General features: G+C 51.0%; 2 protein-coding genes across 2 annotated transcripts in view; both read left to right on the forward strand.

Moving 5' to 3' along the window:
• The window catches only part of Il22ra1 (interleukin 22 receptor subunit alpha 1), a 22,925-nt gene extending 22,421 nt beyond the window's left edge, over positions 1-504 (forward strand). Inside the window, exon 7 of the mRNA XM_051173693.1 lies at positions 1-504. This exon is cut by the window's left edge and continues 493 nt beyond it. Within this exon, the coding sequence (XP_051029650.1) occupies positions 1-458 (458 nt within the window). The 3' untranslated portion in view covers positions 459-504.
• A 5,796-nt stretch (positions 505-6,300) lies between these two features.
• Positions 6,301-52,182, forward strand: Myom3 (myomesin 3). Its single transcript, XM_051173487.1, has 37 exons — positions 6,301-6,483; positions 8,732-8,910; positions 9,765-9,845; positions 10,987-11,146; positions 11,754-11,911; positions 16,382-16,477; positions 17,206-17,294; positions 19,278-19,322; positions 19,627-19,767; positions 21,797-21,958; positions 22,610-22,751; positions 23,394-23,593; positions 24,741-24,794; positions 25,164-25,291; positions 28,481-28,664; positions 30,289-30,463; positions 30,918-31,039; positions 31,332-31,519; positions 31,743-31,869; positions 33,243-33,421; positions 35,751-35,865; positions 36,953-37,109; positions 37,497-37,606; positions 38,011-38,055; positions 38,931-39,067; positions 41,386-41,530; positions 41,714-41,773; positions 42,058-42,125; positions 43,298-43,408; positions 46,067-46,154; positions 46,633-46,671; positions 46,925-47,033; positions 48,091-48,254; positions 48,879-48,915; positions 49,077-49,099; positions 50,369-50,424; positions 51,809-52,182. Exons 2-37 carry the CDS (start codon positions 8,750-8,752, stop codon positions 52,070-52,072), a joined length of 4,320 nt encoding a protein of 1,439 aa, XP_051029444.1. The 5' UTR covers positions 6,301-6,483; positions 8,732-8,749; the 3' UTR covers positions 52,073-52,182.
• The last annotated feature ends 845 nt before the right edge of the window (positions 52,183-53,027 follow it).

Here is a 53,027-nt window from a genome sequence, read left to right on the forward strand (position 1 = left end):
GTCAGCTCCAGGGAGACACACTTGCAGGAAACTGTCTCCCAGGAGACCTTTCTCTGCAGGGAGTCACCTCCTTGGCTGACAAGACACAAAGACCAAAATCACTCCCCCAGCCTCTGGAGTTTTGCACAGACAGAGGGCCTGACCTTCATGCCCTAAACAGTGGTGAACCAGAGACACCATGGTACCTGAAGGGGCCACTATCCCTCCTGTCCTCTGTCCAGATCGAAGGCCACCCTGTCTCCCTCCCTTTGCACACCCATCCCCTCTCATGTTCCTCCTCCGACCAGGGACAAAGTCCCTGGGGCCTGCTGGACTCCCTTGTGTGCCCCAAGGAGGAGGGTCCAGTGGATGAGGCTGAGGCCATGAGCCCCAATGCTGAAGCCTCTGAGCTGGAGCCACCCACAGAACTGGACTCTCTCTTCAAAGGCTTGGCTCTCACTGTGCAGTGGGAATCCTGAAGGAAGATCAGAGTAAGCAGGGCTGGGCTGCTCCTGCTCCTGCCCCACCCAGGTAACAACCCCCACACCTACTAGGCCATAGGCTCTAAGGCCCAGCCCCAGGTGGGTGCACTGACAAGAACTAGCAAAAGGAAGAGTGGGCCCCAAGTGGAAATACAAATATGCAGTGAAGGCTTTAGTGGAGAAACTACAGGCAGGAGCCGTGTGCAAATGGCCTGTGCCACCCAGCCTGGCAGGTAGGACAGATGGAGTGGGATAACGTAGGGAAACCTCCTGGGCACTCACACAACCCCACCCCTCAGCTCCTAAGACATTGGGCTGGAGGCTGCCTATCTTCATTTGCTTCCTGGACAGCTTCCTAATCTAGTCTAATTAAGAAAGAGGCATCCACCTTCTCTGGAGGAGCTTGGGTTGGAAGCTAGGGGACCCAGAATAACAGGCACTTTTGCCAAGGCCAGGGGCAGCACCATGGCAAGATGCCTAGGCGGAGTATGGCTAGGGACTCACTCCCTGCCAGCGTTCCCTTCTTTGCTCTGTGTGAGCCCCTCCCCCATGGACTGTTAATCCATCATAAAGTGAGGGGTGTGCCCCACAAAACTTTTCTGCGGGCAGGGGTCCAGAGAAAAGCATTTGAATGGGCCTATGGGGCCATGGACCCCAGAGGCTTTGGAATCTCAGCATATCTGGGCTCAAGTTTCGGCCTCTACACCTGCCTTTCATCTATCCGTGAATTAGCTAGTTCAGACCTCAGCTTCCTCATCAATGAAACAGCCATCATCACATTCAACTTATGAGATGGTGCCAAGGATGACATTAATGTCTGGGAAGTGCTTTGTGACAGAGATCAATACATGGCCACAGTCTTCCGCTGGGAATTTTTTTTTTCAACCTGGAAACACAAGGAGAGCCTCCTCCCATTCGTGTTGGCTCATGGGTGCTTTCTCACAGGACAGAGACGGTTGCAGGCAAGGACTGGGCTGTCTAGGGCAGACGGGAGAAGTCTCTATCTACAGAGCTGTCTGGAAACAGGCCCAGAGGCAACGAATGGCACAGAGTCTTCCCTTTGAGGTTGTAGATGGAAGCTGTCTGGGCATGGAGGGAGACCCGGGCCTGTCTGCCCTTTCAGTGGTGGTACTGAACCTCCCTGGCCCCCTAACCCATGTCTGTACCCAGGAAGAGGAAACATCCTTTATCCTCTGCTGTCAGGAAGCCATGCCCATTATATCCCTCTCATCTCAGATAGCCTTACCAGGAGGAGCCCGAGGCCCAGGCCTATCCAAGGCCCTGCTATGGAGTCCGCCCTCAGACGCAGGGCCTTTTGTGTCGCGAGTGGAAGTTCTCCACCCTGTTGAAATTCATGGGGACTGAGTCTGGCTGAACACAGAGAAAGGAGGGTTCCTAAAGGGTTCCTGAGATATAGGTACCCTCCCCATCACCTTCTTGCCCCAAATTTCTGAGAAACAACACCAAACTCCATCTGCAACATTGTGAGCCCCCAGAAGTACACTGTGGCCTTCCGCTGCACTCACCTGTGTTTCCCCTTTTTTTCCCCTCCTGATCCCCTTAATGACACATGGTGACAGGTGGGGCTCTTATCTATACATCATTAATATTTAACCTCCCTCCAAGGTCACTGACCCAGTATCTCTGGCCAAAGGTTAACTGCCTTCACTTTGTTTATGAGTAAAAAGCCACTGAATGGAGGGCCTGTTCTCACTTAGTCAGTGCAACCAGAGCCATAAACTGGCTGCCAGCTCCCAGGGCTATGGTGTGGAGAAGCGGGAGAGTCTAAGGAGGAGCCTGCGCCCCCGCCCCTGGAGGGTGTGGCCTCTGAGATCACCACACACACTCCTCCCCTGGCATCTCGGGCCTATAGCTGGCCTGGATTCTGCTGGAAGGCAGGCTGTCAAAGTTCCACACTGTCTCAAGTTTGGCTTTCCTGAGAGCTCTACCCCATAACCTGCAAAGTATGCAGCCCTGTCTGCTGTGCCCTGTCCCACCCAGAGAAAGGTGAATCTGAGTCCTCTGCTTAACAAGGAATGACAGAACCAAGTGTAAAAGAATAGTGACCTCAGCATTGCCTCAGCCTTATCCTCGAGAGAAGAGTCCAAGAACCTAGACCCCTGCCCAGTTGGAACCCATGAGCTGAGTGCAGCCAAGGCAAGCTGGGACTGCATCCCAACACAAAATGGTAAACTCAATAAACTTACTTAAAACATCAGGAAAGGTTTCTGTGTTTTTTTTTAATGTAGTTGCCTGCTTTTGCAAGTATGAAGATGACAGTCAGTGTCAGATTCAGAGGATACTTGAAACCACGGATGCTACCAAATGTTGCAAATGTTCTGGTGTGTTACATGCCTGTGATAAAGCTTAATGTGTAAATTATGCACATGAAGAGATGAACCGCATAATTGAATGGCAACTGTGGGAAGCACAGTGAAGGTTACTTGAACACAGATACTTAGAGAGTGGATACACTGGTTCACAGGATGATGCACATCTATGGCATGACATCTATCATGCCGATCAGAATAAGGAGCAACATAAAACATAGACTATGGGGCTGGAAAGATGGCTAAGTCGCTAAGAGCACTGGCTGCTCTTTCATAGGACAGACCCAGGTCTGATTGCCAGCAAACACAAGATGGCTCAGAACCGTCTATAACTCCTGTCTCAGGGGATGTAGCATCCTCCCCTGACTCTGTGGACACTGCATGCATGTAGAGTACAGAATTGCATGCAGGCAAAACATCATATACATAAAATAAAAATAAAGGAGGGAAAATGTTTTAAATGTACGAATTCGTTCTGAACATTTCCATGTAATGTTGTTGACTAAAAGTTACTGAAACCAGGAAAAGCAAAACCATGGGTGAGGAGGACTCACCATAGCAGCAGTGGGTGAGGAGGACTCCAGCTGTGTCACTTAGTGGATTTCTGTCTCCGCTTGCCCTCCTGCTCGTCTTCCTTCCCTGATACATTGTGGTGCCCTCCTTTTTCAAGGAGGAAAATATGGCTCAGAGAAGTGGGTTTCCCTCCTCTCAACACTTGGGACTGGGAGTTAGGGAACTAGACAACTCAGCAGGTAAGAGCATTTGAGAACCTGAGGACCTGAGTTCAAATCCCCAGCATTCATGAGTGCACCTGTAACCCAGCCTCTGGAGAGGGAAGTACAAAAGGATCCCCAGAGCTTGCTGGCTGCTAGCCTAGCTCCAGGTTCAATGACAGACACTATCTTAAGGGAGTAAACTGGCTAGTAACAGAGTAGGACGGCTGATGTCATCCTCTGTTCTGTACACATGTGGGCAGGCACACTGGCCCACCTGTATGATTCAACACATATCACACTCACATTCACACACACACACACACACACACACTCACACACACACACTCACCACTCACATTCACACACACACACACACACACACACACCACTCACATTCATACACACCCTACTAACAACAAAACTTGGGGACGCTGCTCAGTTGATAGCATGCTTACTAAACATTCACAAACCCCTAGCACCCATAAACAGGGCATGGTGGCACACACCTATGATCCCAGCACATAGGAGAACACGCAGGAGGACCAGAAGTTCAGTGTTGATTAGGTGTGATGGCTCCCACCTTTAACCCTAGCACACAGGAGACAGAGGCAGACAGATCTTTGTGAATCCAAGGCCAGCCTGGTCTACAGAGTCAGATACTATCTCAAAAGGAGGAGGAGGAAGAAGAGAAGTTGTTCAAAGCCATCCTCAGCTACATAGTAGGTCTGAGGCCAGCCTGGTCTCCATGAAACCTTGTCTCAAAAAGGAGAAAGAAGGAAGATTTCTTCTGACTCATGGATTCAGAGGAAATGCTCTCTCGTGGTGGGGATGTGTATGGGAGGGAACAGCTGCTCCATCTCTCCTGGAGGAGTGAGATGACGACAGCTCCACAGGCCTTGTTCAATCAGAAAGCACAGAGCTCAAGGCAGCAAGGAAGAAGATACACCCTCCCTAAGAGACCCACATACACTAGCTAGGTCCATGCCTCCAAGGTTCCATAATCACCCAAAACAGCACCGCCAGATGGGGACCTGGAATTCAGACACATGGGCCTAGGAGAGGCATTCAGGCTCAAATTGTCATAGATGTTCATTGAAAATATCATCTCCCAACATTACTCTGGGAGAGCCAGACAAAGAACACATTGTTCTGTCATTATATGGGATAGAGTTTTGCTATGCAACCCTAGTTGACCTGTATTCATTATGTAATCGGGCTGGATTCGAACCTATAATAGTCCTCTTGAACTCATGACCTGTGCCTCCCAAGAACTGGGATTACATGTGGGCAGTACAATCCCAGACTTAAGAATGTGTGTGTTGTTATGTTTTATTTATAACATATTTCATGCATGCCCCTGACTCTGGCATGTGTCTGAGTTCGTCCCTTCAGGCTGCCTCAGAGGATAGGGACAACAGGGCCTATTTAAGGGCTGAGTTCTGCATCTCACTTAGCCATCACAGCAGGTGTGTGGATCCAAAGAAGCTTCCCCATCTCCTATTATTTTGTCCAGAAAGAGCTTCTCCATGGTACTTGGGAGTGTGTGGCAGGAAGATTGCCAGCTGCAAGCTAGCCTGGGCTATATAACAAAACCTTATCTCAAAGTAACAACAACAAAAGATGTTAGAGGGCTGGAGTGATCTCTCAGTGGTTAGAACAATGGCTCCAGTGGACCCAGGTTCAATTCCCAGCCCCCACATGGCAGCTCCGACCATCTGTATTCTCCAGTTCCAGGTGAGCCGATGTCCTCTTCTGGCCTCTGTGGTTACCAGGCATGCATGTGGTGCACAGACACACATGCAAGTAAAACACTCATGCATACAATTTTTTTTAAAAGAAAAAAAAATTAAAGAAACGAGTGTTGGAATCAGGCACTGCAGCCTGATTCCAGAAGCTGCTATGATACCCCGACCCAGGAAGAGACAGAATCAGGCAAGCTTAGGAAGGGCTTTGCAAGTAAGGCAGGAGATTAAGATTAGGACTGAAGAGCTCAGTGCCACTCATGCCCTCTCCCCAGGGAGCAGCCTCTGAAGTTCTAGGAAGGGCAGCCATTGACCCCGCTGCCTGTGGTCCCATGAAGAGGCCAGTAGAGAAGTCATGTTCTCCAGCCTAAAGCTGCACAGTTGTCCCAGGTCTGCTCATGCTCTGGAGGGCCATGTCCCTTCCTCATGGCTCCCCAACTCCTCTCCTGGGCCTCACCACACACAACCATGGAGAGACCAGGAACAGGGCCAGTAACTGCTGGAATGACAGACAAGAAGAAGCCACGTATCTCTGCCTTAGCTGAGGGAATCAGAGTTTTAACTTTGGGTCATGTACCTGAATGGAGCCAGGTATGCTGACACACTGTCTCTGTCTTTCAGGAAGGAATTCAGATCAGAGAAACGGATCATGGTACCCTAAAACTGAAAGAAGAATTGAGAGCAAACTTTTTTAAATTTGTATTTATTTATTTTTGGTGGTTTGAGACACGGTTTCTCTGTGTAACAGTTCTAGCTGTCCTGGAACTCAATTTGTAGACCAGGCTGGCTTTGAACTCACTGAGATTCGACTGCCTCCCAGATGCTTAGATTAAAGGCGTGTGCCGATACCACCCAGCTGAGAGCAAACTTCTGTAGCATGCATCCACTTTCCCCAAACCGGCCTGGAACCCTGGGCATCACTTGTCCCTCTAGGCAGGGAATGGGGTGGGGTGGGAAGGCTAGAGGAGGGGGAGGAGCAGCGTGAGTAGTGGGGGCCACCCCACCTGTTGCTGCTGCCCAGCAGGGCTGGCAGGAAGACACAGCCCTCCCCTCTGCCTCCACCCTCACCATAACTCCCATCCATTGTCATCACACTGTCTCAGTGCTGCTATATTTAAGACAGCGCAAGGCTCCAAGATCACATTCTTCACCCGTCCTCTCTGAGCTGAGGGCAGGAAGAGACCAGGGGCCTTCTTACTGTCCTGGAGACGTCTGAGTGGACACTGCTGCTTCTGTGAGTCACATACAGGGATCAGGGTCTGAGAGAGCTCCTAACCTTACACGGGAATGACCTATGGAAGGTGGTCTATGTGGTGTTTGTGTAGTGTACATGTCTGTGGTGTATGAGTATATGATGTGGGGGTGGTCTATGCATAGGTTCACATGTAGTCTATGATGTATGTGTGTGTGTGTTCATAGTGTGTGTATATTGTGTAAGGAGGAGTAGTATTTGTGTGACTATGGTGTGTGTCCATAGTATAGTGTGGGGGGACATGCGTGTATGATGCTCATATCTAGTGTGTGTGTGTGTGTGTGTGTGTGTGTGTGTGTAAATATGTTGGGAAAGAGGCTTGGGAGATTTGAGTTTGGTAGCGCCCCAGGTGAAAACGGGATCCCAGAACTCCATGCCTCATTTCACTTCTGTAGCCCAGGGTCTTCTGAGTCTTCTGGTCTGAGCCCTCCTTGATATCAAAGCTAAAATTAAGAAAAGAAAAGGCCCTCGGGGGTACACTTGGAACAGGAACCTTTGCTATGTGGGCAGCCAGTCAGGGAGCCTGGAGCCATGGCAATCCTGAATCCTAGGGCTGCCAGGCTCATCCTGCACAGGGGATGGGGACTTGGGGCTCTGCTGGAAAAGGAACAGCCTCTGCTAACCAGGGCCAGAGCATCACAGCCCCCCGGGGATCTAGGGAGTCACTGCATGTCCCAACTTGTGCCGACCCACTGGGCAGGATACATCCACTGCAACTCAGCCAATACAGCTCCGTGTAAAGGGCATTGGAGGCCACGAACCTGTGCCTGCTTAATCCCACACTTTAGTCAGCGCCTTAAAAAGCATCCATGGCTCACCACAGCAGAGGGGTCTGGAAGCTGAGTGCCAGTGGGACGCTGTGTTCATCAGAGCAGAGTATCAGGGGAAGAGCCAGTGCTGATGCCAGAACACACAGACCCTTGCTGTTAGGGTCATGGAGAGTATCCTGGCAGCAGCAAAGCCTCACTCCCCAGATCAGCCTGTGGCTGAGGAAGAAGAATGGGACGAGCAGGTCTGGCTAGTTCTTTGGGTGCAGAGACACTTTCTATCCAGGAGGAGCCAGAGCCAGCCTAAGTGGGCAACTGTCCTTTGGCTCTGCGGAGACACTTGTTAGGAGCCAGGAGACCTTTTGGAGCAGCCCTTAATGGCCGCTGGCTACGGCAAGCCACTGTGCTTCCTGATGGTCACAGCTGTGGGCAGCACGGCAAACCAGACCTTAAGGAAGTGGAAGAAATGCGTACCTATCAACTGACCCTCAGCAGCCTGAGCCCCGTCACCACCGAGTCATGTACAGCCTACACACAGATATGAAATAATCAGTAAGAGGAGGCACTTTCTGAATGAGGACCAAAATGTAAGGTTCAGATTTAAAACGCCAAAAGGACTAAAGGAGAGAAAGTTCTAGAAGGCCTGTTATGTTTTTATAAGTCTTCTAAGGAAGATGATGGCAGTGTCTGACACTTGGATGGGACTTACTTCTCCAGGCTTTCAATTAACCAGGAGTGTGATGGGTACATTTTAAAGATGAGGAAACCAAGTTATACCATTTATACCGTCCAAGGGCACACACTTGGAAGCAGGGATGAGGAACTAGGGTCATGGGATTGCACCTGGTCGCTGACCCACATTCTCTACATGTGTTAACGAGGCACCTTTCAGGTTGGGCTTGGAAGAGTGGCTGGGGTGAGGAAACCAGTACTGCAAAGGCACAAGGGTAGGACCAGAGGGAAAGAGGACACACCCCCTCATTCTGAGACCTAGACCCCGGCTCAGCCAGCCTCATGCTGACACACCTCATCTGGAGAAGGGGATGGATGGGACAGGACTGCAGTTGGCAGCCAAGGCTCTGCCCCCAATGGGGCTCTGCTCATCCACTGCCAAGGCACGTGGGACAGTAGTGAAGTCAGGTTCTCCTTGTGCCTGCCTTGGTCACCATGGTCCTTTACCTTCTCAGGTTCAGTTCCTATGCTCCTGTAGAGCAGTGGTTCTCAACCTGTGGGTTGTGACATCTTTGCGGGGATGGGGGGGTGTCACATATCAGATATTTACAGTTATGAACTAGCAACAAAATAATTTTGTGTTTGGGGGTCATCACCCCCGTCACATGAGGTCACAGCATTAGGAAGGTTGAGAACCACAGGGAAATGACATCTCTCTCCAGAGAGCTCCCAGAGCACTTGGGAAGGGAGGGGGTGCCTGGTAGAATAACCACACACCTTGGCCTTGACAGGTTGTTGCCCTCGCAGCCATGACTCTGCCCCACAATCCCGGAAATGCCGGGGAGTCCCGAGCCTCCCAGGCTGTGCAGGTCCACAGGCTGGAACACAGGCAGGAGGAGCAACAGAAAGAGGAGCGACAACACAGCCTACACATGGGTTCCTCTGTGCAGAGGCGAACCTACCGCAGCAGGTGGGAGCACCCATCCCCCCAGACCCCTCCCTATTCCAAGACCCCAGTTAGAAGCATAGCCCAGCTGCCCAGAGACCCCATCTAAGATGGGAAGCACAGGTCCACCTTCTGAGATAACGCCACACCCCCATCAGCATGAAGGAGACAACACGCTCTATAGACCTATCTAAGAGGAGATGCAGGCTGGTGGGGGAGTGGGTTGGGGACTTTTTGTCAGCCTGACAAAACACCTGAGAAAAACACATTAGGAGAAGTGGCTTTTTGTCTTTTGTTTTCTGGGGGGGGAGTGTTATTTGTTTTGTTTTTTTGTTTTTGTTTTTGTTTTTTTTTTATATAGCCCTTTATGAGGTTTAGTCCAGTCTTGGCTCCACTGCTTTGAGCCTGAGAGGTAAGGCAGAGCAAACATCATAGTGAAAGGGAAGCCAGCCAGGAATAAAGTAAGAAAGGAGATGCCTGGGACATGACAAAGACCCCAAGAAGACTTGCTCCAACCAGGTTCACCTCTGGATATTTCTTCTGCCCCCAGTAAAACCATCAAATTGAATCCATCGGGGATTCATTGACAGATGAACACACAGCCCACGGTCCAGTCACATCTCAATGAGGACTGAGTTTCCATCACAGGTCCTTTAGTGGACACACATATCCAGACCCTAAGAAGAGGCACAGCATGTCCTCAGGAACCTCTGGGGTGGACAGACACCCCTGCTCTCTGAGATCCCAGCATAAAGAGGGAGGTTCAGTGTGAGAAGGGAGCTCAGGGGGTGCCTCTGGTACCCTAATGTACAGCCATGGTCCCAGAAACCCCAGACAGTGCCCTAAGAGCAAGTGGTGACCTCCCTTTCTCCTGACAGTGAGGAACAACAGCAGTTCAGCTCTGAAGATTATGCCCTGGCAGCTGCCCTGGCCCTGACAGCCTCCTCAGAGTTGTCCTGGTAAGTCACATGACTGTCGCTAGATGAGAAAGGGCTGTCTTGTCTTCTACCCTGGTCCCTGGTCCCCTACCTCAGCACTGGGCTCCCACTGATACACAATGGATCTGTCCAAAGTTCCTTCTGGCAGAGAAGGGCTGGGCAGGGTGAAAACCAGCTACTTTCTTCACACCAAGCTTCACACACACACACACACACACACACACACACACCACGGTAGGAAAGGACTGTCCCCAAGCAGCTATCTTCATTACCAAAAAGCTTTACGATTAAGAGAGGGATTGGCTGAGGGTTACAGAACTGGTGACAATTGCAAGTCTCACACGAGGAAGGAAAGGTCCCTGAACACCTCTCCAGAGGTACCATGGCTTTGGGAAGGACCCTGGGCTTAGAGGTTTAGGACATAGTCCTGCTGTCCTTAAGCAAGTCACTGGACTCAGTTTCCTGTCCTATGAAATGGGGAGGGAACACATGTCCACTTGGACACAGCAAAAATCAGACAATAAAGCTGGGTATGGCAGTGCACACCTTTAACCCCAGCACTCAGAAGACAGACGCAGGAAGATCTCTGTGAGTTCAAGGCCAGCCTAGTCTACAAAGAGCGTTCAAGGACAGCCAAGGCTACACAGAGAAATCCTGTCTCAAAAAATAAATAAATAATTTAATTAAATTAAAGATCAGCCAATGGTTTGTTAAGCAGACTCACATACTCCATTCATAACTACATACTTATTAAATTCTGGCAGTAAGCAGGTTCCCCCTGCCCCCCCCCCACATTTACATACACACTTTCCTGAGACAGAATTTTATGTAGCCTAGGTTGACCTCAAACTTGCTATGTAGCCAATGGTGGCCTTGAACTTTTGGTCTTCCTTTCTCCTGAGTGCTGGGACTGCAATAGCATGTACTATCACATCTGGTATATGCGGTTCTGTACCTCAAACCCAAGGCTCTGCATATTTGAGGCAAGCATGCTATCAACCGAGCTGAATCCGCAGTCCCATTCCAAGGTGTCTGTCTGCAGGCAGAAGATATAGGCTGTGCTTGGTCCTAAAGCACACTCCCAAAGACCACTAGCATGTGGGGGTTGGGGAGTACAACTGCTCCAGCCTCTATGGGCCATGTCTGAGTCCTGACCCTGCAGGGAAGCTAAGCTGAGACGCCAGACCACCACAGTGGAGCTGGAGGAGCGTGGACAGAAGCGGGTGGGCTTTGGCAATGACTTGGAGCGGATGGAGATAGCCTTCCTCCGGACCCAGAGGTTGCTTCGCCAGAGACGCAACTGGAAGGCGTTACGTCAACGGGTGAGATACTGGGGTGTCGTCCCCACCCCCACCTTCTCACAAGTCATGCAGGAAAGGGCTTGTGCACTAGATTCCAATCCCAAGGCCCCTGGGCTTGGCTGTGTAACCTGGGAAACGGTCAGGCTGCTCTTGAGCCACAGTCTCCATCTGTGACTCCGGGTGGCCATAACAGCTCTGTGCTGAGGTAGAAATTAAATGAGCTGAGATTTGCAGAGTGACTTCTCAGTGTCTAGAAGACCTTCGCAGTTGTGAAGGGTCCAGTCTCACTTCCCTACCCACTGCCCAGGTCACACTTCAGGCGGCTTTTTTACATAGGCCTCGTGTTTTTCATGGATTGATGCATTTACTCCCCATCACAATCCCCGGGGCAGTGAGCAAATAAATATCTTCATCATCCTCATTTTACAGTCAAGGAGAATGAGGCTCTCCTGTGACCCCATAGCTGGTCCCAGAGCACATTCCCTGCCCACCAAGCAACACTGCCTCCAGGTGGAGTAGATGAGGCCTCAGCCAGAGTCTGAATGGAAGATGGGGATGGAAGGGAGGGGGCAACATTATGGAGAAGCCATCCCTGGCCCCTAGGAGTCACACACCCATTCACCTCCAGACAGAGGAGAAGGTCCGGGAGGCCAAGGAGCTGATCGAGCTATGTTCTGGCCGGGGCCCCTGGTTCTGGATCCCACTCCGCTCGCATGCTGTCTGGGAGCACACCTCTGTGCTGCTGACCTGCACCGTCCAGGGCTCACCTCCATTCCAGGTCACCTGGTAAGTCCCTGGACTGGAGACAGAGTCTTCACTCTGCTTCTGTCTCCCTTGGAGTTCTTTGTGATCCATCTTCACCCAAGGTTCTTTGTCTCAGCAAGGCTACAACCCACAGAATCTGAGCTCTGCCCACCCTATACACACAGCAACAAACAGCTGCCTGGGAGCCTCAGGCCACCTCAGACCTTGGCTATTCTTAGTCACCTTGCCACCAGCCTGGGCCTGGAAAACTGGACCCCTGGAGAGCCAGGCCTTGTAAAAATATGATTATGATGGCATGAGAAGACACCTGCTCTGAGCTGGGCATCTTCAGCACTAGAGACTGTCTGGGAGTCAGGACAGAGAGCCTAGGAGGTAGGGGGGAGGTGGGGAGGGCAGGGCCCTGCTGGGAGAGCAGGCTCAGATCTAGAATGTGAGTCTAAAGTCAGGCCTAGCATTCTCTCCTCTGAGTCAGAGTGTGGCTTCAGGTATGTGACTTAACCTTCCCTGATCTGTTTCTGGCTTTGCCTCAGTCTCCTGCTCATAACAAGTGCCATGTGTTAAGGGTTTAAAGTCCCACAGAGGAAGTCCTCAGAACTTGACAAGAGCAGAAAAGCTCGGGGCATGGTTGTGCATGCCTGCAACCCCAACATTCAGGAGGCTGAAGCAGGAGGATCATGCCTTTAAAAGAAAAGAAAAATAAAAAGAGCTAGGGAAACAGGAAACATTTCTAGAAGCATACCAGAACCCCAGAAGCCACATAGCTGTGAGGGTTCCCCTGAACAATGTGGTCACTTCCTAGAAGGAGGCACGTTGTCCAGAGTAGAGTCCTTGTTCAGTGTGTCTTGGGCCAGTTGCCAGGCATGCTGCAGAATACGGAAGGGGGTTCAACAACATTTACCATCAGCATCACCATCCTTGTCAGGGTCTCATCCTCAAGGAACACTAAGCTCAGGGAGATCTGGGCACAGACAAGTCTATCCATGGTCCTGCTCAGATCAAGGGGAGTGGGAGGGGAGGACATGGCTGTCCAGGACTGAAGTGTCCAGGAAGGCTTCTCAGAAGAAGTGGCATGGGAGCTGGAGGGAGCACAGCCCATGGATTAAAATCAGAAGAAAAGGGCAGCATCTTGCTGGGACCCACTCTACACAGACCTAGAACTCATGTCCCATTTGAGCCTTAGCAAAGAGAGGACCAGGATTCAGATTTGGGAATCTTTCCAGTAGTTACAGAGCAAGGTTTTGGGTTTTTTGTTTTGTTTGTTTATTTTTGTTGTTTTGTTTTGTTTTGTTTTGTTGTTTTTGTTTGTTTGTTTTGATTTGTTTTTTAACTTAAAGCACACAGTGCTAAGGAGTTGAGCATGGAAAGCATGTGGGTGGTCACAACCAAGAGTAATATCTTGAGGGAGCTGGCCTCCATGTTGGTCAGTTCCAGCCGTGCACAGGGCAGGGCACTGGGCACTGAGGTGCCATGGAGACCAAGGGAATACTATGTGTAAGTGTCTGGCCCCAGGAGACCTGCTTCCAACTCAGATCCGGGCTAAGGGGTGGGGGCGGGGGTGTTCAGAGCCTCAGCTGTCCACCTGCAGCCAAGTCCCGCCCACCTTGGCTCTTAAGCTCTCATCTAAGACATTCCATGGAAGCCTCTAGGAGGGGGATTGGTCTCTGCCCCAGCCAACAAGGCCAGCCCCACAGAGCCAAGCATTTCTGAAAAGGCAGGAGAAGCCAAGGCCAAGCTGTCCAGCCACACTGACTCTGGTGGCCCCTGGGGCTCCTGGCTCTGTGATCCTGGAGCAGAACTATGGGACTGGTCTCTCAGGGTGATGTCCCTGCTTAAGATACAGACTTGTCTTGAGAGTGCATTCATTTAGCAACCATTGAGCGTTTCCCAGATGCAAAGGCATTTTGAGGGCTCAAGCATACAGGTGAGACAAACATGCCAAGCCCTCGGCTACACAGACTGAGGACAGACTTGCTGCCTCTGGAAGACAGGGGGAGGGGCCTGTTCTCAGGGTGCTATACAATGGAAGCCAGCTCTCTACTTGGGGCTACAAGCGAACAGGAAGGAGAAACCCAAGTCTGGGTATTTGGGGGAACTCAATGCTCAGGAGGGCATCAGGGAGGGAACAGCAACTGCTGGAAAGCAGGCCTTCGTAGCCAGACAAGGCATTGCGACTGACTGGCCCAGGTACACCGGAGATAATGAAGATAATGACAGGTGGCAGTGTCATATCTTTGGTTTTAGTGTCAGGGACAAGATGAGACATGGTGAGTGAGAGACACAGGCAAAAGCAAATGCAACTCCAGGCAGCTAGGAGCTGGGCAAGACCTGATCAGGTGAAGGGAGAGGCCTGCTTTGGCCATGTTTAACCCACAGAAGTCACCTAAAATAGATCACTCAGACTAAGTACCCTTCAAAGTGAAATCTAGGGCTAGAGAGATGGTTTAACGGCTAAGAATGAATATGGCTCTTCCAACGATCCACAGTTCAATGCCCAGCACCCATGCTGGAACTCATAACTGTCTGTAACCTCAGCTCCATAAAGCCAACATCTCTGGCTTCTGTAGGTTCACATGCACAATTCCCCCCACATACCTCCTGCACACAATTAATTGTTTTTAATTAAAAAAAAATTTAAAAAAAAGTAAATAAATAAAAATAAAATAAAATCTAAAAGCAAAACACACTGGGAGAGTTAAGCATAGAACACAGGCGGTGATCCCTGTTTTCAGGAAACTGACTGAAGCAGGAAGGTCAAAATCTGAAACTGGCCTGAGCTACCAAGGCAGACACTGTCTCAAAGAACAATAAGATTTAGGCAAATAGAAAAAGTCCCTTTCATGGGGCCTCCCTAGCTGAAGAGCGGGATGAGGCTAAGGGCCTGTCAGTGCAGCCATGCCTGGAGCTACAGCTGCTGTGTCTTGAGAGGAAGGCCTGGACAGCCTGAGGTGTCTGGAATGTTCCTGACAGGTGTGGGCTAGGGGTCTGGCCCTCAGAGCCTGAGGAGATGTGTGCCCAGATTAGGCACTCCCCTCCCCACAGGGGACTTAGCTGGGCCCCTTTCCTAAATGGGTACAGCCTGGGGACAGAGTAGGTGTGTCTGTGTTCCAGTGGCCATGGAGATAAACAAAGCACTCCTGACAGACAGGCCAGGTCCAAGGAAGGCTTGTCCTCGGGCTGGGGCGCCCTCTGTCTGCAACAAGAATGCCATCTTCTTCAACCTCAACTGCCAGCACTTGAGCAAGAAGAGGCTAATTTCTGCATTCCCCCTGAGACACACGCACACACCACCACCACTACAACAACAACAACAACAACAAAAATACTTGGGGTGTATTCAGAATTTAGCATCTGCCTGTCCTCACTGCGTTGACCATTGTCACATGAACACACCTCCCAGAGAGAAGGGCAAGGAGACAGGCAGTATGTTGAAAGACTCCAAGATAAATCCTGTTTCTTTAGGACTCAAGGAAACTGATAAGGGAGAGCAATGGGTGGTCTTTGACACAGACCCACAGGCTTCTGTCAGGCACCACACATGGTAAAGAGCCTTCGATGCTGTTGAGACAAACCCGGGCCTCTTGTGTGCTAGGCAAATGTTCCACACTAAACCTGCACCCCAGCTCCCTGCTAAGATCTTTAAGGTTCCTTGGATGACTTAATCAAGAGCTAAAATTAAGAACAGAAAGCCAGATGTGGAGGTGCATGCCTGTAATCCCAACACTCGGAAGGCTGAGCCCTGAGGATCTCAAAGTCAAGGGTCCTGTGAGCTATATAGCAAGACCCTGTCTCCAAAGATGATGGAGGAGGTGTGGAAGAGGGGAGAAAGGAGGAGGTAGAGGAGGTAGATGAGGAGGAGGTAAAGGAGAAGGGAGAAACGGGAGGAGAAGAGAGGGGAGGAAGAGGAGGAGGGAGAGGAGGAGGGAGGAAGGGAAGGAGGAGAGAGAGACAGCAGCAACCAGGCTTGGCGGCCGTACACTTGTGATCCCAGCACTTGAGAGACGGAGGCAAGAGTATTAGCATCTCATGGTCATCCTTGGCTACATTTCAAAAGCAAGGGCATCCTAGGCTACCTGAGACCCAATTTCAGAACCTCAATAAATACATAAATAACAGTAATTTTCATCTCCGCCCTAAGGAGTTATAGAGTGAGGTTGTGGGGCTTTTGTTGATACGGGTCCCTCAAAGAGTAGCAAAAGTACAAAGCTTAGTCCCTGGTGTGCCCCGAAAGTATCTCTCCTAGCAACCCCAGACTGGGATGGATCCCTGAATAGTCAAGTGCAATCCCACCTCAGGGCCACAGCAGTCCTGCAAATCAGCCCTGTGCACAGGGCCAGCCTAGGACATTCCCTGTCCCCAGGTAAGGATGCTGAGGCTGCCAGTGAAAGTTCCCTGGGTGTTGCCAGCTGGTGAGCAGCACATTTCTGGGGCTGTAATCTGAGCCTGAGAAACTCAACATCCCCCCAGCTCACCACAGCTACTGTGTCTCCACAGGTACAAGAATGACATCCGGATCGATCCCCGTCTCTTTCCAGCTGGCAAGTACCGAATCACCAACAACTACGGGCTACTGACCCTGGAGATCAGGAGGTAAAACCACAGACCCAACACCACTGAGACCAAAGCTCGACTCTGGTGCCCGGGTTTCCTCATCCTCAGAAGGCTTGTGAGACCAGGGGGAAACTTGGGGGTCCAGTAAGACTGGTCTTTGAAGCAAGAGAGGTCTTTCCCCAAGTGTCAGGGAACAGAGAGACACGGAGGGACTCTTGGCTTGCTGATTGGGCCAGATGGACACACCCTACTGCCTACTCTGTCATCGGGGTACCTTGGATGGGAACCAGTTGTGCTTTTTTGGGCACACACAGTGCTGGTCTGGCTGGTGATGAGACCCAGGCCTGACACAGAAGATCCTGGCCTTGCGCCTGGCTGTGGCACGGACTGGCAATAGGCCTCAGCGAGTCTATTGCCCTGTGTGAAGGGAGGCAGCCCTGTGCCTGTTTTTTGACATGCAGATGTCAATAGGGCAGGAAACGGTGCCTGGAAAGAGGCACAGACAGCCACATCGAGCTTCAATTGCTGTGTGATTCTGGGAGAATCACGTCACCTCTCTGATCTTCTACAGTCAGTCATGAGTGCAGTATGGAACAGGGTATTTCCGAAGCCCTTTCCCTTGAGCTGATTTAGGCTGGTGGTGTGGCCTTAGTTTTTCAGAGGGACCCAGTGACCAGCCTAGGGTCTTCCCCACCAGGCTCCCTTCCCACCCAGCCTTTCCCATCTGCAGAGGGGTGTGCACTCCTATCGTCTCCCTTGCTCCTCAGATGTGTGGTTGAAGACTCGGGCACCTACACTGTGCTGGTGAAGAATGCCTACGGCCAGGCCTCTTCCTTCGCCAAGGTCCTCATCCGCTGTAAGTTCATCCATCCCCAGCAGGTCAGGTCCTATGAGCCCAAGGCCAGCAGACAGCCATGGACCTACGGTCGCACGGGAGGAAAGAGCTGTGTTGGCTGAGATTGGGAACTAAGCATGACAAGGCAGGAGCCTCTGTCCCTGCAAACTGTGGAGAGTCACCAGGAGGAGAAGGAAGGCACTGTCTCCCCCTGAGCATTCAGTGTGCATTGAGCATGTACACACACACTCTCTATCCTGTGCTGGCCTTGAACTTAGCTCTGTCTTCAGAGTAATAACAGGCATGGACCAGTCACTAAACTCTGTGTGAATGAACTAGATGGAACTCGAATGGATGACTACCCTCCAAGTGGAGGACAAAACAGACTGGGTTTCAGGCCCCAGTGCTCCTTGACTGACCTCCATGGAGAACCTAGCCAACTGTTTCAGGTGACCTTGCCTGCCCATCTCCATGAGCAGGTAGGAGCCTGACCCAGATGAGAGCCTCCAAGAGGGTGGTCTAGGAGCACAGGGAATGTCCAAGCCCTCCCTATGCCCTGCCCCACTGCCCCTCCTGCTTTCTGTTGGATGCATCCCCTCCTAGATGTTGCCCCAATGAGCATTCAAAAATCACAGCTCACAGCAGAGCAGACACCCAGACATCAGCCAGGCCTGGGTTCCTACCCACGCTCTACTTGGCCAGCCATGTGGGCCTGGACAAGCCGCCTAACCTCTCTGAGGTGTGGTTTACTTCCCTATACAACAGGATCCTACTTCCTGCCTCAGATACATTGTTCCTGGGAAAGGATGCTGTCTTCTGTCCCTCTGTGAATGCCACACCTGGCCTTCAGGGCGCTGGAGTGAGAGGCCCCCAGATGCTGTATTCTCTCTCCGTCTCTGTGTATCTCTCTCTTTTTCTCTCTCCATCTCTCCCCTGCCCCGTGTGTGTGTGTGTGTGTGTGTGTGTGTGTGTGTGTGTGTGTGTGTGTCTCCCACCCAACCAGGGCAGCTGTCCAGCCCTGCCCTCCCTGCCTGTCACAATTCATGTTAAACTGTCCTTTGCAGTCCTCTACTCTCTGTACATTCCTGAGATAGCTCTTGGACGGCAGCTGTCCCCGTCACCCATCCTGCTTCTCTGTGTAGACATTTGAGCTGCCCCATAGGCCGTGCCCAGAGTGAAGCCCAAGGTCACATACTATGTCTCTCTATGCAGCCCTCTCTCCCTCCTTCCACACCCCTGCCTTCCCTCCCTCCTTCCATACCTCTGCCCTCCCTCTATCAAGGCCAACAATTCAAGGATCTCTGCCTGAGGCACCAACTCACAGATACTGCTGCTGCCCTCTGTGTCGTCTCCATGGTGACATGGGTAGGGGGTGTCCCTACACATGTTCCTGTGCTGGGAGGCAGGAGCCTAGGTCTAACACTGAGTCTCCCACCAGCTCTGTGCCCCCCCTGGAACCTCCCCCTACCCTTTCAGAACCTCACTCAGGGGCCACAGTCACATCATGGCTCAGGCTGCTGGGGCTAGCTGGGTGACACTGCCTCAGTTTCTCCATCTGTGAGGACTAAGGCAGCTGCTCGTAGCTGTCTCTGGGGGTCACATCCATCTCACTCTGAACCTGCAGTCTCTGCCAGTGATGATACCTCCAGAGTCTCTGGCCAGGGTTGTCCCCTTTGATGACAATGTAATCCTGTCAGCAAGTCCGGGCAGAGGAGGAAAACCAGCATTTATGAAGCACCTACTCTGTGCAGAGCGCTGACTGGGGGCTTTATTCATGGAAACCAGTGTGTCCATAACCCACACCATCAGGGAGCAACCATAGCTCCCATTTTACTAATGAGGAAACTGAGGCACAGGCACATAAGTGGCTTTTCCCCAGAGGTGCTGCAGGGGTCACTAACAAGTCAGAACTCACACCCACACCCACACCCAAGACCACATCCCCAAATGTATGGGATTGTGAGGTCTGAGTCTTCTCCAGCTGCATTTGCCTTATTTTTACAGCTTACCTGGGGAAAGACGCTGGCTTCGATTCAGAGATCTTTAAACGTAAGTGGGCTGGGGATGAGGACAGGGTATCTGGAATCCCCATTGTCTTCTCAGAACACTCACTGTGGCTCACAAAGGCTATCCCCGAAGGCTGTCACAGGCACAGATCCCCAACTAACATGCTGGCTTAGGTGGTTTCCTCCTCCCACCCCAGGACATCTTTCCCTGCTGATAAAACTTTGAGAGCTGTGAATCCTGACCCAGAGGAATGGGGACAGCCCAGAAGAGTCCTTACTCCCATTCAGGCCCTGGGACAGGCCAGTGTCTCAAAAGACCTTGATCTCATGTTTCTGTCCCCACCCAGGATCTATGTTCGGCCCCAGCGTGGAGTTTATATCAGTGTTGAAGCCAATCTTTGCCCGAGAGAAAGAGCCCTTCTCCCTGACCTGTTTGTTCTCCGACGATGTGTTAGAAGCTGAGCAGAGAATCCAGTGGTTCAGAGATGGTGAGGCCATGGCTTTCTAAGGCAGAGCACCCCCCCCCTTCCCATCCCAGGGACAACCCCCACCCCATGGGAGTCAGCCATGCCCCTCCCCCAGGCAGTGCCAGAGGAGTGATGGGCACAGCCGAGCAGAGTCAGGAGTTGTCTGTGTCTTTTCCTGTTGCCACAACACACTGGCAATAGCAGCTTAAGAGAGAAAGGGTTGATTTCAGCTCACAGTTCAAGGGTTCAGTCTACCATGGCCAGAAGCCAAGACAGCAGGAGAGTGAAGCAGTTGGCTGGTCACATCCCATCCAAGCCAGGAAAGCAGAGAGCAGTGGGTGAGTGATGAACGCTAGTTGCTGCTCAGGGCCCTCTCTACTTAGACAGTCCAGGACACAGTCAGGGAAAGGTGCTGCCCCTGTCACCTCAGTCAGGATAATCCCCACAGGCACACCCTAAGCCCACAGTCTTATCCTTAAGCATCCCTAGTCTGATGGAGGAGGCTCAGTCCTGTCCTTAGGAATATCTGCTCTGAGGCAGAGAAACAGCTAGTCTGATGGAAGGCACCAGACCCATCCCTAAGAGACAGCTGTCCAGGGAGGATCATGGCTGTTTCTTGAGATGCCCTCAATCTTAGGGAGGCGATCAGTCTGCCCTCAAGAACACCGTCTCTGGGGGTGTTAGGGGCATAGCTCTCCCAGCCCTTAGAAATCACCCTCAGATTTGCCCCAACTCCTGCCTGTCTCTATCTGCCCCAAGAGCAACAGGCCCACTTTGGACTCAAGAGTCAGGTCTAGGAGTGGGTAGAGACACCATGGGCTTAGGGAGTTGTGTGTCAGAAAAGCCACTATATATAGCCAGTGAGGTCTACCCAGTTGGCTGTGATTAGGTACCAGCTTCGTGTGTTACCTCCAACCCTGGAGTGGGCAATGGTATCTAAGATAAAGGAACCAGAGAACAAGGCCGGGGCAGACAGGCTGTGTAGCTCACACCAGGCTTTTTGAAGATAGTGTGTGAACATGTATGCATACGTGTGTGTTTGTGTGTGTGTGTGTGTGTGTGTGTGTGTGTGTGTGTGTGTGTGTGTGTGGCCCAGGGAAAGACTAGAGCAGGCTACTCTGTGAAGACAGAGGACAGCTGGCCCTGTGGTCCTGACTGTGACCAGGCCTGCAGCCTAAGGACAAGGAATACAGCCTCCCTCCCCATGCCCTTGCCCTGAGCCCAGGGAGGTGGCACCTGCTGGGGGTGGGGTGGAGGAGCTCTGAAGGACAGCTGCAATAACAAGACCTGTGTGTTTTCCCAAACCTGTCCATCATTCAAAATAGAGTGTTGACAGGAGGGAGGGGCCGTGGAGACAAGAAAGGAATGTTCTCCAAGGCAGCTCAGGGCAAGGCCACTCCCAGAGCCCCACTCAAGGTCCTACTCACCGAGTCTCTCTGCTGGCCTCTGTCCCCTTGAGCAGTTCTCTGCCCACCTCACACCTCACACCTCACCGTGTGAGACCCTGGCCCTGTACTGAGCTCACTTACCACATGAAAGTGCAAGTCGTAGCCGTTTAGATAGAGTGCTTGCCTCTCAAGCCTAAAGCCCTGACTTCTATCCCCAGGACCACATAAACAAATAGGGCATGAAAGCATATGCCTGTCAGTCATCCTGGCACTCAGGAGGCAGAGGCAGGAGGATCAGAAGTCTGACGGATACATGGGCTACATGGGAATTTATCCTGCTGAGTTGGCAGGCTTCGTGCAGGCTTGTCTCTTTTTCTCACAGAACTTCTAGATCCTCACCCGCTTATTATCTCCCTACACCTTTACTCTCCCCTTGAGGAGGGGATCTCAGAGTCCACAGCGACAAATTTCTGGAAAACCTCAATAAAATCCACCTCCACCACCAACCCGAGCCTCAACCTGTGGAGGCCAGACCAGCACATACACCCCCATCCCCACCTCCCCACCCCTGCATGGGTCTCCAGAGCCTGGAGCTTCTCTGAGCTCCCGGGTGAGGCCAGGATCCCCCATGAGCTCACACTGGACCATCTTCCCCTTCACAGGCAAGCTACTGAGGTCTTCATCACGCAGGCAGATACTCTACGCAGACCGCCAGGCATCCATTAAGGTGTCCTGTGCCTACAAGGAGGATGAGGGGCTCTACACGGTCCGAGTTTCCTCCCCCTTTGGACCCCAGGAGCAGAGTGCTTATGTCTTTATAAGAGGTAAGGGGTGGTGGTCAAGAGGGGCAGTTGGAATCAGAGGCCACAGCTCTGCAGGCGAGACTTCATCCAAGGCCCCTGCACGCTCGTAGCCTGGGTTCCTCTGCTGTAAGATGAGGTTGTTGGGTTGGTCTCCTCAGGTCCCTGCAGTAGCATCATCCTGTGGATCCTAAGAGGCACAGCCAAGTCTCCACGGTCTCCAATAGGAGATGTGGTGGGGACCGGGGGCGCGGGGGAGGGGGGGGCTTTGTACAGTGTTGGGAGAGTCTGGTCACTGAGTTCTGCTTCTGGTGTCTTAACCCTGTCTATGTTCAGCCCCTGGCTTGGTCACTCTGTGAGCTGGGTATCCTTGAATGTGTTATTTTCCCTCTGTGAGACTCAGTTTCTCACTTCCGAAACAGGGCTTTCTGTGGAGTTCCCAGATTAATTGTGTTAACTGTTCAGGTGCCTGGTATAAAACGACACCTAATAAAAGATATGTCACCCCTCCCCCCCCACATTTCACTGTCTAATTGGGGACCAAGTTAGAGCCCAGTGACTGGTCGTCCAGGTCAGAACTGGAGGACTGAAGGGATGAGGGGCGGGGGAGGTCTAGCTGGCAAAAGGCCTCAGGCTGGGGCTGAACCCCTTTTCTTTCCCCATCCTGGGGTTCAGATGCTGCAGCCGAGAAACCAGGAGCCCCAGGCTCCCCGCTAAATGTCCAGTGCCTGAATGTGCATAGAGACTGCCTGACACTTACCTGGACCCCACCCAGCGACACCCGGGGTGGCTCCATCACTGGCTACTCCATTGAGCTGTGAGTTACATTCTGGTGTGGCAAAGCCCCTTGGGTAGAAAACAACTTTGGAGGGGGGACCGTCCATGATTCTCAGAACAGGGCAAGGGGCTGTTTAGGGACAGTGCAAGTGTGTCCAGTTTTCCAAATCTCTTTCACACTGATGCCTAGAATTCTGGGACAAAACTGTTAAGTACTTTGAAGCCTGAGTACCTGTGAATTTGGTGGCTAGAGCAGACCCCAGAGAGGGACACACTGAGAGTGGGGAAGGGTGGGTGGAGACACAGAATTCTCTACATCCTTCATGTACTGTGAACGCTGAAGCCGGAGCTAGGGAGAAAACCCGACCTAAGAGAAGAGGGGCCAGTGACTGCCGTGTGTGCCAAAACTCAGTTATATAGCTAAGTATTCAGGGACAGAGGGAAGGCAAGGCAGGAATGGGGGTGAAGGCCCCATCATGGTGTCGGGGGCACAGCGAGCTCTGCAGAAGCACTGGATCTTCTGATCATGGTGGTAGATGGTGAAAGGCCTCCAGGCCCAGGCTGGAGCAAGGCTCCTAAGTGGGAGGAGGGACCGCGCACAGGCACAAGGCCTATGTGCAGGAAACAGCCCCTGTAGGGGCTCAGGCTGTGAAGGGCTGAAAGCCAGGCTCTATTTCCTCAGGTGCCAGGGCGATTGGGAGGAATGGGTGCCCTGCCATAGGGCCCCTGGGGGAACCTGCCGGTGCCCCATTCAAGGCCTCATTGAAGGGCAGAGCTATCGGTTCCGAGTGCGCGCCATCAACAAGGCTGGCAGCAGCCTCCCTTCCAAAGCCTCGGAAGCAGTTGTCATGGGTGACCATGATGCACTCCAGAGGAAGACAGGTGAGGATGGAGGCCCTGAGGGGACACTGGAGGGAACCGGTCAGGACACTCAGAATAGACTGCCTCACTGGGAAAGAGGTGGCCTGGTTCCCATTGTCACTGCTGTGGCAAAAACACCTAGTAAATATAAGGTAGAGGAAGGAAGGGCTTCCCTGGCTCCCAGTTTGAGGGTTCAGTCCCTCACAGCAGGAGAGCCATGGTCCCAGGAGCACAAAGCAGCTGGTCAGAAAGCAGAGAGAGGCCACCACCACTGGCCATCTCAATCTCTTCTTTTTACTAAGTGCAGAACCTCAGCCCACAGAACAGTGCCACATGGCAGCTCACAACTGTCTGTAACTCCAGTTTCAGGGGACCTGACACCCTCGCACAGACACACACGCAGACAGAACACCAATCCACATAAAATAAAAAAATAAATGGAGCCACACACGCACACATACACACACACACACACACACACACACACACACACACACACTTTTAGGATGTGCCTTTCCACCTCATTTGACTCCCTCACAGGCATGTTTGTTTCCATGGTGATTGTAAATTCTGTCAAGTTGACAATCTAACACCAACAGTCACAGAGACACACAGCCCAACCTCTTGGAAGCCCTAGCCTGAGATTTGAAAAAAGTAAAAAAGACACTGCCCAGCTCTAGTTTGATGAGAGCTTATAGTCTGATTCTTAAGTACCCCTAGTCTTGTGCAGGAGACATAGGACTGCCTTTAGTAACCCCTCCTCTGAGGGGGAAGAAATAGCTAGTCTGGTGGAAGGCACCGGACCCATGGCTAGAGACACCTGTCCAAGCTCTGAGCAGAGCTTGGCCTCAGGTGCCCTCATTCTGAGGGAGGTGATCACTCTGTCCTCAAGCCCCACCTCTGGGGGTGTTGGAGACACAGCTCTCTCAGCTCTTAGAGTTTGCCCAACTCCGTGAGGTCTAAGCACATGGCTTTTGTGTCTGTCTCCACCTGCCCCAAGAGCAACAGGGCCCACTTTGGACTCCAAGAAAGCCAGGCCCAGAAGGTCCATTCCTGAAGCTGCATGGCCAGGACCACCAAGACAAGCAGAACCAGGCAGGCCTGATACAGACCTGAGGTGACTAGCTGACCACTGACCCGATCCCCTGTGCTCCATTCTGCCTCCTAGAGATTCCCTTTGACCTGGGCAGCAAGATCACCATCAGCAAGAACGATTTTGAAGGTATGTATGACTGACCCAGCTCTGCCCCTTAGGCAGCTCCAGGACTTGTGTTCATGGCTGGCAGAACAGGGAAGCTATGGTGTTCAGAGTGTGGGAGAATCTGCTCAGAGGAAACCAATCATGGGGTCCCTGTAGTCTGTCTGGCTATGCCTCTGTGGAATAAATGACTTATGAGGAGGAGCCCTGGGCGGGGCCTCAAAGGACAAGGGTGTGGTGTTGGCTCTGTCTGGATTCTCTGGGTGAGCTGGGACTATCTTCTGCCCCACCCCCACCCCCACCATACCCCTAGCACCCTCTGTGGAATGCAGGGCTGAGATTAAGGGTCTTTGAGGACACACTTATCTCTCTCTTGATGACTCTGGATTCCAGATGCTGTGACCATTCCCTCAGCCCCAACCAATGTCCATGCCAGTGAGATCAGAGAGGCCTACGCGGTTCTGAGCTGGGAGGAGCCTCGTCCCCGCAGTAGAGCCCCGCTGACTTACTCTCTGGAAAAGGTACGGATGGGACTGAGAAACAGCCCCACAATAGTCTAAGACACGAGCAGCTGTGGGGCCTGGGATGGAGGCAGAATATGGAGAACCCCGGGAACAACTTCAGGGTCTTCAGAGACGGGGATTTACTGTCTGGAAGGGCATAAGTTAAACCTCACCCTGAGGCAGGTGGATGGACTACGTGGCCTTTTTGTGGCGAAAGCCAAAGTACTTAGGCCATGTTGGGCAGGAAGAGAGGCTTGTATTCTCCAGATAGGACACTAGGTAAAGGTCCTCACTAGGGACAGAGACTGGGCAGGGGAGAAGGATGTGGAAGGAAGGTGGGTGGTCCTTACAGAAGAAGATGCCTTCTTCTTACCCAAGCAGAGGACAGCATTGATAGGACCCTGTCAAATTCAGACTCTGCTGTATGAGTCGGAGCCAGTTTCCTAAGCTTTACTGCAGTTCAGTGTCCTCCGTCCTATGTTGGAAAGTCTGCCCTGGGAGACAGGAGAGAACACCACAAATAGCCAAAGCTAGTAACTGTGGGTCACTCACCTCCCTAAAGGCAGAGTCTGAGTTCGTAGATGATATAATGACTTAACTGAATCCATAAATTTAAAATGTCCAGAAATGTCTAGGTGGTGGTGGCACACACCTTTGATCCCAGCACTCGGAAGGCAGAGGCAGGTGGATCTCTGTGAGTTAGAGGCCAGCCTGGTCTACAGAGTGAGTTCCAAGACAGGCTCCAAACCCTGTCTCAAAAAAACCCGAAAAATGAAAAATAAGTAAATAAATAAAATGTTCAGGGGGGGGGGACTCATTACTGCTGATTATCCAAGAGGCCCTCGTCTCACCTAAAGGATAAACAGCCTTATTTCTCTGGCATAAGAGATCTTATATGTTGAAAGTTTGTGGGGCTGGGAAGGTAGCTGAAGTACTTACTGCATTAGGATCCTCAGCACTCACATAGAAAGCCAGGCATGGCAGTGGGCTCCTGCAATTCTGCAACAGAGACAGTGGGGTCCCTGGGGCTGGCTAGCCAGTCAGTCTAGCTAGTTGAGTGAGTCCCAAGTGCAGTAAGAGACTGTCTAAAAAAAAGGAGGAGCCAGGCAGTGGTGGTGCACGCCTTTAATCCCAGCACTCGGGAGGCAGAGGCAGGTAGATCTCTGTGAGTTTGAGGCCAGCTTGGTCTACAAAGCTACACAGAGAAACCCTGTTTCACAAAAAAAAAAAAAAAAGGAGGAACACAATTGAGGAAGTCTTCCATTGTCAACATATGGCCTACACACACACACACACACACACACACACACACACACACACACAGACCTACACACAGACACATGCACACACCACACACAAGCACACAAACATACACACAAAAGAGAAACCGATTCTTGGGCTCTGGAGTAAGGGCTTCCTGGGCTCAAAGGCTGCCTCTGCTAATCAGTAGCAGCAGTGTGATATTGAGCACGTTTTTTGTGTTACTCCTTCTGTGCCTCAGTTTCTAGTCTGGTACAGTGTTCATATTATGCATAACGATGCATAACAACATAACAAGTAACACACACCTTGCAGGTCCGAGGTGTGTGTCACCTGTGCAGAGAACGGTGCCTGGCACACATGAAATGCATGGTAGTGTCCACTGATGCCTGTGGTGGGTCCTAGGCCCTGAAGGCCATGTGACCTTGGAGAAGGAGAGCCAGGGAGGCAGGGTCAGCAGATCCTCGCTACGGCTCTCTACCCTCCATCCTCCCAGAAGCTCAGGCGCAGTGGTTGCCTTCTGAGTCCCTGATACAGCAGAGAGTGAGCTGAACTGGTATCACCCATACCCGAGTTTACGTGCCCTGCCCAAATCTTGCTTGATGGGTGACGGGTGATTTCAAACATGTTACCAAAAAGTCTCAACACCCTCCTTCCCTCCGTGGTGTGGAAATTAACATCCACCTTGTAGGGATTTCCTGGGAATTCATTGACTTAGTCATCCATTCTCCCATAGGCTGGAACCAATCCTGGCCCTGGAATATGGTGTGGTGGGGAGGCCTGAGAGACAAGCGGAGGCTGTAAAAATGAGAACAAGAGTCCGTTGTCTAGTAGGAGTTGATAAGGAATAAGACAGAAAGCAGGGGAGACTTTTGAAGTCTTAGGTATGACTGGAGGCCTCCTCAGGAAGTGAGTTCTTAGTAAGACCAATAGGCAGTAAGGAGCCAAGAATATTCCAGAACATTCCCGGTACAGGCTCCAGAGCAGCACAGACAGGGGTCCGGTTCTATAAAGATCCACTGACAAGCACTGAGGAAAAGACCAGATCGAGGCATGGTGGTACATGCCTGTAATCTCAGCACTGAGAAGATACCGGTGGGAGGATTCAGGAGTTCAAGGCCACCCTTGAATGAGTTTTAGGTGAGCCTGAACTACATGAAACCCTATCTCAAAAACCAAAAAGAGGGGCCAGGCATCGTGGCACACACCTTTAATCCCAGCACTTGGGAGGCAGAAGCAGGCAGATTTTTGTGAGTTCAAGACCAGCCTGGTCTACAAAGCAAGTTTCAGGACAGCCAGGACCATACAAAGAAAACCTGTCTCGAAAACAAACAAATCAAAAAGGGGCAGTTACTAGTCCAGACTGCTCCATCAGAAGACCAGAGTTCAGATCCCAGCTCTTCACAAACACCTGCAACTCCACCTTCAAGGGACTAGATGCACCCTGCTGGCCTCTGTGTACTCTCACACACAAAATAATAAAATAACAAATTTTAACAACAACAAAAAGATAGCAAGAAGTAAAGAGGAAGGAAGCAGAGAGAGGAGAAAGGGGGTAGGAAGGGAAGAAACGTAAAAAAAAAAATACTAAAGTCAACGGGAGGGGTCAGGAAAAGCTTGCCTGGGTCAAGGGTGTGGTGGGAAGTTAGAATCGGACCCCAGATGTGTTTTGAAAGTGGAGTCAACTGGCTTTGCGGCTAAAACACAGGTCTGGGCCTATTGTTCCAATAGTCTGGACCCAAGGAACTGCAGGTATTACTGTCATTAGCGCTGTGTGAGACACACTGGATCTCACAGTTAGTTCTGGCCATGCCTCCCGTGAGGGGCTCTGCAGACATCAGTCCAGCCTGTAGACAGCTGCTCTTCTTAGAGCCTGAAGGGAAGACCCCAGCCCACATCCAGGCTCCAGCATCCACTGAACCAACCCCAATCCCTTTTGCTCTCCAGTCCATTATAGGTAGTGGAACCTGGGAGGCCATCAACTCAGTAACACCCATCAAGTCCCTGCGGTTCGCCCTCCTGGACTTGGAGAAAGGAAAATCGTATGTCTTCAGGGTGCGAGCCTTGAACCAGTATGGCATGAGCGATCCCTCTGAACCCAGTGAGCCCATTGCCCTGAAGGGCAAGCCAGGTACCAAGTGATGCTGCTCCATGGAGGGAAAAGGCAGGCTATCCAGACTGTCAACCCTGGGATTGGAACTCAGGCTTCAGCAATGAGCATTGCCCACTTCCCAGACACTGCAGCTGAAAACTGTGACCTGCAGCCCATACAGTTTTGAGTTATCAGAAATTGCATCTCTCTGGGCAGCAGGCTTGGGGAGGGATGGGCGCTGTCCCCAGATTAATGGTTTACAGATGACAGACTCAGCTGGGTTTAGCACAGGAGTGAGTGTGAGAAAAAATGTCCCTTAGTTCTGAAGGTGTCCTGAGCCTCTTAAATGAAAGGACTTCCTGTGCAGGTCCCCCCACCCTCCACCCCCACCTCCCCACCCCTGCTTCCTCCACAAGAGGCAGAGAGTCCCATGTGAGAACTGCTCTCCAGGCGGAGCTGGTGTTCTCACTCGCCACACTTACCATTCTGGGGTCCCTGGTGACTGTGCCCCCAACTCTTGACTCCTTCTGAGTCCCCCCTTGGCAGCTCCATCCCATCCCAATTTCTCAAGGCCCCCGTTCTTTCAAAGCCTCTGGATTCTGGGGTTCTCTGCTCTCTGAGGAGATCTGAGGGCTCCTTGGAGCAGCCATCACCAGATCATCTCTTGAAAGATCTGGTGGCTGCAGGTCTTAGCCAGAAAGCACTTCAAATCCCTGGATACGCCCTGCTTCAATTGTGTGTGTGTGTGTGTGTGTGTGTGTGTGTGTGTGTGTGTGTGTGTGTGATAGTCACTGTTCTATTGCTGTGAAGAGACACCATGACCAAGGCAGCTCTTATTTTAAAAGCATTTAATTGGAGGCTTCCTTATAGTTTCAAAGGTCTGTTATCACATTGGTGGGAAGCATGGCAGCACACAGGCAGACATGGAGAGAGGCTGAGTCTAGCATGGGCTTTTGAAACCTCAAAGCCCATCCCCAGTGACACACTTCCTCCAACAAGGCCGCACCTCCTAATCCTTGAAATCCTTTAAAACAGCTCCACTCCCTGATGACCAAGCATTCAAATTGTTAGCCTACACACACCCACATCTACCCATACACACACACACACACCCCACCATCCATTCATCCAACTGCCCATACATGCTTATATACCTCCATATATACATACAAACAACCATCTGTCCATCCATTTAGCAAATTATGGGAGTCCCTACTCAAGCAACTTGATCTTTGGGAACCATGAAAATCAGTACAGAATTTTCAAGAAAAGAAAATCTAGTTGCTTTTTGGTTTTGTTTTTAAGATTAAAATTAAAGACTGGGGAAAACTATCAAATTGAAGAAGGTGGGAAGGAGGGAGGGGAGGGAGGGTTGGGAGGGAGAGAAGGAGAGGATGGAGGGAGGGAGGAAGGGAGGGAGGGAGGGAGGGAGGGAGGGAGGGAGGGAGGGAGGGAGGGAGGGAGATATGGACTGAGATTAATGTAGAAGGTCTTGATGCTGGAATGTGGAACAAGGCTGTTTGTAGGACAAGCCCTGTAGCAGGTCTGGAATCTACCCAGTGCCTTGACTGCTATGGAAATCCTCCCAAATCCCCCCATGCTCCTCCCCCCTCTCCCACCTATTAGACCCATAACCCAGGTCCTCTGCACCACTGTCTTTCAGCGACTCTCCCTCCTCCAGCTCAAGTTCAAGCTTTCAGAGACACGCAGACCTCTGTCTCCCTTACCTGGGAGCCTGTGGAGGGTGACACAGAACTCCTCGGTTATTACATCTACTCCCGGGAAGCAGGGACATCAGAGTGGCAAACAGTGAACAACAAGCCCATCCTGGACACTAAGTAAGTCTATCTCAACTGCCGCTGCCTCCGGCCAGGGCGTCCCAGGCTGGGCACCGCTCTAAGCTCTGCCCAATATCTGACTCTGACTCTGGTTTTTTTGTTTTTTTGTTTGTTTTGGGGGGGTTATATCTGTAGGGATTCTGTCTCTACCCAGGCACATACACCCGGAGCAGAAGTTACACATACACACCATCATACACCATTTTTGCATTGGTACACACTGTACCCCAGCCCCTCATCTTTGCATCTGGGTCACGGATTCTAGAAGAACAGCTATTCTTACAACCCTAAGGACAGCATCCTCCATGTGCCACTTCATATATCACTGTGAGACTGTGGCAATATTAAGAGTAGAACCTACTACTCCTCTGTCGCTGGTGACGTTTATCCCATAAGGCAATCAGATGGTGTCAGCTGTTTGGACACCCCTGAGGGCTGGACTTTTCTCTCCCAGGTTCACGGTTCCAGGGCTGAGGACTGGGAAGGAGTATGAATTTTGCATCAGGTCGGTCAGCGAGGCTGGAGTTGGCGAGAGTTCAGCTACAACACAGCCCATCAGGGTCAAGCAGGCTCTGGGTGAGTCCAGGCCAGGTCCAGCCTGAAATCCTCAGGGAAGCCTGGCCTGGGTGGTAGCTTTTTGCTCACTCTTTCCTTCAGGGAAGAAATGGCAGTGGCCTGAGGCCATGGTGAATACTTATTCCTGGGAATCGGGAAAGCTCCCAGGCTCAGGGACCAGACTCCAAGACACCCTTGAAGGGAGCAGACACTGCGGGCTAAGGGAGGATTCCATGCTTATCAGCTCCCTGGAGCCCCACTTCCCAATTCAGCCTCCCAAGGGAGCCCTCTCCTCAGTCCGTGCCTCCCACAGCTACCCCATCGGCCCCATATGACTTTGCACTCCTATCCTGTGGAAAGAACGAAATGGTCATTGGCTGGAAAACCCCCAAACGACGCGGAGGTGGCAAGATCCTGGGCTACTTCCTGGACCAGCATGATTCAGAGGAGCCAGACTGGCACCCAATCAACCATCAGCCAATCCCAAGCCGGGTGTGCAAGGTGAGGCTGGAATGCGACTGCACCCTCCATCACTACGCTGTGCGAGGTGCAGAAAGCATGGCAGGAATGCCCTGGAGTGCCCCAGACTCTGCCACCCAGTAGCCCCTAGAACAGCCATATTGGAAGTCCTCACAGGTCTCCTGCTCTGGATGTCCCTCTGCCCTAGGCCTCCTACTTGTCTGCCCAGCCTCAGCTTCCACAGTCTGACTCTCCACCCCTGCAGGTCACCAACCTTCACGAAGGCCATTTCTATGAGTTCCGAGCCCGGGCAGTGAACTGGGCAGGTATTGGGGAGCTGTCTGCACCCAGCGGCCTGTTTGAGTGCAAAGAGTGGACAATGCCTGAGCCAGGTGAGAGGCTGAGGGCCAGTACCCCGACTTGTCCACATACCGTCTCCTCATACCAACAACACAAATGGCACCGCTCACCCTGGGCATCCTGCCTGGCTCTGTTGGTCCAGATCCCACATTCTGCACAAGCTGACCTTGTAAACCAGGGGTTCTCGATCTTCCTGATGCTGCGACCCTTCAATACAGTTCCTCATGTCGTGGTGACCACCAACCATAAAATTATTTTCATTGTTTTTTTCATAACTGTAATTTTGCTACTGTTATGAATTATAATGTAAATACCTAATTATGCAGTATATCTGAAATGTGACCCCTGTGAAAAGGGCCATTCCACGCCCCCTCCAAAGGGGTCACGACCCACAGGTTGAAAACCCCTCATATACTCTGACACAGACTGTCCTAAGCCTGCCTGAGAGAATCCCTAACCAATCCCCACCCAGTCCCAGCTAAACTGTCACCCACCTTGACATCTTCTGATATCTTTCTGGTTACAGGCTTTTCATTAACCCCAAGGCCACACTGTTAGGACAGCCAAGCTCACCCAGGACTTTCAATCCACCACCCCCAAACCCAGTCCTAGACAAACAGGGACCATCAGACACCCTGAACTCTGCTCCTGCAACCTTACTGGCTCACCAATGAGCCTCTTAGCTCTCCCAGGAAGGAACAGTCTCTAGCAGATCTCCCTGCATGTCTCAGTTCTGTGTTTCACATAAAACCTTCCCCGGACACTGGCAATAGCTCAGGGATGGGACACTTGCTAGCATGTAGGATGCCCTGGGCATTACAAGCTAGGATGCAATTACAAGCAGCTAATGTCAACTGGGTATTTACTGTGTGGGTGCTTCCTATGAATGACCTCCCTGTTGCTCTCCACAGCTCCATATAAGAAGAACTGTTGTTGCCTCACTTTAGAGGCGAAGAGACAGAGACACTGAGGTTAAATAACTCCAAGTCCCCAGCACTGGAAAGGGTAGACCTGGGACAAGACCCTAGCAGTCTGGCTCTGGAGGTCATAACCAGTACACCCTCCATCCTTGACATGGAAGAGGCAAAAGTCTCAGATGAGGGTGGGGAAGGTCAGGGAGGGTTCTGGAAGGAGGTGATGTTGAGCTTATTTGAAACAATTAGCCAAGCTTCAGGTCCAAGGCTGGTTAGGTCTTGCTGTGCCCAAAGGAGGCACTTCCAGACTTAGTGATGACTGACAAACTACCCAGCCTGCACACTGACTGCCCACAGTTTTTACACACTGACCTGCACAGCTCGCTGCCCACCTGTCTGGCTAGAAAAAGACTGCAGGGTGGATGGACGGATGGCTAGCTGTGGGCTGGTTGAACAACCCCACATGTCTGCCCATATTTCATCCCCTACAGGCCCCCCATATGATGTGAGGGTGTCTGAGGTGCGGGCCACCTCCCTGATGCTGCAGTGGGAGCCCCCACTGTACATAGGAGCTGGGCCGGTCACAGGCTACCGTGTCAGCTTCCAGGAGAAAGGCTCTGAGGAATGGAAGCCTGTCACCCCAGACGTCACCTCTGGTACCCACCTCAGGGTGAGTTTCTGCCCCTCTGCCCTCCCTGCCGCTGCATTTGGCAGAAGTCAATTGTATTAATTAATACCAAGAAAGTTATATCCTCGTGAACAAATAAAGACATACAGGGAAAGTCTCTATAGCAACAAATGTCACTATCAAATGGTGACTGACGTGTTTAGATGGTATTAGGTCTTTTAGACACAGGAGTGTAGATATAAGGTAGGCCAATGAAGGGGCAGAAGTTCAGCAGATTCTGGGTCAGTCTCCCACAGTAGCGTCAGCAGATGCAGGATGCTCACAGTAGCGTCAGCAGATGCAGGGTGGACGGTCTCCTTGCCCTTTCACGTGTGATGGCCCAGGCCAGGGCAGATGGCCTCAGTGACTTGGCACTGGTTTCCACCTTGAGATGGTTGGCTGCTACTCAGTAACTTACTAACCACTTCTTGACACCTACTTCCTGCCAGATCTGGACCAGGTCCCAGACATTTTAAGCTAAACATGAAATGGGCATTGGTGACAGAAGGGATCAGAGGGATTCTGGGAGCTCCAGGGAGGGAAGTCAGAGCCACTCCCTGGGTCACGGCTGAATAAGGGAGCCTGAGTTGGAATCAGTTAGACCAAGAAGGATGTAGGGCTGGGGTTTTCAGGCAGAGACCTCAGCAAGGGCCAAGGCCAGGGACCCTGGGGTGGGGGTGGGGCGCTCCAGAGTGAAGGTCACTTATGTAAGAGTAAGAGGGCAGGAGTTTAGGCACATTGGAAGACTTTAGGTCATACACATCAGAATTGGAAATTGACCCTGAAGACCACAGGAAGATTTAGGCATCGTCAGATTGGCAGAGGTAAAGACAGACTGGAGAAAGGTCCAGGAGTAGAGATGCCTGTAAGGGAACCTTGGGGCTAATGCAAAGGAGCAGAAATACAGTTTCCATCAAGCCTCAGCTGGGACATGGACAGGAGAGCCTCCTTCAAGACTCACTGAGGAGCCATACTTGGCAGTGCCATCTGTAATCCCAGCTACTGGGAAGGCAAAGGCAGGAGGGTAAGAAGTTTGCGGCCTATCTGGGCTCCAGAGCAAGTTCAAGGCCAGCCTGGGCCACATATTAAGACCCTGTTTCAAAATAAGATGTTAGAGCTGAGGATATGGCTCAGGTAGCAGATTGACCTCCTAGGATGCATAAGGCCCTGGGTTTGATCCCCAGCACCACGTACGCCAGGCATGGTGGCTTGCGATCTTCTCACCCAGGGGCTGGAAGCAGAAGGATCAGAAGCTCAAGGTCATCCTTGACTACATGTCTGGCCTACATGAGACTGTTTCAAAAATTAATGCATTGATTAATTTTGAGACAAGGTATCACCGTGTAGCTCTGGCTAGCCTAGAACTTGTATGTAGACCAGGCTAGCCTCAAACTCTTAGCGATCTGTGCCTTCATTCTGGGACTATAGAGATGCACCATCACATCCAGCTAGGTGGTTTTTGTTGGTTTTGTTTGTTTGTTTTTAATGTTGGGAATGTAACTCGGTGGTAGAGTGTTTGTTTAGCATGCATGAGAGCCTGGGTTCAATGTCCAATGCCATTAAGGGGAAGAAAGAAAAATAACTTTTGTAGGGCTATGAAAGGAGCATGGAAGGTGACCCCAGGTCTGCCTCAGGGCCTCTGAGAAGAAGGCAGTATCTGTAAGAGACGAGGGATGCAGGAAAGAGGAGGGATTTCTACATGAGAGGACAGTGAGTTGTGTCCAATCAGATTCCAGGCATAAGTACCCAGAGGACAAAGTCAGACAGAGAGGCCAATAGAAAACTGGAACTCACAGGCAGGCATGGTGGTGTTGCCTGTAATCCCAGGACTTGGGAAGTAGAGACAACAGGCCAGCCACAGCTGCATAAGCCAACTAAAGCTCAGTCTGAGTGCCAGGGCAGTGGTGGCACACGCCTTTAATCCCAGCACTTGGGAAGCAGAGGCAGGTTGATCTCTGTGAGTTCAAGTTCATCCTGGTCTACAGAGTGAGTTCCAGGACAGACTCTAAAGCTATACAGAGAAACCCTGTCTTGAAGGAAAAAAAAGTCAGCCTGAGCTTCAAGACCCTGTCTTAAAACAAAACGTAAAAGCAAGAATAAGTATGGCCTTTAGTCTCAGTAGACAAGAAGGTAAGACAGGGGAACAGTGAGTCCCAGGCTAGCCTGGGCAGCACAGAAGCCACATCTCAAAACAAAAGCAAAACCCACCCTGGGTCCCAGGAAAAAGACATAGTCCTGGCCTGCCCCGGCCTAGAAGGGGTCCCAGCAGCTCTGGACAGTATCTGGCCAGGTGCACCCTTCCTGTCCTCAGGATTTGCTCCCCCCTTCCCAGGTATCTGACTTGCAGCCAGGAAAGCAATACATGTTGAGGGTCCAGGCCGTGAACTCAGCTGGTCTAGGACAACCATCAGTGCCCACTGACCCTGTGCTCCTGGAAGACAAGCCAGGTAAGATAACCAGGGAGTGCCAGGCTGCACTGCAGGACTGGAGTCTGGGTGCAGGAGACACTCGGAAGGAAGATGAGAGACCCATGGGGATGCAGCTGGAGGCCTGGATCCATTGAGTTCTGTCCCACCCACCATTCTACCCACTAGCAGCTGAACTTTCCCTCTGGCTTGTCCCCCTTACCACCGATAGCCAGCTCCATCTCAGCCACTCTGTGTAGCTTCGCTTCTCGGGCTCACAGGGCCTGCGGTTTCTCTGGCTCTGCATGCCAAGTGTCATGCATGCCTAGGTCCTCACACAGTAGAACTGACTTTGTTCTAGTGCAAAACAATTAAACCACTAAGGCCCACAGGTCGCAGACACCAGACTCACCCATATGGCTAACTGTAAAGTATATCCTGTTAAGTATTCAACTCACAAATACTCCGTAAGGTGTGAATGCACGGGGGACATTAGGGGTAGGTGAGGAAGCCGGTCTGGAAGCAGATCCAGGTCCCCCTGCACTGGGGACACAGATATGAGTGAGGAAGCAGATCTCTGCTGTGTGATAGGGGAGGTGGCTGCAGGGAGTGGACAGACTGTAAGGGCAGGTGACAAACTAATCCACAAGCAAGTTTTAGGATGCCAGGAGTAAGATGGGGACGTAGCTCAGTGGCTTGCCTAGCTCTGGGTTTTGTTACAACACTGTAGAGATGGAAGGAAAGAAAGAAAGGAGAGAAGGAATTTTTAGAGCCTGGAGCCAGGTTATAGGTACACACCTGTAACCCTAGCACACCAGAGGCCAAGGTTGTAGAACTGTGGATAGCCTGAACTACATAGTGAGTTCAAAACCAGTCTGCGCTAATGTAACAAAATTTTGTCAAAGAGAAGAGTTAAGAGAGGCAGGGAGGAAGAGTTGGAAAAGAGGGAAGAAGAGGAACGGGGAGGGGGAGGGGGAAGAAAAGAAGGACCTCTTGAGGAGGTGACATTTGAGGGTCATGAAAGACCTCAGAAGTCACAAGAAGTCTAAGACTCTAATCAGGGAAGCGACACAACTCTGGTTATAATGCTGTATCCCCACTGCTGTCCCTTGCTGGATCTCACCCCCAGATGCACAGGACATCGAAGTTGGTGTGGATGAAGAGGGCCACATCTACTTGGCTTTCGAAGCCCCCGAAGCCCCTGACTTCTCTGAGTTTCAGTGGTCAAAGGATTACAAGGGCCCACCCGACCCACAGAGGGTGGAAGTGGAAGATGAAATTAACAAGTGAGTGGGGCGTGACGGGGGGCAGGGTCCAAGGGTGGTGGGGAGACATGCAGGTTGACCAGGGCTGCCCCATCCGCCATGGCGATGCGAGCTGCCAGCTCAGAGCTCAGACAGAAGCAAGGGAGCTTCCGCTGCCTAGAGTCCCCAAGCACACATGGAGCCTCTGGCTGCTTGGGTGCAGACCATGTGCCACACTGCTCTGCTCTAGACACTTTGCCAGTCCACAGGGGACCTCAAGGGATTACCAGGGAGTAGCTGTCCCTGCTGTCAAGTTTGGCCAGGACATAGGATGGGGCACAGGCCACCAAATCAAAGCTCCAGCTCTTGCCCCTCAGTGCCTGAGCCCAAAGGCCCAGCTCAGAGCATCAGTTCGCCTCTCTCTGCCAGGTCCAAGGTCATCTTGAAAGAACCTGACCTTCAAGACTTGGGTACCTACTCAGTGGTGGTCACTGATGCTGATGAAGACACCTCTGCAAGCCACACGCTGACAGAGGAAGGTAATGAACTTCTCTGCAGCCACCTCCTCAGGGAATCAAGTCCTGATCTAGAGCCCATGAACCAGTGCCCACAGAAGCCAAGTGGGTGCTGAGGCTCAGCCTGACCAGAGCTGGGCACTAATGTGATCATTCCTGCAGAGCCCATCATGTAAAGGATGATTTTCTGAAGGGGGATGAGCATATGCAACCTTGGGGTGGCCAAGAGTAGCTGCAGCATCTCCCACAGTGCCCTAGGACAAAGGCCCACAGCTCTCATCACCAGCCTCTGTGGAGCATGTGACCCCAAGTTGACAGCAATGTGGAGCTGGCTTGGAACATCTCAGCATGGAGGCCCAGGATGGCTGTAGTGGAACCCTGTGACCTAATGTTACATCTGTGTTCTTCCTTGCCCCTCGCTGTTCCAGAGCTGAACAAACTGAAGAAGTTGAGTCATGAGATCAGAAACCCAGGTAAACACTGAGGTGCAGCTTCCTGTGGTTCCTAAGGGCTTGTAAGCACGTGCTGAGCAGAGCTGAGTTAGGCAGAGAGCAAGGCATAGATAACCTGGAGAACCAAGGCTTAGAAGGCCAGAGACCACAGGCATATTGATGATGGAAAGGACAGCCAGCAGGGAGACAGAGATGTGCAAAGGAGGAAAACAAGCCAGTCTCTTATCAGCATAAGCATCACCATCATCATCACCACCACTACCACCGTCATTAACTTCACCACCATACCTTTCGTTCCAGCACTTGGAAGACAGAGGCAGGAGGATCTCTGTGAGTTGGAGGCCAGCCTGGTCTACAAAGCTACACAGAGAAATGCTGTCTCAAAAAATCAAAAACAAAAACAAACACCACTATCATCACTACCACCATCTTTACCATCACCTTCATCACCACCGCTACATCATCACCATCATCACCAGCTATCACCATCACCACCATCATCCTTACCAGATCTTGAGACATATGGACCTCACATCATTTAAACCTCCACTTCCTTCCTTCATCTCTGGATGGTGGGATCCTTAAATCCAGTCAAACACTTGATCACATATTGAATTCACCTTGGAAACTTTTCCAAATCTTGGCCACATGCCATGACCCAGCCAAGTCAGAACAGGCAGGGGTGAAGCCCAGACTCCAGTGTTTAAGATTCTTTTTGAAGGACTACTTTTCCGAGATCAGTTCAGTCTATAGAGAGCTTACAGGCCTTCAGCCAGGTCTGGCTCCTTCAGGCTCTGCAAGTGTTTTCCAGAGTCACTGCCAAGGGTGGGGCTGGGTGGGGCAGGAGAGTGCAGAGAGGAGAGGGCTCCCACCCACACCCTTCCTGTGTCTTCCAGTCATCAAGCTGATCTCTGGCTGGAACGTGGACATCCTCGAGCAAGGCGAGGTGCGGCTCTGGCTAGAGGTGGAGAAGCTGTCACCAGCCGCAGAGTTGCACCTCATCTTCAATGAGAAAGAGATCTTCAGCTCGCCGGTAAATGGTGCCCACAGTCTCTGGGGAGGCTCCCCTGCCCCAAGGCCTCACCTGTGAGCTGGTGCCTGGGGGTAGCTGTCTTTTCAGAAATAGCTGCCACTTTGACTGTGCAGGGGTGGGGGAGTTGATGACAAGTCTCAGTTTTAACACATGGCAGGTGGAGGCAGGAAGAGAGTGCAGAACTAACCAGTTCGGGGGACATTTCCACACACACTGCCACTTTCAAATGTCTTCCTCAGCATCCCTAAAATGGAAAGCCTATGTTGGGACTGACGGTTTCCCAAGCCTAAACCTCTGCTTTAGATGGAACTCTAAAGCACTTTCATACAAGCTTAACAAACATCCAGGAGAGAGCTGTTCTCCCAGCTGCTTTACATTGTGCATTTTCCTGCTCTAGTCCTTGGCTTTGTTTTTTTCCCCGCTCTCATTACAAATCAGGGCAAGGGACTGCCGGGACCGCTGTAGGTCAGCGGTAGTACATTGTATCCAAGAATCTACAGGCCAAAATCCATGGGGTTTTATTTTAAATGCTATTTATACAAGAGCATTGCACTCTTTTCATTTTAATGCATAGGGAAGGTAAATAGGTTGTTAGACTGGGCTGTTAACATTCAATTGCTTTTTGAGACTGAAAATATTTTTGAGACTGAAAATGTACCGATTTCAGTCTCATAAAAGTGTCCAATCACTTGTGGGTTTCGTCTCCACATGACAAAGCAGCTCTCTGGAAAACATGGATTAGGGCAGGGATGCAACTTAGTGGTAGAGCACATGCCTAGCATGGGCAAGACTGTAAGGAAGGAGGGAGGGAGGGAGAGAGGGAGGGAGGGAGGGAGGAAGGGAGGAAATATATCTTCCAGAGAAGGGGATGATGGCTTTGATTAGAAGAAATATCAGACAGATGCAGGGAAGGCATGGTCAGACCTGGGGGTGCCCCATGTCCCGCTCTCTGCCTCCCTCTCTGTGTCTGCACAACAGGGAACATTTTCCCAGAATCAAAAAAAAAAAAAATAGAGCAGGGAGTATTTTGAAAGTTGTGTGTAAAGAGTACACACTGAACATGCCACATGTTATCAGAGATTTTGTAATGGTCTAGAGCAATGGTTCTCAACCTGTGGGTCTTGACCTCTTTGAGGGTTGAGCAACCCTTTCACAGGGGTCATCTAACAGTAGCAAAATTATAGTTATGAAGTAGCAATAAAATAATTTTATGCTTGGGGGTCACCACAACATGAGGTTATATATTAGAGGTCCACAGTGTTAGGAAGGTTGAGAACCACAGGTCTAGAGGCTTCAGTGTACAATGTTTGGATAACGGCCATCCTTACAGAAAAATAGTAGGTCATTCCCTTCAATCACACATGCAAATAAAGCCAGGGGTAGTAAGGACCTAAATTCAGAGAACAAAACTTTTAAACTGTTAGTGTGCAGCAAGATGTAAATGATCGTTACTTCTAGACAGTGGGTATTAAAGTGTAAGGGGGATACTGGACATAGCTAGGACTAGCCTGTGACCTCATCACTTAGGAGGTCCAGGCTGAAGGATCAGAAGTTCAAAGTCATCCTCAACTACAGGGCAAGTTTGAGGCCAGCCTGGGCTATGTGAGTCCCTGCTTCGAAAAAATATGGGGGTCAGGGACTGGAGAGATTGTTCAGTGGTTAGGAGCACTGACTGCTCTCGCAAAGGGTGTCCAGATTTGGCTCCCAGCACCCACAACTGATGTAACTCCAGGACTAAAGGATCTGATGCCCTCTTCTGGCCTCCATTGGCACTGCATGAGCATGGTGCACAGACAGAAAGACAGGCAAAACACCCATAACCATAAAATAAAAATAAATAAATCCTTTAAATAAAGTTCTGGGGATGAGACAGAGATGGCTCAGTGGGCAAAGGCACTGATGACTTCAGTTCAATCCCCACAGAGTGGAAGGAGAAAGAACTGACTTCCACAAGCTGTTGTGACCTCCACACATGTGCTGCGGCCTATACATTCCCCACCACCTACAACACACACACATACACACAAGTAAAATGTAATAATTTTTCGTTTAAGTTTTAAAAGAAGTTGAAAATAACCAACAATGAAACACGGTAAAGGTACAGAGTTTATTATTAAATTATAATTAATTCGAGCGTGAGATGCTGGGAACCCCAGTCTATTAAGCAGGAAAAGGCTACATGGAACCTTCCCCAGCCCCTAGACACTGACAGTTCTGCACATAGCGCCCCAATCTCGATCACATCCTGAGGTGCTCCCCCAGCAAAGCTCCCAGAACAGGAAATGCCCAAAAAGGACTCAGGGGATTTGTTCCCTCAGAACCGCAAGATAAATTTTGTCCGAGAGAAGGGCCTGGTGGAGGTGATCATCCAGCAACTGTCCGAAGAAGACAAGGGGTCGTACACTGCCCAGCTCCAAGATGGAAAAGCCAAGAACCAGATCACCCTTGCCCTGGTGGATGACGGTCAGCTGACTCCATTCCTCCCTGAAGCACCTGCCCCCACCCTTCCCTGTGCACCCTCCCGGGCTCTCTGCTCACAGCTCTGGGGTCTGCGGAGCAAAACCCTGCTCTTCTGTCCACCCCAGTGCCCACTCTAGGGACCTTTGCTCTCTCCACTCATGCCGCTTCCTCCTGATTTATTCACAGATTTTGACAAGCTTTTGAGGAAGGCAGATGCAACCAGAAGAGACTGGAAGAGAAAGCAGGGTAAGAGTCATTGGTCAGCGCTCCAAAATACCAACCCAGCCAGGGAAATTCACCGTGATCTGGTCAAGTCCTCCCCTGGTGACAGAACAAAACTTCATTTTCCCAGAGCCAAGTGCCTCCTTAAAGTTATTTTCATTTAAGGAAACCCCAGTCCTTGTCCTGGTCTTGGAAACCACAGTTTAGCAATCTCCAGCCCAGCTGGTTTCCCCTGTCTGAACACCAGGTGGCGCCCTGGATCAGCCTAAAACTTATGACTCTTGTGCACGTTCTCTCTTCCCCTGCAGGTCCCTATTTCCAGGAGCCTTTGAAGTGGAAAGTCACAGAGGACTGCCAAGTGCTTCTGACATGCAAGGCAAGTCAACTCAACTCCAACTCTGCCATGAGCCTAATGGGGCGTGACCTGTGACTCATCCCCAAGCCCCGTGTCTGTCCTTGCCCACTCCATTCTGGAGTTTTATCTCCTGTGTCTGGTTGATCCCACAGCTGGAAAGTGGCCCCTTATGCACATGTGTGTATGAACGAACGCTCACAGGCGCGCGCATGCGCGCGCGCACACACACACACACACACATACATACACATATGCACACACACACATATACACATATGCACACACACGCGCACGCACACACACACACACACACAGAGTGAGGGGGCAGCAGGATCAGTGTGAGTTGTGTCAGCCTTAAACTGGATCTCCCAGCCCTCTTGGGCTGGGAGCTAGTGAGGGCTCTCTGTGTTAACGAGGCATCCTGTTTATTACAAACCTTGTCAGACACTGCTCAGTACACTCATGTATGATTTCACCTGCCTCACAGCCATCTACTCTTTACTACCCCACCTCGGAGATGAGAAAACAAGTAGGGGAATAGCTAAAGGCACACAGGTTACAGGAGGCCAGGTCCCAACCAAGTCATCCTGACTCAGAAACCCAGGTCCTTCCAGCTTCTGTACCACACTGTAGCAGCTCTGTAGCACACTGCTTCTGAGAAGAAAACCTGGTCTTGGAGACCACAGTTTATCAGTCTCCAGCCCAGCTGGTTTCCCCTGTCTGAACACCAGGTGGCGCCCTGGATCAGCCTAAAGCTCATGTTCTCTCTTCCCCTGCAGGTCTGCTCAGTAAGATCCTGGGCAGACATAGTTCCCTTCTGACTCTGGGAACCCTCAACACAAGGCAGAGTTACTGAAAAAACGCATTCAAGAAACTTCTTAATTATAGGGTAGGAGAGACAGTGTGGGATACTTTCAGGAGGGCTTCCTGGAGGAGAAGGCATCTGACTCATTAAGAAACCAAGTATTTACAAGGAAAACAGAGCAGAAGGGGTCAAGAGACAGGAAGTGACTTTAGTAAAAGTCAGGCTCCAGAGGCCAGAGGATGAGATGTGTGGTGTGAGGAAGGGACCAGCTGGCTAGTGTGAGTCTCAGTGGCAGGCATGGTGTTTGTAAAGAACTTATTATGTGAGTTGGGTTTTTTCAAATCAAAGTCTGATGGACTGATGGAGTCCCCTTGTGCCCTGTCCTCAGGTGACCAACACCAAGAAGGAGACTCGCTTTCAGTGGCTCTTCCAGAAGAAAGAGGCTCCCAGTGGGCAGTACGACCCACAGACCGGAGCCGGGCTGCTCTGCATTGACTCGGTAAGTGCAGCTGGAGCTCGGGGTTCACCCTGGTTTTGCTGACAAGTGATGGTGCCAAGAGCACTGGGCGGGGCCTGAGCAGAGCTGGTAAGATAAATGCTAGCGGCTGAAGTGGTTCTGAGGTCTTGCTCTTGCTGCAGACCCAAATTCCAGTTCTCAGCACCCATAGGGCAGCTCACAGTTGTAACTACAGTTCCAGTGGATCTGATGCCCTCTTCTGGCCTCTGTGGGCATTACACTCACGTGGTGCACAGACATACAAGCAAACACTCCTAAACATAAGATTTTTAAAGAGATATTTTTTTAGAAGATAAGTACTAGGACCTGGGAATGTAAGCTCAGCTGGCAGAGAGCTTGCTTGGTAAGCACAAATGCACAAAGCCCTGTGTTTGGTCCCCACACCACATAAAGCAAGTGTGAAAGTGTCTGCCTACAGCCCTAAAATGGACAGGTGGAGGCAGGAAGATCAGAAATTCAAGGTCGTCCTTGGCTAAATAAGGTATTTGAGGCCAGCCTAGGTTACAAGAGTCTAAGAGGAAGAAAAGGAAGGAAGGAAGGAAGGAAGGAAGGAAGAAAGGGAAAAAACTAATTTATGCAATGCAATTTTTTTTCTGAGACAGGGTTTCTCTGTGTCTTTGGAGGCTGTCCTGGAACTAGCTATTGTAAACCAGGCTGGCCTTAAACTCACAGAGATTCGCCTACCTCTGCCTCCCAAGTGCTGGGATTAAAGGTGTGCATCACCACTGCCAGACAATTTATGCAATTTTTATACTCAAAATTAACAATAAAAATCAGGACATACCAAGATCTAACAGTAATGAACAAACTGACTTAGTGGAGCCCATTCTATATGGAGAGATACCTTGCCCAGCCTAGACACAACTAGATGACAGGACAGACTTAGTAGACTTCCTAGGGGAGGTCTTAACCTCTCTGTGGAGCAGATGGAGAAGGGAGAGCTGGTTGGGAGAGGGAGAGGAAAGGAGGAATGGGACTGGAATATAAAAAATAAATTAATTTTAAAAATGCAAAAAGAATATAAGAATAAAAAGGAGAATTAACACAACGGGACATAAATGTTTCAAATGGTAGGCCCAGTATTACCTGTTACTGATTTTTTTTCCTCTCTTGGGATCCAGGCCTGGTTCTGGTCAAGCATTTGAAGCCTTGGGCTAGTCACTGGCCCTCTCTGACAGAGTTATCTGATCTCTGTGACCTCCCTATCCCAGTCTAGGGATGAGGAAGGAATGATGTCCCCCAGTAAGGCAGGTCCAGAGAAAAGCAGGCTTGGAGCTGGATTCTTTCCTAGATCCCTCCACACCAGATGCCTGTCTGCTACTGACTTCCAGAGCCTTCCACCTGGGTGCTAAGAGCACTGGACAGTTGATCACAGCTTCCTACTAGGACGGAAATGATAACTCCAGGGTCTTCTCCCACACCTTGATCAGGACAGTGCCATGTCAGCCTTTGTCACTGTTAAGTATGCACCTCAAAAGGGGTCTGTCACTCAGTGGGTCCTTAATACTCATGGAATCTTGATATAATCACCTGTTTCGTGGAGGCGGAGCTTTCTGGCTCTTGTAATGTTAGCCCCTGGGTCCTCTCAGAACCTGGGACACACAGGCAGCAGATAAGTTAACTGGGGCTCTGCCAGGTGAAGTACAAGGGCATGAGCTAGAGTGGGGTCAGAAATCACCCCCCAATGGGTGCGGCCATGGCTGCTCCACAATGCTGAGGCCTTGTCCTCTGTCCACCCGGTGCCCACTCTAGGGACCTTTCCAGTGTCACCCCAATATGACTGCCACTTTATGGCCTTCTGTGGGTAAAGAGGAAACCATGTGGGAGAGAATCGCTGTGTTTTAGGGGAAGACCTACCTCTGCCTTGGATCCTGCCCCAAAGTCTCTATGTGGAGGTAGCCTGAGTGGGAGGGATCTTCTGAAAAGATGTCACTTCTGACCTCTGCTTCTTGCCCCAAAAGCACACCCCTGGGCAGAGACTGGCTTAGATGCCTTGCCTAGCACATGAGATGACCACAGTTCCTTCCTCAGCAAACATTCTCAAAAGTGCAATCAGGTCTTGCTTCTGGTTTGAGACCGCAAACACATGCCAGAAGGAGGAAAACATGCTTCCTTCTGGGGAACTTTACATCACGGCCTCAGGGAGATCTCAGAGCATGTTGGAGAGTTTGTGTCTCCTGCACACAAGCTCTGCCCAGGCTGAACATGCTAAGCTGGGATGGGTTCCAAAGAGTCATCTGGGAATCCAGATAAGGTGTCCATTTCTACCCTCAGTATACACACACTCATACATACACACACACACACACTCACATGCACACTTACATTCTCACACATATACTTACACACTCAAACACTCACAGATTCACTAACACAGACTCACACACACACACATTCTCACATTCACTCATACACACACACATACACTAACATATACACACACTCATATTCACTCACATGCACTCACCTTCATACTCTCACACATATTTTCACACACTCACAGACACACATGCACATACTCCTTACACCCACCAACTCCAGAAGTGACAGGAGCCACATGGGGTTGGGACCTGGCACCTCCTGACTTGCTGACATCTCTCCTTCTGGAACCCTTCCACACACTGTCATCCTCTTCCATAGTTCTCCAAAGAAGACCAGGGAATTTACAGAGCAGTGGTTTCTGATGACAGAGGGGAAGATGACACGATCCTGGACCTCACAGGTGAAGGTAGGAGCCAGTGATGTCAGCGATGGGCCATGAGGGCTGTGGAGAGGTCACACTGGAGCAAGAGATTGTGGTATGACATGTGGCCGAAGGTTTATGGGATCTCCATGTCACTTGGGGAAACAGGCACAGAGAAGTTAAGTGAGTTACCCAAGGTTACACAGCTAGCCAACAGCAGGGACCTGGTATTCGTGCTACTATGGTATGCCACAGTAAACCCAGGCTTGAAGACCCTCCACCCACAGAGGGCCCTTGATGTTCTTGATGGCTGGTTGACACAGCTCACAAGAAAATTATCAAATGACAGTATTACACCTGCTCCATCACTCACCACCCAAGAACCCCTCCCATTCCCAGGTTATTGTCCACAGCCCCCCATCCTCAGAGAGGCTCTAGTGCCCTCACCCTTCTCCAAAACCACCACCATCCCTGGACATCCCCAAGAGAATCCACCCAGCTGAACACTTTCTGTCTTCCCCAGGCCTGGATGCTGTCCTCACTGAGCTGGGCAGGATCGGCGGTAAGTGATCATGCCGTCCTCTTCGCCTTGTCCTGATGCCAGTGAGCCTCCTAGGAGTGCCCCCATCAGCCTCAACTGTGGGCACGGGACTGGTGTCTGCCCTTGGCGAAGGGGATGGAAGCCCCTTATCCCCATTCAGTACTGTGTTCCTACCTTACTGCCCAGAGCTGCAGCAAGTGGGCTGGGCCCAAACATAGCACTCACAGGTCCTGGGGAGGCGGGGGTGACTCACCTTTGGCCTCTACACCCTCAGCTCTCTCAGCAACCCCACTGAAAATCCAGGGGACTGAAGAGGGGATCCGGCTCTTCAGCAAGGTCAAATACTACCATGTGGAGTACATGAAGACTGCTTGGTTCCACAAGTAGGTTGGCCTTGCCCCAGAGCCCGTGGAAGCTGGAAAGTCCCATTAGGAGTCTCCTACTCCCCCTACCTAGTCCTCCCATGGGTTTCAGACCCAGGGGATCAGCAGAGGGGGCACTCTTACACGGGGAAGATTGGGATGCTGGTGGTAGGACCACCTATTTGAAGTCTCCATGACAACAGAAGGGTTATGGTCCCAGAGCAGTGTCTGGAAACCAAGGAAGGAAAGGACGCAAGAATCCAGAAGAGCCAGTCACAGAATGATGGTGCCTTTGGGTGCCTCTGCAAACCTGGGTAGCCAGGCTCAGGAGGCAGGTGCAGGCAAAGAGAGCTGTGGGAGGGTCAGGACAGGAAATCCGGAAGGTTTCTGCAGAGGTTCAGCCAAGTCACCCCCAGATAACTTGAGAATAGGATCTCCCTAGAGAATCTTGTGTATGCCTCAGCCTTGAGGATCAGACATGGCCGCACCCATTCTACAGTGAAGCCTATACCAACTTGGGCAAATCTGAGTGAGAGTGAGGGCCACAGGAAGCTTCAGGATGATGGGACCCCTTTTCTAGCCAGAGCTTCTGAGCCCTGTGACAATAGGCTTAGGCAACAGAACATTGGGAACATGGGCTGGGTGTCTTCAGGAGGAAATTTAAGTGAAGAAGGAAAAGAGCTGAAACTTAGCTGGTTTCTAAGTTAGGAGTGACTGGGCAGAAATGCTAGATGGGACTGAAGAGGTGGGGGAGTGACTCCCAAGGGCAGGGAAGTCGCTGCGCCAAGAAGGCCATTTGCTCATTGTCCCAGCCTACAGGGCATATGACAGATAGAGACCCAGCTTTGGTAAGAAGTTGATCTGCCATGGGATTTGATGAAGGAATAAAGGAATGGGTGGCTGAATGCTGAATGAATTGATTGTTGGATGATGAATGGAACCCTGAACAGTGAATGGATGAATGGAGCTATAGCAACTGCCTGGTTCCCCCATCTGAAAACAACACCCCAAAAGAGGGGCTGTGGGCAGGGAGTCAGACCCACACTCAGCCTTCGCCATTCTCTGCCTTCGAATTCAGAGACAAACGTCTGGAGAGTGGAGACCGGGTAAGGGCGGGTACCACCCTGGATGAGATCTGGCTCCACATCCTGGACCCCAAGGACTCAGACAAGGGCAAATACACCCTGGAGATAACTGCTGGGAAGGAAGTCCGGCAGCTTTCAGCAGATCTGTCTGGGCAAGGTAAGCCACCCTTCTGTCTGTCAGCGGGTCTGTCTGCTGAGAAACCATTCTAGAAAATCACATGGGGTCAGGCACTGAGGCACACATCTCTAGCCCCCACACTAAGGCAGAATTCAAGGTCATTCTCAGCCACATAGTGAGTTTGAGACCAGCCCAGACTGCAAAGTTGTCTCACAACAGAGGAAGGAAGGATAACAAGATGGCTCAGGGGTTAAAGGCACTTTGCTACGCAGACCTGATGTACTGAGTTCATGCTCCAAAACCCACATAAAAAAGGAAGAAGAGAGCCAACTGCACAAAATTGTCCTCTGAACTTCATACCCACACATAATAATAACAATTGAAAAAAATTAAAAGAAAAGTCCATGATGAGATCAGACAGGGAGGCACATCCCTGCAGCCTTAACCCTGAGGAGGTGGAGGCAGGAGGATAGCCAGGTTCAAAGTCTGGTCCTTGGCTACACAGTGGGAGCACGTCTCAAGAGATAAAGAGAAAAGAAGATCCCAGGGCCTTTTGGGAGGATCTCTCCTCCTCCAAACCTGGCACTGCCCTGGGGGAATCCTGGAATGGGAGGGAAGTTGAAGACGGTCCCTCAGCCCTGTCCTGCCTTCTTTGTCCCACAGCTTTTGACGACGCCCTGGCAGAGCACCAGAGACTGAAGTAAGTGTCCCCCATGCTCTCTGTGAATCACGGGCCCCCTCAGGGGTGGAGTGACAGTTTTCAGGCCCCTGCTGGGAGCCCGGTCCAGCTCTGCTTCCTCATCTCACATTGTGAGAGATCCACATGCAATCTAACACTCTGTTCCTGTTTCTGTCTTTCAGGGCCTTGGCCGTCATTGAAAAGAGTGAGTCCCCTATGATCGTGGTCCTCATTCCTGAACCTAAGCTGGCTTCTCTAGAACCCCAGGCTCCTGGCAGACTGCTGAAGTCCCAACTCCCAGCCCACTCTGGGGCACTTTGGGGCCTCGCTCCGCTACTGGGGACACCTGGGAGATAGCTGTAAAACGATGGATAAGGAACTGAGTGAGGACACTTGAAGTCATAGGTTGGGCAGGCCCAGCACAGGTCTGGTGCCCAGTGGGTGCGCACAACCCTTGGTGGGAGCCCAAAGGCAGGGACCTGAGAGGGATGAGACTGACCTAACCTTTCCAAGTGGGCCATAGGAAGGGGTGGCTTATGGATCTAACCATGAATTAGTCCCAGGCCCAGGAGATGTGACACAGTTTCCAAGCTATGCCCCTTCCAAAAACAAACAAACAAACAAACAAACCCCACTAATCTGTATTCAAACCTGCCTCATTTATGAAGTGCCCCCTCCCTCAGCCAGCTTTGAACAGCCCAGTGTTAGGCTTAGGCGTATAACCCTCAGGTCTCCCTGGCCCAGGGATGGGAAATGGGGATTTCAGTGACAGACAGTGGCAGCAGAAGAGACCCAAGGCCTTGCCAGCCTGACAAGGAAGGGACCTAGATGGCTATGAGCATCAAGGACACTGCAGGACCATCAACACAGATGTCAGTGATGCCACTGTCTCCTACTGTCCCCAAGTGACAGGAAGGACAGGCGTCGGATATGTAGCCACGCCGTGACAATCCAAGATTCCAAATGACCTTACAGTGTCAGCCAACCATGGGGGATAAAGCACATCCAGAAGCCAGCCTCACATGTGCTCAAGCCAGAGGGGACCCTCACACCACCACCTAATTATATGCCAGACACAAATGCCCCCTCCCATCCAGGATTCCCATAGAAGGAATTTAAACTTGACCACATGTGGTTGCTGGGGCTTGAGAAATCAGAGTCCGTGAGAGGGTCCACTTCCTCAGCTGTGGAGAGTGGGTACAAATTCCCGCCTATGACAGTGTCCATCCCTGGGCCCTTCCCTGTCTGATTCAGGGTCCTTCCCTTATACCAGTGGACAGCAGCCATATTCACCAAACTTTGTGCACCTCTGGGACACACCATCTGGGTCTCCCCACGGCCTCTGGTGAAGTATAAGGGACACATTTGACACTCTACTTAATAATTTATAGCCACACTCTTCCTGTGGCCACCAGGACCCTCCTTGGACCAGAGTCAGGGTATCCTAAAAGCTACCACTTTCTTTCTGTTCCAGATCGAGCCAAGGTGGTAAGGGGCCTGCCAGATGTGGCCACCATCATGGAAGATAAGGTACCATTCCTCCCAACCCCACAGCCAGCCATCCCATGCTTGTATGCCTTTAAAGATTCCATCTGGGTCGTGATAGAATAGAGTGCTGTGGGTTCAAGAGCCAAAGGTGACAGGCTGACTGGAGAGGTTGGATTTACTGCAGCTGCCCAAGTAGCTCAATGATCACATGTATATCTGAGCCAGGTGTCAGACCCCTATGCTCCACCTGGCCCTATCCCATCTTTAGACAGTCTTGGTTGGAGCCGGTGACTATGGCATCCACAAGAATTCAACTAGGTAACCCCTGAAAGCTGTAGTGATTTCAAAAGTCTCGCGTTACTTTCTGCTAGCCACTAGTACATTGATTTTGCCTCCGAGGCAACCGCTGAAAATAGAGTATTGATTCTAGTCTCACTTGATAGCAAGGAAAACTGAGACATGGAGTGGTTAAGGAACTAATGAAGGTCACACAACCTGTTGAATAGAGCTGAGGTTCATACCCTACCAGCCCAATTTCAGAGCCTGTGGGTTTCATCATTATGCTGTAATATTCTGCCTTAGACCTGACTCAAGAACTTCCAAACTCAATTCACAAACCTGTGTGTTAAAGCAATACAATCTTCTGGGGGCGAGAAATGGCTCAGGAGTTAAGAGCACTGGCTGCTCTTCCAGAGGAACCAAGTTCAATTTCCAGCACCCACATGGAGGTTCACAAGCACCCATAATTCCAATTTGAGGGGATCCAATGCCCTCTTCTGACTCCTGAGGGCACTGCACATATGTGTCATGTATACACGCATGCAGGCAAACCGTCATACACAAGTTTTAAAAACAATATAATTTTACTTGTGTGGTAATGTCACAATGACATCTTACCAAAAGCAAAAATGCAAAGTTCAGGCTGTTCTGGATAGGTCAATGCTAGAGAATTGTCTAAGACTCTACCTAGTAACTTTTCCTGTAGAAGGTTGAGGGTTGGAGAAAGTGGGATAGAAATAAAACATGTCTCCCTTTATGGGTTACAACAGGACAAACTCATGGAAGAGCTGGGGATGTAACCGGTTGGTAGAGTGTTTGCCTAGCACGCACAAAGCCCTGGGTTTCCATCCCCAACACTGCATAAACTGGGCATGCCTGTATCCCAGCACTTAAGATGTAAAGGCAGGAAGAGAAGGTTAAGGTCATCCTCAGCTACCTAGCAAGCTCAGGGCCAGTCTAGGATACATGAGACCTTGTTTTTAAAACATACAGGCAAACACACCCATGCACATATGCATGTACGCACACATACCCTTTGTTCAGAGAAGCTGCCTGTACTGGTAGCTCTCTGTGTGTTGCATAAAGGTGAAGGCTAAGATCAAGTTACAAGGAAGTAAAATTGCTCCCTTCCTGTCAATCAAAACAGACCCTGTGCCTGACCTGCATCATCTCAGGAGACCCATCCCCTGAAATCTCTTGGCTAAAGAATGACCAGCCGGTTTCCTTCCTTGACCGATACCACATGGAGGTGAAGGGTACTGAGGTCACCATCACCATTGATAAGGTCACCAGTGAAGACAGTGGGCGCTATGGAATCTTTGTCAAGAACAAGTATGGCTCAGAAACGGGCCAGGTCACCATCAGTGTGTTTAAACACGGGGAGGAGCCCAAGGAGCTGAAGAAGATGTAATTGGAATGTCCAGGGACAGCCTGAGATCCACCCTACATGGACCATCATCAGTCCAGCCAGTGAGTCACAACTTAGCATAGGCTATGGGAGTGGGACAGGGGAAGGGACAAGGACATAACAGAGCTGGATCCAACACACCAAAGAAGAGGAGCAAAGATTTTGCTGGGGTCCTCACAGGACTCCAGGGTGTGGAGTAAGCACTGGCCTTAAAAATAGGAAGCTGGGATGCAGGACTCAGTTTCCACAGAAGCTCTTCATAAGCCTTGTTTTTCTCATCCATCAAATGGGCATTCCTAGCCAATCTGAGGTGCTTCATGAAAATCCCTGACCAATCTATATCAGTGGGTCACAGCAGGAGGCATCTTTGCAGGGAACAGTCAGCAAAGCTGACAGAGTTTGGTTGTCACAACTCAAAGTATTTACTGGTGTTGAGTAGGTTGAGGCTGCAGGTGGTGGTGAGCACTTCTGCCATGGCACAGATTGTATCTTTGAGGATAGAATTGTCAAAGTTCTGTATCTCCATCACTCTTTGGAGGAATAGCATACACAAAGCTGAGGATGGCCCTGGAGCTGCAAACATTACGCAGGTCCCACCCAGAAATGGATTCCGAGTACAGGTTACTCCAGGGCAAAGCAGGAGATGATAAAGATCACCAAATGGGTTCAAGTGACGTATCTTCATTGATCACAGGAAGTGGGCAATGGCTGATCCAACTGGGAGATACGGGAATTTACAACACCTGTCCACATTGGGTGGGACAATGTTGGACTCTGAAGGGTGAATCCAGTTTGGCCATGGAAATGGGAAAAGGACGCTCAGGAGCAGACATGGCAGAGGCAAAGGTGAGGATAGGAGAGTCTGTCCCTGCCCAGGTGACCTGGGATGCCAGGCATGCAGTTGATGACTTTCAGGGCTTCTTCCAACATGGAGCTTATAAGGTCAATAACAGACACT

This window comes from Phodopus roborovskii, unplaced genomic scaffold (assembly GCF_943737965.1).
Source record: "Phodopus roborovskii unplaced genomic scaffold, PHOROB, whole genome shotgun sequence".
Classification (NCBI taxonomy): domain Eukaryota; kingdom Metazoa; phylum Chordata; class Mammalia; order Rodentia; family Cricetidae; genus Phodopus; species Phodopus roborovskii.

Excerpts from the sequence above, each read along its gene's own strand:
- Myom3 (XM_051173487.1), top strand. The coding sequence starts at position 8,750 with ATGACTCTGCCCCACAATCCCGGAAATGCCGGGGAGTCCCGAGCCTCC. Across the intron at positions 11,912-16,381 it reads CCTCCATTCCAGGTCACCTG|GTACAAGAATGACATCCGGA; the intron begins GTAAGTCCCTGG and ends GTGTCTCCACAG. Across the intron at positions 47,034-48,090 it reads AAGACTGCTTGGTTCCACAA|AGACAAACGTCTGGAGAGTG; the intron begins GTAGGTTGGCCT and ends CTTCGAATTCAG.